The 72089-nt window shown below is 42.6% G+C and overlaps 1 protein-coding gene across 4 annotated transcripts; it reads left to right on the forward strand.

Moving 5' to 3' along the window:
• Positions 1–3896: 3896 nt before the first annotated feature.
• Positions 3897–36592, forward strand: LOC109903474 (glucocorticoid-induced transcript 1 protein-like). Of its 4 annotated transcripts, none has more exons than XM_031788778.1 (8): positions 3897–4766; positions 21721–21866; positions 24894–24983; positions 31204–31347; positions 31567–31716; positions 32340–32556; positions 32700–32820; positions 32992–36592. In XM_031788778.1, exons 1-8 carry the CDS (start codon positions 4361–4363, stop codon positions 33320–33322), a joined length of 1605 nt encoding a protein of 534 aa, XP_031644638.1. In that variant the 5' UTR covers positions 3897–4360; the 3' UTR covers positions 33323–36592. The 4 variants fall into 4 exon arrangements, with proteins under 4 accessions (XP_031644638.1, XP_020355809.1, XP_020355807.1 ...); XM_020500220.2 differs by having other exon boundaries at positions 3911–4766; positions 31201–31347; XM_020500218.2 differs by having other exon boundaries at positions 3922–4766; positions 21718–21866; positions 31201–31347.
• The last annotated feature ends 35497 nt before the right edge of the window (positions 36593–72089 follow it).

The following is a 72089-nucleotide window of genomic DNA, read 5'->3' on the forward strand; positions in this document are numbered from 1 at the left end:
GACTGGCGTTGGTGGATGGAGCGAGACAAGATGTCCCAGATGTGCTCAATTGGATTCAGGTTTGGGGAACAGGCAGGCCAGTCCATAGCATCAATGCCTTCCTCTTGCAGGAACTGCTGACACAATCCAGCCACATGAGGTCTAGCATTGTCTTGCATTAGGAGGAACCCAGGGCCAACCACACCAGCATATGGTCTCACAAGGGGTCTGAGGATCTCATCTCGGTACCTAATGGCAGTCAGGCTACCTCTGGCGAGCACATGGAGGGCTGTGCGGCCCCCCATAGAAATGCCACCCCACACCATGACTGACCCACCGCCAAACCGGTCATGCTGGAGGATGTTGCAGGCAGCAGAACGTTCTCCACGGCGTCTCCAGACTGTCACGTCTGTCACATGTGCTCAGTGTGAACCTGCTTTCATCTGTGAAGAGCACAGGGCGCCAGTGGCGAATTTGCCAATCTTGGTGTTCTCTGGCAAATGCCAAACGTCCTGCACGGTGTTGGGCTGTAAGCACAACCCCCACCTGTGGACGTCGGGCCCTCATGGAGTCTGTTTCTGACCGTTTGAGCAGACACATGCACATTTGTGGCCTGCTGGAGGTCATTTTGCAGGGCTCTGGCAGTGCTCCTCCTGGTCCTCCTTGCACAAAGGCGGAGGTAGCGGTCCTGCTGCTGGGTTGTTGCCCTCCTACGGCCTCCTCCACGTCTCCTGATGTACTGGCCTGTCTCCTGGTAGCGCCTCCATGCTCTGGACACTACGCTGACAGACACAGCAAACCTTCTTGCCACATCTCGCATTGATGTGCCATCCTGGATGAGCTGCACTACTTGAGCCACTTGTGTAGTTTGTAGACTCCGTCTCATTCTACCACTAGAGTGAAAGCACCGCCAGCATTCAAAAGTGACCAAAACATCAGCCAGGAAGCATAGGAACTGAGAAGTGGTCTGTGGTCCCCACCTGCAGAACCACTCCTTTATTGGGGGTGTCTTGCTAAATGCCTATAATTTCCACCTGTTGTCTATTCCATTTGCACAACAGCATGTGAAATGTATTGTCAATCAGTGTTGCTTCCTAAGTGGACAGTTTGATTTCACAGAAGTGTGATTGACTTGGAGTTACATTGTGTTGTTTAAGTGTTCCCTTTATTTTTTTGAGCAGTGTATATACTTGTTTTCTTTTGTATTTTGGGGAGATTTAAGTTTGATTAACTTTAGTTTGTTTGGTTTACTTGGATGTATTTTGGGGTTTTACTTACAAAGTGGTTCATTTATGTGGTTGTGCATGTTTGCTATTAACTACATTGTTTTTTAAATTATTTAATTATCTTGTCCTGCTGTTTATTCTTTTGTAATTGAACTGAGGTTTCTTTAAAGGTGGTTGACCTGTGAAAGCATGAGTACTGTATTTTTATTAGTAGTAGTAACTACTACATAGGAAATGTGTTTTTATTGGGTTAGAATATGTTTTACATGCTCTAACCCAATGACAACATATCCTCTATCTGCCCTACTTACCTGCTTCTGTTTTCATAATGGCAGTACCTGAGCATCAGCCAAGTATTTGCACATTATCCTGATATCATGTACCACGTACTCAGTGTTGGGGAAGCTACTCTGAAAATATTGTTACCAATTACTTCACACTGGAAGAAAGTAAGCTACACTAAAGCTACCCTTAAAAAATATACAGTTTACTTCACTAAAGTTATTTTGAAATTGTAGTCCACTACATCCAAATGTAAATCTGAAATGTCATAGTTGAAAAATGTCAAGAACAGATCCCTCTGTTGTCTGATGTTAACAGAATGTAATTTGTTCTATTAATCAAACTATTTTTCAAGTGAGAATTGGACAGGTCTGATGCTGATTTCACCCATATTTTGTTTTTGCAAAAAGAGTAGTAGAATTTAGTTCTAGTAGTTAGCTACACCACTACATGGCAAAAAAAAGTATTTAACTACTGAAAATACTACCTTGATTTGAATTTAGTTCAACGACCACCAAGCTACTTCAAAATGTAGGTAAATTACTAGTTGAACTACACGAAGTTCAGTACTCCCCAACACTGCAACTTCAAAGTGATATTAAGAGTTTATGAAGGATGTTACATGCAATAGTACATCCGGAAAACCTCAACATTCAGTTGTGGTTTCTTTGAAAATGTAGCCTACCTGTGAAGAAGTTTGAATGGCACTTTAAAATCAAACTATTTTACATTGTGGTATATCTGGAAAGTTTACACCCCCTTATTCTGAACCCGGTCTTCAGCGCTACTTCCCGGTTGCTAAAAATCAAATCGTTTGCAAAATATTGTATTTTCAGCTGTTTGAAGCTGCTGTACAAAACCGAAAGTAAAAGATGCTAAAGACAACTTATAGCGCACATGGAACAGATCTACCACTTCTTAGACTTGCTTTCAATGAGAGTGACATACTCTATGACTTATATTTCTATGTGAATTTGGTCGGTCACCCAAAAAGGTACATATTGCAGCCAGTGGTGGAAGGTACCTAATTTTCATATTTGAGTAAAAGTAAAGATCCCTTTAATAGAAAATGACTCAAGTGAAAGTCACCTGGTAAAATTCTACTTGAGTAAAAGTATTTGGTTTTGAAATATACTTAAGTATCAAAAGTAAATGTAATTGTTAAAATATTCTTAAGTATCAAAATCAAAGTATAAATAATTTAAAACTCCTTATCTAAAGCAAACTAGATGGCATTATTTACTTGTTTTTTATTTATTTATGGAAGGCCAGGGGCATGCTCCAACAGTCAGACAATATTTACAAACTAAGCATGTGTTTAGTGAGTGTGCCAGATCAGAGGCAGTAGGGATGACAAGGGATGTTCTCTTGATAAGTGTGTGAATTAGACCATTTTCCTGTCCTGCTAAGCATTAAAAGTGTAATGAGTACTTTTTATGGAGGAAAAAGTACATACTTTTCTTTAGGAATGTAGTGAAGTAAAATTTGTAAAAAAAATATAAATAGTAAAGTACAGATACCCCCAAAAAACTACTTAAGTAAAAATAATTGAAAGTACTACTTAAGTACTTTACACAACCGATAGCAACTGTAACATTTATTTTGGTTCTGTATCCGCTTTGTTTTTCAATCGTATATGCATTTGATTGTGAATCAGCTATACATACAAATATATATATATATATATATATATGTATGTATGTTTAGCCTAGTGGTTAGAGCGTTGGACTAGTAACGCTAGTAACGGAAGGTTGCAAGTTCAAATCCCCGAGCTGACAAGGTACAAATCTGTCGTTCTGCCCCTGAATAGGCAGTTAACCCACTGTTCCTAGGCCGTCATTGAAAATAAGAATTTGTTCTTAACTGACTTGCCTAGTAAAATAAATAAATGTTAAAAATAACTTGATCAAATTTGTACAAAAGCAGGCTATTAAAACAAGTGAAAAAAATATTTGGATTATTATTGTCTTGTTGGTAGTGAAAATACATATGGGGCTTAGTACTTTATAAAACTGTAATACATGTGTTAGTGTAACAGTATTGCTTCTGTCTGTTACATTAGTACAGCAGTATGTGGATTTTTAGGAGGGATCTAGCTACAGTATTTTAATATTTCAACTGTGCAGTGGATGTTTCAATTTACGATGACTGGTATAAGAATAACATTGCAGTTGTCAACAACAGAAACCCAGACGACCTTTGTTTTTCTGAAGATTGTGCACCACCCATTTCTCTGAGATTTAACTCTGCACCCAATCGCTTGCTCGAGAGCAGTCTATCTTCAGCCAACTTCAATGAATCGATTGGTGGATGCATAGTGTGCCCGATGACCTCGTCCTTCTAGTATTATATTAACCAATCAGAGGTTTACAGTGAGTTATTTTGTCCCGCCCTGGTCTGTCAGCCAGTAGTTTGCCAGAGGAGGGACACTGGAAAGGGATTGCGCGTTGGAAGACAGACGACACAGAGACATAGCTAACTAGCTAGCTATGTTGTTATACCGCTTTTATAAGTGAACTTAGTGATTTAAATAGTTTTGTTCGATATGAAAATGTTTAATAGAGTTTTTCGAGAATGCATATTTGTTGAAACACTTCAACATGGACAAGTAGAAGAAAAAGTGAGAAAATGTAGTAGCTAAGCTAACTCTGGGCAGCTTATTAATAACTAAACTCAACTGGACTTTTACAAGAACAAATGTTCCAGCTTTTTTGGGAAAGTTACCAACTTGCTTTATCATGTAACATTGATATATTTGAGTAAACAAACGAAAGTACTCGCAAGTAACTTGAGGCTTATTCAAGATTTAACTTTGTGTATTTGTTTTTGCCAAGTTTGTGAACTGGAAGAGTTGCACTGTGGCAATCAACATAATGTCAACAGCATCATCAGCAACCAACTCAACCCAACAGCAACAACAGCGGGTCAAGCGAAGCGGTGACAGCGGGGTCTCCCCAACCATCTCTCCGGCCGGCTGCAGCAACGGCAGCACCACCACGATCCGGTTGCAGCCTATTCGTGCCACGGTGCCATACCAGCTCTTGCGTGGAAGTCAGCACAGCCCAACCCGCTCCTGCTCCTCTTCCTTCACAGTCGCGAGCAACACAGAACCGACATCGACGTCCCCTTGCAACAGTCCCTCCAGCCCGACGCAGCTGCTGCTCGCGAACCCGGGTGGAAACGGCTCCGTGGAGGGCAGGCTGGTCGCAAGGCAGAGACGCTCGCCGCCGGACAGCAAGAGCTCACCTGAGCGGTGTCCGATCTCGCCTGTTTTCAAAGGTGCAGTAGTGCCGTTTGTCCACCATTTATTGCATCCAAAGCTAGACAGGCTAGCTGTTGCTATAGCTAGCAAGCTAATTGGGTCAGATCGGGGTCTCTGCTAGACGCATCAGCATCACTAGCACGCAAACACTTATTGTTTTGCCCAACATTTGTGTGTTTATAGGCCAATCCAGATATAGCAAATAACAAACCTAGCTAACCCTGAAAATGCTGAAATTTATTGCGTATGTCATATGAATTATTATGGACCCAGTATCCAAATGTTGTCATGTTCAAATAATGAATTGGCATCGAGGCGATGCTTTGAAACCAGATATGTACTATGTTGTTTGATTTGCAAACTACTGCTTTGGGCTTTCGATTTCTGTATCCGTGGCTATTATGGTGACGATGCAGTTACTGTACCTCCAGGCCAGCGCGCGGCAGTTGGATAAACACGACTTGTTCGTCGTATTAAAAGAAATGAATAACTGCAACCACATCGGCGGACATGTTAAAAGTATTCAATCAATATCATTCATGATTAGAGTGACATGGAAATGTATTTAGGTATTTTCTCTGAAATGGACGCTTGTTTACCAGCGCGAAGGAATGGAAATAATTACGTCGTTGACTGGAGAAGGTCGCGCGCTTATGGCAACACTGGGGCCTAGCAGGAGCGAGCGCATCTCGAGACGATAATTCTATTGCAAATATGAGTGCTGCTCTTGCTCGTTGCAAATAAGTTTATCTAAAGCTGTAGTGTTATTTGCCACCTTAGAGTCAATTGCACTCTCCTGTATTTGACAGGTAGGTAAATACATCCATCTAAGAGGTGAAATGTGATTAGGGAGTGCTATTCTTTCCCAGAACTTATGATGGTATGGATTCTTGAAGAGGTAGAGACTGTATTCCAATCCATTTCTTTAGCTACCAGGTTCACAATATGCTCTCTCTGTGCACCCTCTCTCAAAATAGGAGACCTTCGTAGCCTAGGTATGCAATGCGGATTCTGCAGGTTTAGTAGGACTGTCTGCTGGTAGTAGTACTGATTGAACAGCGGGATACCACTGCCCAGACCCCTAGAAAGCCTTGACCTCTCTCCATGTCAAGCTAGATATTATGGATGCAATATGGTGAGATCACTGATCACCACAGAGTTTCTGTACTTTTTAGGTCGGGGGCATTGGACAGGGGGCACCACGACCGGGTTTGAATGGAAAAGGAGGCCTTAACATGTCTTATCATACAATCTCTTAAAAGCATATGATATTCAAAGGGCTAGATTTCTCATCTTTAACAGTTTGTCATTTGTACTGTAGTATTTATGAATTTGAGCTCAGGTCAAGCATGTAGGGTCTAGTCTCCAAAGAATGACAAGTGACAACCACATGATAGAAAAAGTCATTTGATACCCTCTGTGTTAGTATGCCATGCGTATGCAGTCATTGTTGATGGCCCTATGTGTTATGCAGTCATTAGAACTCATCTATTAACATTAGAGGTCGACCCATTATGATTTTTCAATGCCAATACCGATTATTGGAGGACCAAAAAAAGCCGATACCGATTAATCTTAATCGTCCGATTTTTAAAAATGTATTTATTTGTAATAATGACAATTACAACAATACTGAATTAACACTTATTTTAACTTAATATAATACATAAATAAAAATGTATTTAGCCAGGTTAACCCACCGTTCCTAGGCCGTCATTGAAAATAAGAATGTGTTCTTAACTGACTTGCCTAGTTAAATAAAGGTATACATGTATTTTTTTATACGGCAAAATCAGTGCCCAAAAATACAGATTTCCGAATGTTATGAAAAATAGAATTCGGCCCTAATAAATCGGCCATTCCGATTAATCGGTCGACCTCTAATTAACACCATTTAGTTCCTACATTAGCATTAAGGACTCCCTGAAAAACACTGGCCATTGTTACTGAGTGGAATATCCTGGTTAAATAAATGAAATGAGGTAGTGCTTTGGGCCCAGTCTGTGTTGGTTATGCAACATGCACAAGTCTGTGCGTAAGTAGGTGTTTGTTTGATAATGGGTGACAAGCAGGCAAGCTCACACTCTGGTTTGTCACAGCTGAAAGCGTTCCTTGGTTCAGTGTGGCATGTTCTGACATTCCATCACATTAAAAAAAGGTAATGTTCTGAGAGATGACATCATCATGCTTAAAGACCAGGAAAACCCCTGGAGAGACACTCCCACAACATTCTCATTCATCTTGATTCAAAGGCCCTTTTAACACATAACCTTTAGCTGAAACTATCTTATATGAACCAAAAATAACAGGAAGGTGTTTAAAACCATCTGTTTAAAGTTGACTGACACTCAGTCAGTTCTGTGTCGGAGGTAGGCCTATATCCTATCTATGGCTTTCTGCAGAGACAGGCCTAACTCATTGCTACAGGGTTGTTATGTTAAGGCAATGATTTTGTACTGCTTCAACCTAACATATATATGTTAGGGACATGAGTTGCTTGCATTTCCATAGCATATTGAATCTGGGCTCATATTCCACCATGTATAGAATAATCAATACCTTGTTGTATAAAAAGGGGGGATGTTATGGTTACAGGTCTTTAAGCGTATAGCTTGTAAAGCAGGCTTATAGAGGACTGCAGGCTGGGAGTGATTTAGAATACATTACTCTGGCATGAACAGCTTTAATGTAGCCGTTTTTATCATTAAACTTTTTTTCTTCAGGTATCAAGTTGGGGGCAGTTAAACTTTCTAGCAATTTCTTGTAGTCACCCCTTTATGGCCGGTTTCCTGGACACAGATTAAGCCTCAGTCTGGTCCAGGATTAAAAAGCATATTCAGTGGATATTCTGCATTCAAAGTGTTTCTGTGCCCGAGAAAATTGCCCCTCGTGTCAAGTTATGAACAAATGGGACAGTGAATATGTTGACGTAGGCATTATATAATCTAGTCTATGTTCCTTTTGACACCTGAAGTAATTACCTACAAGGGACTTGTGAATTCTGTCCAGGTATAACTTCAGAGAGAGCGAGGGTTGTAAACTACGCTGAAAAGTGTGTGACGCAAGAGTTAATGAGCCAGTTCACAACGCTCTCATGAAGCTGTAAAACAAAGACATGGCAGCTTCCTGTAATAGGCTTGGCATTAAAGGAACACAACACAACAACAACCACCTACTTCCTGATGAAAGGATCCATACTGCAGATCTGTGAGCTACGTCCTATATTAAGCTAGTGCACTACTTTTGACCAGAGCCACAGCCGTTCAAAATGGTACATAGTGCACTACTTTTGGACAAATCTATAGGGCTCTGTCATGCTCAGAGCCTGTTCTGCTAGTGACAGTCTTTGTGCGACCCTGTGCTGAACTGTCAGCCACACTTAAAGTGAGAGAGGGATTATGAGTGATTAACACATGACATCATCACCTTGAACCGAGAACACAACCTGTCTCTCTTCCAAACTCCAATATGGGTCAATGTTGCCTTTAAATAGTAAGGGGTTGAATGAATGAGTTAGTCGTGCAGATAGAGTGGGATTGCGTATCTTGCATGAATGCTGAGCATTCAACCTCTGGAAACACCAGGATTGTGGATTCAATTCCCGCATGGATCACACACACACTCAAAATATATGGATGCACTAACTAGTGTAAGTGGCTTTGGATAACAGCGTCTGCTAAGTAGCATGTGTTATTGTACTATTAACCCCCTTTTGTAAACTGTTTAATACTGTACGGATACACAGTGAGAGTGATTTCATCACCTTTATTTAAGAACTATCATTTTGAATCATCACATACTTTTCTGTCACCAATGTCAAGTAAATGTCCCATAGCTTCTACATAGAAGGCTTTCATCTTGGCTAGAGAAGCTTGTATCTGCGACCAGACCCAAATGTTAGGCTATTTCAACTTATTTCTTTCGTTGTTTACATCTCTATTTTTGGCCTGGCTGAAAAATCATTGACATTTCCAGAAAGCATATGAACACAGGGCATCATTCCAAAGTGGGAATATGTGTTTTTCTTTCATTCTTGTTTTATGGTATGATGACGGGTGCTCTCAATGTAGAGGCCTGGTTGGACTGACACCCCAATGCTAACATTTATTTAAGTTAAATACAAAATGTATAACTCAAATATAGTTGCATAAGTATTCACCCCCTTTGTTTAGGCAAGCCTACATTAGTTGAGGAGTACAATTTAGATGAACAAATCAAATAATGAGTTACAAGGACTAATAATAGATGTTGACATGATTTTTTGAATGACTAACCCTTCCTCTGTCCCCCATACATACAACATCTGTCAGGTCCCTCAGTCAAGTATTGAATTTCAAGCACAGATTCAACTACAAAAGACCAGGGAGCTTTTCAAAAGCCTCATAAAAGAGGGCAGTGATTGGTAGATGGGTAACAATAACAAATCAGACATTGAATATCTCTTTAAGCATGGTTAATATGCTGTGGATTATGTATTAAACCACCCTTACACATCAAAGATACAGTCGTCCTTCTGAGCTGAGCTGCAGGACAGGAAAGAAACTGCTCAGGAATGTTAACAGGAGGCTATTGGTGATTTTAAAACAGTTGGAGTTTAATGGCTGAGATGAGAGAACTGAGGATGGATCAATAACATTGTAGTGACTCAAACAGAGTGAAAATAAGAATACAAATATTCCAAAACACACAACAAGGCACTAAAGTAATACTGCAATTAAAGGAAAAGATGTGTTTGGGGAAAACCCAACACATCCGTGAGTAACTGCCTCCTTATTGTCAAGCATGGTGGTGGCTGCACCATGGTATGGGTATTCTTTATTTAACTAGGCAAGTCCATTAAGAACAAATTCTTATTTACAATGACGGCCTACTCCTGCCAAACCCGGACAACGCTGGGCCAATTGTGCGCCGCCCTATGGGACTCCCAATCACAGCCGGATGTGATGCAGCCTGGATTCAAACCAGGTACTGCAGTGACGCCTCTTGCACTGAGATGCAGTGTCTTAGACCACTGCGCCACTCGGGAGCCCACTCGGGGTATGCTTGACAGCGTCAAAGACTGGAGAGTTTTTCAGGATGCAAAGAAGCAGGATAGAGCTAAGCACATTCAAAATTCTAGAGGAAAAGCTGTTATGTCTGCCTTACACCAGACACTGGGAGAGGAATTCACAAATCTCTTATGAAACTTACCCAAGAAGACAGCTTTAATTGCTGCCAAAGGTGTTTTTTTTTCATATGTTATTTACTCAGGGGTTGAATACTTATGTAACCAAGCTATATTAGTGTTTTATTTTTCATTCATCTTTAAAAAATGTTTAAATATTTCTTCCACTTTGACATTTACAGAGTATTTTAAGAAGATTTTTGACAAAAATTACAATTAAATACATTTTAATTACAGGTTGTAATGGTAAAATGTGGAAAAGTCTAAGGGAGTGAATACTTATGCAAGCCACTGTAAGTAGCCACATAATGTAAACCTGTGCATTTTTCCCCTGGTATGATAGATTGGTGAGAGATATGCTATAGTAATGGTTACATTATAGTCAATATGCTATTGTAATGGGGGCTATAACCATATTAGGGTTATTGAATGACTTGAGACTGATGGTTATTGCATGTGTTAGCTGTTGTTTCTGTCACATATGTAACCTAGGCTTAAACCTGTGACATTATCCTGTTAAGATAGGTTTTCCATATGTAAGCCTGTGTTCCATTAAACATTGTTCTGGTGTGATGTGGGAGAGTTTCTCCGTCAGTCAACACCATTCCTTTCTCTCCGTTCGTTCCCCCGGTAATTGCCATCTATCACCTTAATCTAAGTCATTGTGGGTGTATTTGATACATAGTTGGTCCTTGCCTCACCAATGTTCAGCAGTAGGTGTTAGTCTATGGCCTGAGGAGAAAGTATGTAGGTTTAGAAGAGTCTTTTAACTGCCATGACGTGTCTAGTACTGTATAGCACTGTATTGTTGTAACTGTCACCTGGCTTTATTTAACAGGCTTACTAGGCCTATTCCATATAGTATCGTATTCTATATGTTCCAGCTCTGTTTAACTATTATTTTTAAAACTGACTGCAGATTGGCCCTAGCCTGGCATCCAAACAGATTCCGTTTTAATCGTGAAAGCATCCTTCCGTCTGGTTTAACCAGGCTAGTTTGGCTAGTCTCCACTTTAGGCTTAACCTTGTGAAACCTGACCTTAACTGTTGGATGTTATTTTGATAAGGCACTTTGAAGAGCTCAGCTTGAATGTTTATTCTTTGTTATCTGACTGGTGCCGTTTTTGAACCTTCCTTGTGACAGAGTGTCACATCACATAGCTTTGAAGAAGACATCGTAATGTCTGTTTTGAATGTTTGCATATTGATCCATTCCCTTACAGTTTTCCCCCTCGTGTGATAGGGATTTACGCTTCGTTGCAACAGATATAATCAAACTGATCTTTGTTTTTCTCGTTCCCTTATGTTGATATGAATGCTTGTATTGCCGACTAGACCTAACCATTACAGGCACAGAGCTGGTGTGAGGAAGGCCTACACTCATAAGGTGTCCGCATGCTTCAGTTCGGCTGACACCTAGCTGAGCTTGCATACTCTCTTAAAAGACTGCTTGAAAAACAAGAAAAATGTGGCAATAGTACTGTTTGTCAATTTTGAGACTCCATAGCCATGATACACTTCCTCAAAATAATCAGAGGTAATTCAAGAAATATCTCATTCATTTTGACGTTTTTTGCCGAACAAAAGTTTGTCCTGCAGTTTTGCATCTGACTAGGATGTTTGGTGCAGTATATCCCTAGTGAAAATAATTTGCATGAGGACGAGTCATCTCTCATTTAATGACAACAGGCACTTCATTGACGAATCCCTAACTGTTGACCAATTGCTGATGAGGGGGTGTAAGACTTATGCTCTTGACTTTGGCTTGCCTTGAGAATTTTGTGTGTGCACCCGAACAGCCGAAAAACCTTTGCTGAAGTCAAAAACCAACAAAACGTCACAAAATGCCGTCATAATAAATGCTCGAACTGATTCTGCTGGGGAGCATGCGGACGCCTTGAGAAAAAGGGTTCCAAAATCCATTTTGTTTCCAGGTAGAACCATTTTGGGTTCCATGTAGAACCCTCTGTCGAAAGGGTTCTATCTGGAATGAAAAACGATGCTACTTGGAACCAAAAGGGTTATACCAGGAACCAACCAGGGTTCTTGATAGGGTTCTGCTATAGGGACTGCCGCAGAACCCTTTAAGGTTCTAGATAGCACTGTTTTTTTCTAAGAGTGTAGTAGAACAGCAAACATTTAAATGAGCAAGTTACAACTCATACAAATGAAATGATGAGAAGCCCAATAAGTTTGAAGAGGAGTGTCTTAACGATATAGATCAAAACTTTTGGGTGAACTGTTGGAATCATAGAAATAACATGATTTATATTAAGAAGCAAAGTGGAAAGCAGCATCATTTTTGTTTGGAACAGTCTGTTGACTGCATTTGACAGCATGCAACTGTTCCTCAAGAGGAGAGAAAAATGGAATAACTATAAAAACGGACATTGCACTTGGCTGAGTGGCATTTGAAAATATTGTGATATATATGTGATATGAATTTCTTGCCATATGGATATTGCACATGTCAATATTTTGTGATTTTGAATGAATGTGAATTAGATTATAATGTGACAATTCTAAAGTATCCCAGAGCTTTTGTGTTTAGTCGGAAAAAGACTTCACGACAGTCAACCAGACATGCTGTTTTAGCTTCCTGAGAAGAAACCCAAGTAACATCTTTCAAGAAGAGCTTAGCGTATTATTTCCTCTTTCTTACTTCCTGTTACTTCTTACTTCTTCTGACCTCTGCTTCCCTGATACAGCTAACTGCTGCTTGACATAGTGTGTCAGAACACAGCCAAGGCCTTACTAGAAGTACCCTCAGAATGCACTAGTATTTACCTGTAATCCAGTGGATTTTCCCCCGGTGACCTTGTCCTGTGCCTTTCTCAGTGGGATCTGATCCCACTAAGGCGTACAGGACCTGTCAGTCAGCGCAGGGGCAGGTTAAGGGGGCCAGCCTCCCTAAGCCCACCTAGTACACTTGAGGGCAAAACACTGCTGTGCTAATGTCTTTGAAAAACATGTCAACCTCTTCCCTCAAAACCTCAGATCATAGCCGCACATCAAATCAAATGTTTTTGTCAAATACACATGGTTAGCAGATGTTAATGCGAGTGTAGCGAAATGCTTGTGCTTCTAGTTCTGACAATGCAGTAGTAACCAACGAGTAATCTAACCTAACAATTCCAAAACTACTACCTTATACACACGTGTAAAGGAATAAAGAATATGTACATAAAGATATATGAATGAGTGATGGTACAGAACGGCATAGGCAAGATGCAGTAGATGGTATTGAGTAGAGTATATACATATGAGATGAGTAATGTAGGGTATGTAAACAAATTGGCATCGTTTAAAGTGGCTAGTGATACATGTATTACATAAAGATGCAGTAGATGATATAGAGTACAGTATATACATATACATATGAGATGAGTAATGTAGGGTATGTAAACATTATATTAAGTAGCATTGTTTAAAGTGGCTAGTGATGTATTTTACATCAATTTCCATCAATTTCCATTATTAAAGTGGCTGGAGTTGAGTCAGTGTGTTGGCAGCAGCCACTCAATGTTAGTGGTGGCTGTTTAACAGTCTGATGGCCTTGTGATAGAAGCTCTTTTTCAGTCTTTTGATGCACCTGTACTGACCTCGCCTTCTGGATGATAGCGGGGTGAACAGGCAGTGGCTCGGGTGGTTGTTGTCCTTAATGATCTTTATGGCCTTCCTGTGACATCGGGTGGTGTAGGTGTCCTGGAGGGCAGGTAGATTGCCCCCGGTGATGCATTGTGCAGACCTCACTACCCTTTGGAGAGCCTTACGGTTGTGGGCGGAGCAGTTGCCGTACCAGGTGGTAATACAGCCCGACAGGATGTTCTCGATTGTGCATCTGTAGAAGTTTGTGAGTGCTTTTGGTGACAAGCCGAATTTCTTCAACCTCCTGAGGTTGAAGAGGAGCTGCTGCGCCTTCTTCACGATGCTGTCTGTGTGGGTGGACCAATTCAGTTTGTCCGTGAAGTGTACGCAGAGGAACTTAAAACTTACTACCCTCTCCACTACTGTCCCATCGATGTGGATAGGGGGGTGCTCCCTCTGCTGTTTCCTGAAGTCCACAATCATCCCCTTTGTTTTGTTGACGTTGAGTGTGAGGTTATTTTCCTGACACCACACCCCGAGGGCCCTCACCTCCTCCATGTAGGCCGCCTCGTCGTTGTTGGTAATCAAGCCTACCACTGTAGTGTCATCCGCAAACCTGATGATTGAGTTGGATGCGTGCATGGCCACGCAGTCATGGGTGAACAGGGAGTACAGGAGAGGGCTCAGAACGCACCCTTGTGGGACCCCAGTGTTGAGGATCTGCGGGGTGGAGATGTTGTTACCTACCCTCACCACCTGGGGGCGGCCCGTCAGGAAGTCCAGTACCCAGTTGCACAGGGTGGGGTCGAGACCCAGGGTCTCGAGCTTGATGAAGAGTTTTGAGGGTACTATGGTGTTAAATGCTGAGCTGTAATCGATGAACAGCATTCTCACATAGGTATTCCTCTTGTCCAGATGGGTTAGGTCAGTGTGCAGTGTGGTTGCGATTGCGTCGTCTGTGGACCTATTTGGGCGGTAAGCAAATTGGAGTGGGTCTAGGGTGTCAGGTAGGGTGGAGGTGATATGGTCCTTGACTAGTCTCTCAAAGCATTTCATGATGACGGAAATGAGTGCGACGTGTAGGTAGTCGTTTAGCTTAGCTTTCTTGGGAACAGGGACAGTGGTGGCCCTCTTGAAGCATGTGGGAACAGCAGACTGAGATAAGGATTGATTGAATATGTCCGTAAACACACCAGCCAGCTGGTCTGCGCATGCTCTGAGGATGCGGCTGGGGATGCCGTCTGGGCCTGCAGCCTTGCGAGGATTAACACGTTTAAATGTTTTACTCACGTCGGCTGCAGTGAAGGAGAGTCCGCAGGATTTGGTTGCGGGCCGTGTCAGTGGCACTGTATTGTCCTCAAAGTGGGCAAAAAAGTTATTTTGTCTGTCTGGGAGCAAGACATCCTGGTCCGTGACGGGGCTGGTTTTCTTTTTGTAATCCGTGATTGACTGTAGACCCTGCCACATACCTCTTGTGTCTGAGCCGTTGAATTGCAACGCTACTTTGTCTCTATACTGACGCTTAGCTTGTTTGATTGCCTTGCGGAGGGAATAGCTACACTGTTTGTATTCGGTCATGTTTCCGGTCACCTTGCCCTGGTTAAAAGCAGTGGTTCGCGCTTTCAGTTTTACGCGAATGCTGCCATCAATCCACGGTTTCTAGTTTGGGAATGTTTTAATTGTTGCTATGGTACGACATCGTCAATGCACTTTCTAATGAACTCGCTCACCAAATCAGCGTATTCGTCAATGTTGTTGTTGGAATCAATGCGGAACATATCCCAATCCACGTGATCGAAGCAGTCTTGAAGCGTGGAATCAGATTGGTTGGACCAGCGTTGAACAGACCTGAGCGCAGGAGCTTCTTGTTTTAGTTTCTGTTTGTAGGCAGGGAGCAACAAAATGGAGTCGTGGTCAGCTTTTCCGAAAGTAGGGCGGGGGAGGGCCTTATATGCATTGCGGAAGTTAGAACAACAATGATCCAGGGTTTTACCAGCCCTGGTTGCGCAATCGATATGCTGATACAATTTAGGGAGTCTTGTTTTCAGATTAGCCTTGTTAAAATCCCCAGCTACAATGAATGCAGCCTCAGGATATGTGGTTTCCAGTTTGCATAGAGTCAAATAAAGTTTGTTCAGGGCCTTGATGTGTCTGCTTGGGGGGTAATATATACGGCTGTGATTATAATCGAAGACAATTCCCTTGGTAGATAATGCAGTCGACATTTGATTGTGAGGAATTCTAAATCAGGTGAACAGAAGGACTTGAGTTCCTGTATGTTGTTATGATCACACCACGTCTCGTTAATCATAAGGCATACCCCCCCGCCCCTCTTCTTACCAGAAAGATGTTTGTTTATGTCTTCGCGATGCGTGAAGAAACCAGCTGGCTGTACCGACTCCGTTAGCGTCTCTTGAGTGAGCCATGTTTCAGTGAAGCAAAGAACGTTACAGTCTCTGATGTCTCTCTGGAATGCTACCCTTGCTCGGATTTCATCAACCTTGTTGTCAAGAGACTGGACATCGGCGAGAAGTATGCTAGGGAGTGGTGCGCGATGTGCCCGTCTCCGGAGCCTGACCAGAAGACCGCTTCGTTTGCCTCTTTTACAACGTCGTTGTTTTGGGTTGCCGGCTGGGATCCGATCCGTTGTCCTGGGTGGAAGGCAGAACACAGGATCCGCTTCGCGAAAGTCATATTCCTGGTCGTAATGATGGTGAGTTGACGTTGCTCTTATATTCAGTAGTTCCTCCCGACTGTATGTAATGAAACCTAAGATTACCTGGGGTACCAATGTAAGAAATAAAATGTAAAAAATACTGAATAGTTTCCTAGGAACGCGAAGCGAGGCGGCCATCTGTCGGCGCCGGAAGTTTTTTTGCAACACAACAAAATACCAACATTTACTCAATACTTCCTAGTTATGAGAAACTTCAGCGTAGGTCAAGTCCTCCATAAATCAGAGGTGTTATTGTGCACTTCACCAGTCTGTTTCATGTCATACTGGAATGTTGTTTTTAGAAACCTGGCCTGTTTGGTCAACTTTGCTAAAGGCCTATATATATGCTAGCTAGCATCGTGTGAGTTGAAAGTTTTTGTTTTTGAATATTCTAGTCCCTTACAAGGCCACAGGGTTAGGATGGTGTAAATATTGTTGTTTCTATCACACATACACACACACACCAACCAGAGTGTGTTGCTAGAACAAACACACAGCCCTTGACCCAGATCCTCAGGTCCCAGGGAGCCTGGAAAGAGCCTTGGGGGTTTGTGTGAGGTATTTTTATCAGGTGTAGGGTTGCCTCATCATGAAGGCTTGGCCGTGAGGAAGGATGGGCTGGGCTGCTCCAAGGGTAACCAAGTCAACCTGCAGTCTCTGACCACAACACTGTGACATTGTTGTTTCAGTCTGCATCCTCACATATTGCCTCTAAAAAATATATTGTGGGGATTCTAAAAAGTGCTTCTGACTGTACATAATGTGGGGGATTTGCATAGTAATCTGATCTGTTTTTTAAAAGATTATAAGCGCAAAATAATGTACTGGGTCAGACAGCAGACCTATCAGCTTGCTGCCAGCTCTTACCAAACCTTTGGAAAAAATTGTGTTTGACCAAATACAATGCTATTTCTCTGTAAACAAATTAACAACAGACTTTCAGCATGCTTACAGAGAAGTGCACTCACCATGTACTGCACTGACACAAATGACTGATGATTGGTTGAAAGAAATTGATTATAAGAAGAATGTGGGAGCTGTACTGTTAGATTTCTGTGCAGCCTTTGAAATTATTGACCATAACCTGTTGTTGAGCAAACGTACAGTACCAGTCAGACGTTTGTACACACCTACTCATCCAGGGTTTATTTTGTACTATTTTGTACATTATAGAATAATTGTGAAGACATCAAAACTATGAAATAACACATATGGAATCGTATAGTAACCAAAAAAGTGTTAAACAAATCCAAATATATTTTATATTTGAGATTCTTCATGACAGCTTTGCACACTTAGCATTCTCTCAACCAGCGTCATGAGGTAGTCACCTGGAATGAGTTTCAATTAACAGGTGTGCCTTGTTAAAAGTTAATTTGTGGAATTTCCTTAATGAGCCAATCAGTTGTGTTGTGACATGGTAGGGGTGGTATACAGAAGACGGTCCTATTTGGTAAAAGAACAAGTCCATATTATGGCAAGAACAACTCAAATAAGCAAAGAGAAACGACAGTCCATCATTACTTTAAGATATGAAGGTTGGTCAATCCAGATAATGTCAAGAACTTTTAAAGTTTCTTTTTGTGCAGTCGCAAAAACCATCAAGCGCTATGATGAAACTGGCTCTCATGAGGACCGCCACAGGAAAGGAAGACCCAGAGTTACCTCTGCTGCAGAGAATACGTTCATTAGAGTTGACTGTCTCTCATGAGGACCGCCACAGGAAAAGAAGACCCAGAGCTACCCCTGCTGCAGAGAATACGTTCATTAGAGTTGACTGCATCTCAGATTGCAGCCCAAATAAATGCTTCACAGAGTTCAAGTAACAGACACATCTCAACATCAACTGTTCAGAAGAGACTGTGTGAATCAGGCCTTCATGGTCGAATTGCTCCAAAGAAACCACTATTAAAGCACACTTGCCTAGTTAAATAAAGGTGAAAAAATGTCAAAATAAGAAGACGCTTGCTTGGGCCAAGAAACACGAGCAATGGGCATTAGACCGATGGAAATCTGTCCTTTGGTCTGATGAGCCCAAATTTGTGACTTTTGGTTCCAAACGCTGTGTCTTTGTGAGATGCAGAGTAGGTGAACGGAGGATCTCCGCATGTGTGGTTCCCACCATGAAGCATGGAGGAGGAGGTGTGATGGTTTTGGGAGGCTTTGTTGGTGACACTGTCCGTGATTTATATAGCATTCAAGGCATACTTAACCAGCATGGCTACCACAGCATTCTGAAGCGATAAGCCATCCCATCTGGTTTGCGCTTAGTGGGACTGTCATTTGTTTTTAAACAGGACAATGATCCAACACACCTCCAGGCTGTGTAAGGGCTATTTGACCAATAAGGAGACTGAAGGAGTGCTGCATCAGATGACCTGGCCTCCAAAATCACCCGACCTCATCCCAATTGAGATGGTTTGGGATGAGTTGGACCGCAGAGTGAAGAAATAGCAGCCAACAAGTGCTCAGCATATGTGGGAACTCCTTCAAGAATGTTGGAAAATAATTCCAGGTGAAGCTGGTTGAGAGAGTGCCAAGATTGTGCAAAGCTGCCATCAAGGTAAAGGGTGGCTACTTTGAAGAACCTCAAAACCCTTGCATGAGTAGGTGGTGTCCAAACTTTTGACTGGTACTGTATGTGTTATGGCTTTTCAACCTCTGACATATCGTGGATTCAGAGCTATCTATCTAATAGAACTCAGATTGTTTTCTTTAATGGACGCTTCTCTAATGTCAAACATGTTAAGTGTGGTATACCGCAGGGCAGCTCTCAAAGCTTTCTACACTTTTCTATTTTTACCAATGACCTGCCACTGGCATTAAACAAAGCATGTGTGTCCATGTATGCTGATGATTCATCCATATACGCATTTCAAACCACCACTAATTAAGTCACTAAAACCCTTATCAAAGACTTGCAGTCAGTTTTGAAATGCTTGGCCAGTAATAAACTGGTCCTGAACATCTCTAAAACTAAGAGCATTATATTTGGTACAAATAATTCCTGAAGTTCTAGATCTCAGTTGAATCTGGTAATGAATAGTGTGGCTGTTGAAAAAGTTGAGGAGACTAAATGACTTGGTGTTACTTTAGATTGTAAACTGTCATTGTCATAAAATATAGATTCAGTGGTTGTAAAAATGGTGAAAGTTCTCTCTGTAATAAAGAGATGCTCTGCTTTTTTGACACCACACTCCACAATGCAAGTCCTGCAGGCTCTAGTTTTATCATAGGTTGATTATTGTCCAGTCATATGGTCAAGTGCTGCAGCTGGCCCAGAACAGAGTGACATGTCTTGTTCTTCATTGTAATCAGAGGGCTAATATCAATACTATTCATGCCAGTCTCTCTTGGCTAAGAGTTGAGGAAGACTGACCACATTACTTCTTGTTTTTGTAAGAAACATGAATATGTTGGAAATTCCAAATTGTTTACATAGTGAACTTGCACACAGCACTGACACACACGCTTACCCCATTGGACATTCTACCAGGGTTCTTTTCACACTCCCCAGGGCCAGAACAAATTCAAGGAAACATACAGTATTATACAGGGAAGTCCCTTCCATCTCATGTAGCGCATGTGAAACCTGGTTAAAACAACGCCTCTTCCCCCATGTGACCTACTTGTTGTGTGTATGTACTGACATGTATGTGGAACTGATAGATGCACACTACATGTTAATGTTTTTAAGTGTACATTATATATATAAAAGTATTTGGACACCCAAATAAGCTATTTCAGCCACACCCGTTGCTGACAGGTGTATAAAATTGAGCACACAGCCAGCCATTCAATTTCCATAGACAAACCTTTGCAGTGGAATTGCCTTACTGAAGAGCTCAGTGACTTTCAACGTGGCACCGTCATAGGATGCCACCTTTCCAACACGTCAGTTTGTCAAATCTCTGCCCTGCTAGATCTGCCCTGGTCAATTGGAAGGGTTGTTAGTGTGAATTGGAAACGTCTAGGAGCAACAACGGCTCAGCCGTGAAGTGGTAAGCCACACAAGCTCACAGAACAGGACCGAGTGCTGAAGCGCAGCACATAAAAATCGTCTGTCCTCGGTTGCAACACTCACGAGTTCCAAACTGCCTCTGGAAGCTACAAGCACTGTTCGTCGGGAGCTTCATGAAATGGGTTTCCAAGGCCAAGCTGCCGCACACAAGCCTAAGATCACCATGCGCAACGCCAAGCGTTGCTTGGAGTGGTGTAAAGCTCTCGGCCATTGGACACTGAAACAGTGGAAACTGAAATTCTCTGAAATGATGAATAACGCTTCACCATCTGGCAGTTCGACGGACGAATCTGGGTTTGGTGGATGCCAGGAGAACGCTACCTGCCCCAATGCATAGGACCAACTGTAAAGTTTGGTGGAGGAGGAATAATGGTCTGGGGCTGTTTTTCATGGTTCAGTATAGCCCCTTGTTCCAGTGAAGGGAAATCTTAATGCTACAGCATACAATTACATTTTAGAAGATTCTGTGCATCCAACTTTGTGGTAACAGTTTGGTGAAGGCACTTTTCTGTTTCAGCATGACAAAGCCCTCGTGCACAATGCGAGGTTCATACAGGTTTGTTAAGATCGGTGTGGAACAACTTGACTGACTTGCACAGAGCCCAGACATCAACAGGGTCTCTAACACCTTTGGGATAAATTCGACCTCACTAATGCTTCCATTCAGCCACAAGAGCAAGTCCCCATAGCAATGCCCTAACACCTTCCCAGAAGAGTGGAGGCTGTTATAACCATAATAATGCTCATGATTTTGGGATTGAGATGTTCGACGAGTAGGTGTCCACATACTTTTGATCATGTAGTGTATGTGAATTGTAAAGTATCTTGTCTGTCATGTTTTTTCTTTTCTTTTTTTTACCCCTTTTTTCTCCCCAATTTCGTGGTACCCAATTGGTAGTAGTTACAGTCTTGTCTCGTCGCTGCAACTCCCGTACGGGCTCGGGAGAGGTGAAGGTCGAGAGCCATGAATCCTCCGAAACACAACCAAGCCGCACTGCTTCTTGACACAATGCACATCCAACCCGGAAGCCAGCCGCACCAATGTGTCAGAGGAAACACCTTACCCCTGGTGACCTGGACAGCTTGCGCTGCGCCCGTCCCACCACAGGAGTCGCTAGTGCGCGATGAGACAAGGATATCCCTGCCGGCCAAACCCTCCCTAACCCTGACGACACTGGGCCAATTGTGCGCCGCCCCATGGGCCTCCCGGTTGCAGCCAGCTGCGACAGCCTGGGCTCGAACCCAGAATCTCTGGTGGCACAGCTAGCACTGCGATGCAGTGCCTTAGACCACTGCACCACCTGGGAGGCCACTGTCTGTAATGTTTTTATCGTTACGTGTCAAACCCCAGTAAGGCTAGCTGTCGCCATTGGTGTTGTTTAATGGGGATTCTAATAAATCGTTGACTGTGAGAGCCTCCTCAATTAAAATGTCTCATCCCCCTCCTCTCTTGCACACCCTCTCTCTCTTTCTCTCTAGTAGAGAGGTCCAAGCCCCAGCAGCGTAACACGGGAGCCATCCGGCGGACTTCCTCCCTGGGTACCATCACCGGCCCCTACCTTACCGGCCAGTGGCCTCGTGACCACCACGTGCACTACCCCTCATGCATGAAAGATAAATCCACTCAGGTAGGTGTCCCCTCAATTCCTGTCCCCACTATGTGTCATGTTTTATCTGGTTCCCCCACTGAGATGAATGAATGACTGTACACTATTCTTTGTGCATTAAAGACAAATCCACTCAGGTAGGTGCCTCCCCACTTCCTGTCCCCCTAACCTATCCTTCATGTGTCATGCTTTGTTCAGTCCCCCTACTGAGATGAATGCATGTGGCATTTAATTCAACGACAAAGACCTAACGATATTCCAGCTAGAAGAAACTAGGTTTATTGATAGCTCTGGTTTGCTGATCTGCACAGTTTGAGGTGAAGGACAGGAAACTACTACAGATGTAGGATCTTAATTTGACTTATATTGTCACAGCAAAATAATCCAGCAGCAACAGAATTTTAACATTTACTCCATAATGGTTCTTGATGGATGGTTAGGCTATTAGCTGGTCAAAAGTAGGCTACATTAAAAGTGCGAAACTGTTAATATAACTGTGTGTTAGTGTGAGTTTTCAGTGAATTTATGTAAATGACACAGCTCATCTGTAGGAACATTCTCAGCAACAAAAGAGTGATTTAAAAAAGTGATCAAAATAAGATCCTACATCTGTAAGCAGAAGTGTCTGAGTACTGAGCTGCATCGCTATAAGGAAGTGGGCTCTTTCAAATGACTAGTGGCAGTCAAGTTTGTACAGTACTCAGTCACTGATTCACCTGCACACACAGATATTAGTTAGCTGTTGACCTCTTTCACAGGTCTATACACCCTGTTTCCGTCGGTCACTTTGAGATTTACCAACCACGCATCTGTGGGCCTCTCTAGACTTACAATAGATTAACCAGCCTGACTCTCTGTATTGACCTACCTGGCCTTCTGTGTTTTGAACAAGTAGGCACTGGGTGTCACTGCAGCACAAAGGTGTCATTGTGGAGAACATGCGAGCTCCTGTCTGTCTGTGTGACACACGGCTTCTGCTTGTCAGATGAAGTCAACTGTTTGTGCAGAGCCATGTTGCTGCCAGTCGTGCTGCGGCTGGAATTTCCCCCTCCTCTTTCTCTCCTCCTGCTCCTCTTTCTCCTTCTTCCATTCTTCACCTTTTCCTTGTAATTTTCTGTCATTCTAAATCAAATCAAATCAAATTTTATTTGTCACATACACATGGTTAGCAGATGTTAATGCGAGTGTAGCGAAATGCTTGTGCTTCTAGTTCTCAGCCTTTGGGTCTTTGACCTGGAATGTTCTCCTCCTCCCCCTCTTCTTCCTCCTCTTCCTCGCTCTGTTCTGTACATTGCTGTGACCTGCAACACCCACACCATCCTTCCAAGTTATGACAGACAGGCCCAAACACATAGCACTAAGATTATGCCAAGAGAGAAGAAGTATTTGTGTGTTGAAGATTGATTGTGCAGGCTAGTGAGTGTACTGGGCCAGTAGGTTAGGTTAAACCTATTCCTCAACTGGACTAAAACTCCTTTTAATGGACATTCTGCTTTCTGCGTTGAACAGGATTTTACAGTGTCAGCCCAATATTCTGGATCCCTCAAACTGGTCATTAAAGGGGTAGATTAGGCCTGTAGTTTTTTATTTCTCTTCTCTGGGTCTAGTGTGGGAGCCAGCCTCAGTGAGAGTGAACTAGCAGGGTTATGACACCACCGGAGCCAGAGATGACATCCCATAATGACCTCCTACATCCTGTTTTTACTGCACTGCTCGGCAACCAGGGCCCAATAAGCTCCTCAGGCCACCCAAACGCCACATTGCTAGATCATCCCAGAAACCATATTACTGTGGACTCAACCTGGCAGCCGGTTTACTGTATGAATCAACCCGTCCATTCCACTTTTCCTTCACTTCAGCTCTTTGTCCAGATGCATGGAAACATCTGCCACATCTACACGTAGGGAAGGTGGACAAGGGAAGGGAAGGTGGACCAAACAGGGATCGGTATGTGGTCACACATTGTCCACTGAAAGAGGAGAGGAGATGGTGTGTGTATGTGTGCGCATGCGTGTAACTCCGTTTTTGTGTGTGTGTGTGTGTGTGTGCGTGTGTGTGCTCCCCCTCCTCTTCCCTTAAATAGGAGATGAAAAAGACAATGTTCAAAGCTTTCTCTCTCTGTTTCCTGCCTGGCTTGGTGATGGTGTTGAGCGGGTTACAGAGGACAACCTTTGAAATGTGAAGTCTCCACAGATTAATAGAATAACTCAACTCACCACTTCACAATATCTACTACCGCTTCTGGCTATAGCACTGGCCAAGCACTTCCATTGGCCCTTACAGTGTACATTCTTGGATGCTCTGATGAAAGCATAACCGCTGAAACGCTTTTCACAATAAAAAGGTGAAATTAGGTGATGTCTTTGTTTTAAAAAAAACATTTTGGAGTGCCGCTGTTTCCCAATGTTCTTGACCTTGGGATTTAATTTGAAGTGTACATTCTCTCCTCTCTCTCTCTCTCTCTCTGCCCTCTTGAAAGCAGAGACCCACAGAGCTAGGACTATCTATATCACAGCACCCACTCTATTTAATCCCTGTCTGATGCCTGCCATGTGTGGAGAGCCCTTCTTCTCTCTTTTTCTCCTGTTTACACTTGTCTTCCTCCTCCTCTCTTCCTCCTCCTCTCTTCCTCCTCCTTGCCTCTCTCAGCTCCAGGAGCAGGTCAGACCAGGGGTAACCAAGGGGACGAAGCAAGGGCTTCTCTCCATCCAGTTGACATAATAACTTCTTCATCACAGTAGATGTACCTAGGCTGTGGCGTTTAGAGACCTCTCCTTGTTCTGATGTCAACTGACACACACAACTCACGGCTAGTTATGCTCCATTTTCGATCTTGTTATACAGGATGTACTCATATCAAGGTTTGCATGTCAAACCTTACACTTTGCAAAGGGCACATCTGAAATGGCAAAGTCGAGCTCTGTTTAGGCTTAGGGCAAAGGCCTTTTATTCCTGACCATAATGATCATGATGATTGACGTGGCTAATGAGGATAAGAGGTTGGTAATTAGGTCATGATATCATCGGTCGTTTCCTTGTTGTGTCCAGACACCTGGATGTTGGAGTGAAGAAGCAGGAGAGAGGAGGAGCACACACCAGCGCTCTGCGTCTTGGGGCAGCGCCGACCAGCTCAAAGAGGTACACACTCACACACCACACTTAAACATGTCACAAGAAACCCTATTTAAGAAACGACAAATTGCAGCACTTTCCTAATGACCGTTGGATCAAGGGGGTTCTCAAATCAACAATGACAACATACTGTACAGTAGGCCTCCCTGTAAAACTGATGGAATATGCTATCCTAGCACACTATGTATCCGTATCATTGCTGTCATCCTCCTTTAATCCAGACATAGATTCTGCCATGTTGAGATGGCTTGAAGTTGACAAGACAATACTAGAATGTTATCCGTGTCTATAGGAAACTGCCTACCACCTGCCATCCGTCTCTCTTTCTCACACGGTACCACCTTCTATATATAACTTCCTGTCTGACCTCAGACTTCCGCATGCTCAGGGCTTGGTCTGTTCTAATGCTGGGTGTCAGAGACAGAGCGTCGCGCCGGGCCGGGCGGTCGCTGTCTTATCATCCCCTCTCAGCTCCACCCTGGTGCTGTAATGTCACAGGCAGGGAGGAGGCAGATAACACTATCTATCTCCCTCGTTAACTAACCAGACACATAACCCAACAGGCAATTTATGGACAGGAAAGACAGCCAGGCAGGCCTCAGATTCCTCTTTCATTTTTAACCTCTCTCTTTCTTTCTTTCATTCTTTCTCTCCCCTTTCTGTCTCCATCTCTCTGTTTGTCTCTCTCTCTCTGTTGTCTCTCACCATCCTAGTTTAGCAGCTGGAGAACAGCTAAAATAGTGGTGTTGAGGCATGTTCCTTAGTGCTAGTAGTGGAGCTTGGGGCTGTAGTGGAGCTGCAGTGCAGAAGGGTTGAGTTGAAGTCTCCTTCAGTTAGGGCTATATAACCTCAAGAGATCCCAGTGTTATTAAGCGACTGTAATCCACAGTAATCCTAACCTCATAGACCTCATTATTTACAAACACTTCCTGTCACTTAACTCTTGTTGTGATCTTATTTCCTCAGCGTTATATAGGATGTACTCGCTCCACTTTCAGCCGTGTGTAAAGTGCTGCCCGGGCCAGCTTAATGTCTTACAACTCACACACACCCGCGCACGCACACTCACAGCAATGTCGCAGGGACAACATGTTTGTTGACTTGCCATGTCATGCTGCCGGACAATGAACACATTCATACTTTGTCATAGCTGCTGACTGGGTTTTCAGTTAGCTACTGTGCACTACCTGTTTTCAGTTAGCTACTGTGCACTACCTGTTTTCAGTTAGCTACTGTGCACTACCTGTTTTCAGTTAGCTACTGTGCACTACCTGTTTTCAGTTAACTACTGTGCGCTACCTGTTTTCAGTTAGCTACTGTGCGCTACCTGTTTTCAGTTAGCTACTGTGCACTACCTGTTTTCAGTTAGCTACTGTGCGCTACCTGCTTTCAGTTAGCTACTGTGCGCTACCTGTTTTCAGTTAGCTACTGTGCGCTACCTGCTTTCAGTTAGCTACTGTGCGCTACCTGCTTTCAGTTAGCTACTGTGCGCTACCTGTTTTCAGTTAGCTACTGTGCGCTACCTGCTTTCAGTTAGCTACTGTGCTCTACCTGCTTTCAGTTAGCTACTGTGCTGGCATAAAGCAGTTGAGCAACATATTTTATAATACATGTTGGCTTTTTTTCTTTTCTTTACTGTCTTTATTTTGGACCCAGGCGTTATATAGGATGTACTCGCTCCACTTTCAGCCGTGTGTAAAGTGCTGCCCGGGCCAGCTTAATGTCTTACAACTCACACACACCCGCGCACGCACACTCACAGCAATGTCGCAGGGACAACATGTTTGTTGACTTGCCATGTCATGCTGCCGGACAATGAACACATTCATACTTTGTCATAGCTGCTGACTGGGTTTTCAGTTAGCTACTGTGCACTACCTGTTTTCAGTTAGCTACTGTGCACTACCTGTTTTCAGTTAGCTACTGTGCACTACCTGTTTTCAGTTAGCTACTGTGCACTACCTGTTTTCAGTTAACTACTGTGCGCTACCTGTTTTCAGTTAGCTACTGTGCGCTACCTGTTTTCAGTTAGCTACTGTGCACTACCTGTTTTCAGTTAGCTACTGTGCGCTACCTGCTTTCAGTTAGCTACTGTGCGCTACCTGTTTTCAGTTAGCTACTGTGCGCTACCTGCTTTCAGTTAGCTACTGTGCGCTACCTGCTTTCAGTTAGCTACTGTGCGCTACCTGTTTTCAGTTAGCTACTGTGCGCTACCTGCTTTCAGTTAGCTACTGTGCTCTACCTGCTTTCAGTTAGCTACTGTGCTCTACCTGCTTTCAGTTAGCTACTGTGCTGGCATAAAGCAGTTGAGCAACATATTTTATAATACATGTTGGCTTTTTTTCTTTTCTTTACTGTCTTTATTTTGGACCCAGCCTCATAGGAGAGATTTGGCCTATTATCACCTACTGATTCTTTATATCTGGAAGCTGACTAACTGTTGAGTGCACCAGGTTCATGATGGCTAAAGAAAGTGGATCACGTATCAGCCTGTCCATTCAGACAGAGCCTCCTGTTAGGCTGGGTGTTTGTGTTTTGTTTCTATAGTAAAAAGACTTGGTGGAATGTTTCACAATGTTTCACATTGCATTTACACAAACCATCCTTTATCTTCTTCCACCATAGCATGTCTTGCTGGTGTAAAAGATGACCTGTGTTGTGCTACTATGGTAAAATGACTGAGTCTACAATGACTTCTGTGTAAAGGCGCAAGGAAAATAACATGTCTGGGCTTGTCCTGGCTGGTAGTGAGATGCTGCATACATAATAAGAATAAGATGGCTACCATGTGGCAACTGTTTATCTGATTTGCCATTAACTGTACTGTGCTTATATCTGATATAGAAAGGCCCCCACTTTTCTGAGAGTTCAAAAGGCTATTTTGGCAATTGGAACTTTCCTCTGTGGGATAATATGGATGCAGAATTATAAAGACATAAAGATTTGGGTCAAATATATATCTAGAGCCACACAAGACAGGAGTTCTAGCCATTTGTCCTTATTGGTCAGAGCACAGGGGATTCTCAAACCAAATAAGGAAGCCAATACACTCTCATATCTTCTGTTAGATGCAGTTTAGCACCGTCTGTGGGGCTTTCAAAGGTGTGAATGGCACCATGCAAATGAAACATATTGGTACATCGTAAATGGCCTTTTGAGATGTGTTTGCATACTCAAATTGACCCAGTCTGTGTGCTCGTTTGATGTTTTATGGATTCTTCCTTTAGCTATTAGATCAATGACTAGCCTGCCAGCTAGTCGCCTTCCTTCCACACTCCTTTAGATGGACACTACCATTCAAAAGTTTGGGGTCACTTAAAAATGTCCTTGTTTTCCATGAAAATATACATTAAATGAGTTGCAAAATGAATAGGAAATATAGTCAAGACGTTGACAAGGTTTTAAATAATGATTTTTAATTGAAATAATAATTGTGTACTCCAAACTTTGCTTTCGTCAAAAAATCCTCCATTTGCAGTAATTACAGTCTTGCAGACCTTTGCATTCTAGCTGTCAATTTGTTGAGGTAACTGAAGAGATTTCACCCCATGCTTTCTGAAGCACCTACCACAAGTTGGATTGACTTGATGGGCACTTCTTATGTACCATACGGTCAAGCTGCTCCCACAACAGCTCAATAGGGTTGAGATCTGGTGACTGTACTGGCCACTCCATTATAGACAGAACACCAGCTGACTGTTTCTTACCTAAATAGTTCTTGCATAGTTTGGAGCTGTGCTTGGGTCATTGTCCAGTTGTAGGAGGCCCCAATTCAGGCCCCAATTCAGCGCCGTCCACAGGGTATGGCATGGCGTTGCAAAATGGAGTGATAGCCTTCCTTCTTCAAGATCCCTTTTACCCTGTACAAATCTCCCACTTTACTACCACCAAAGCACCCCCAGACCATCACATTGCCTCCACCATGCTTGACAGATGGCGTCAAGCACTCATCCAGCGTCTTTTAATTTTTTCTGCGTCTCACGAATGTTCTTCTTTGTGATCCGAACTAGAGGTCGACCGATTAATTAGGGCCGATTTCAAGTTTTCATGACAATCAGGAATCTGCCTTTTTGGTCGCCGATTATGGCCGATTACATTGCAATCCATAAGGAAACTGCGTGGCAGGCTGACCACCTGTTACGCATGTGCAGCATCAAAAGGACCTTGTGGCTGCAAGGAGCCAAGGTAAGTTGCTAGCTAGCATTAAACTTATCTTATAAAACAATCAATCTTCACATAATCACTAGTTAACTACACGTGGTTGATGATATTACTAGGTTAACTAGCTTGTTCTGTGTTGCATATAATCAATGCGGTGCCTGTTAATTTATCATCGAATCACAGCCTACTTCAACTTCCCCAAACGGGTGATGATTTAACAAAAGTGCTTTCTCAAAAAAAGCACAATCGTTGCACAAATGTACCTAACCATAAACATCAATACTTTTCTTAAAATCAATACACAGAAGTATATATTTTTTTAAACCTGCGTATTTAGTTAAAATAAATTCATGTTAGCAGGCAATATTAACTAGGGAAATTGTGTCACTTCTCTTGCGTTCAGTGCATGCAGAGTCAGGGTATATGCGACCATTTCTTCCTAACAAGGACTGTAATTAATTTGCCAGAATTGTGTGGTTTCCTTTTTCCTTTACATAATTATGACATAACATTGAAGGTTGTGCAATGTAACAGCAATATTTAGACTTAGGATTGCCGCCCGTTCGATAAAATACAGAACAGTTCCATATTTCACTGAAAGAATAAACATTTTGTTTTCAAAATTATAGTTTCTGTATTTGACCATATTAATGACCAATGGCTCGTATTTCTGTGTTTATTATATTATAATTAAGTCTGTGATTTTATATTTGATAGAGCAGTCTGACTGAGCGGTAGTAGGCAGCAGCAGGCGTGTAAGTATTCATTCAAACAGCACTTTACTGTGTTTGCCAGCAGCTCTTAGCAATGCTTGAGCACAGCTCTGTTTATGACCTCAAGCCTATCAACTCCCGAGAATAGGCTGGCAATGCTAAAGTGCCTATAAGAACATCCAATAGTCTACGGTATATGAAATACAAATGGCATAGAGAGAAATTCCTATAATAACTACAACCTAAAACTTCTTAACTGGGAGTATTAAAGAACAGGGAATATTGAACCACCAGCTTTCTCATGTTCTGAGCAAGGAACTTAAACGTTAGCTTTTTTACATGGCACATATTGCACTTTTACTTTCTTCTCCAACCAACACTTGTGTTTTTGCATTATTTAAACCAAATTGATCATGTTTCATGATTTATTTGAGACTAAATATATTTGATTTATGTATTATATTAAGTTAAAATTAAAGTGTTCGTTCATTCAGTATTGTTGTAATTGTCATTATTACAAATATATATATAAAAATCGTCCGATGAATCGGTGTCGGCTTTTTTTGGTCCTCCAATAATCGCTAATAATTGAAATAATTTAACAATTTAAAAATCATAATCGGTCGACCTCTAATCCAAACACCTCAAACTTAGATTCGTCTGTCCATAACACTTTTTTCTAATCTTCCTCTGTCCAGTGTCTGTGTTATTCTGCCCATCTTAATCTTTCCTTTTTATTGGCCAGTCTGAGATATGGCTTTTTCTTTCCAACTCAAAAACAAGGACATTTCTAAGGGATCCCAAACTTTTGAACAGTGTATGTAGGGACTGCACAACTCCCGAGTGTTGCAGCGGTCTAAGGCACTGCATCTCAGAGCTAGAGGCGTCACTACAGACACCCTGGTTCGATTCCAGGCTTTATCACAACCGGCCGTGATTGGGAGTCCCATAGGGTGGTGCACAATTGGCCCAGAGTCGTCTGGGTTTGGCCGGTGTAGGCCGTCATTGCAAAAAATAATTTGTTTTTAACTGACTTGCCTAGTTAAAGAAAATAAATTTCCAGCTCTACATGTGATCTGATGTATTAATCACTGGAGCTGCCTGCCTAGGGGCTTTTCCCTGAGCTACGGCGACCCCTGGTGGATATATTGGTGTCAAAAACGTGATAAGATTAAATACGCTGCATTACACGTGACAAAGTTCAGCTGTTAACATGCTACTATTCCTTTCTCTCTCTTTCCCCATGTTTATTTTCTCTCTTTGTCTCTGTCTTTCTCCCTCTCTTCTCCTCCTCTCCACTTCCCCCTCCTCTCTTCCTCCTTCCTCTCCTCCTCCTCTGTTCTCCTCAGCAGATAGCCAAGCTCCGGCAGCAGCTACGTGGCGGTAGTAAACAGCAACAGGGAGGTCGTCAGTCTCAGTGTCAAAGAGACAAAGACAGCCTGTCTCCTTTACAGGGACCTAACAACACCATCAACACCACCGCCAACCAAGCACAGGTGAGGCACAATACTGCCATCCAAACCTGAGTTAAAATAAAACGTGTGTTTAGCTTGTTTGGCAGAGTGGAACCAATGCAATCGGCCCAGAAGTTCAAACTCTGCGCCCTCGCCAACCCAACATGCCAGTGAAGCTTAATCACAAAAACTGCGCTTATAATGTGTGTAAGTTGGAGATTTCATTTTTGAATGTCTCTCGCTGTGGTTGTGTCCCTGCAGTGGTCCTGCATGTCTAAGCCATCTCAGATGTCCAACATGACGGTGCCCAAGTCCTCCATCACCAGAGTGCCCAGCAGCATGGAGGGAATCAACCACGAGCTGGAGAAGGTCTTCATCAGAGACAATAACGGAGAGAAGGAAGAGCTCAAGGTGGGGGAACGGACTGTTAGACATATACGATCACTTATTTCAACCTGGACTCAGAGCATTTTGTATTATTCTGTACGTAAATCAGAGACAATTAATTTAGTATGATATGTTACGTTTCATGTTTCATATGATATGTATTAATTTGTGGATGTCCATCCTCCATTTCATATGATATGTTATTAAGAATTGCAATTTGTTGTTGCTAACTCTAGCTAGGTGGCTAACGCTAACTTGAGATTTGAACACATAACCTTTGGGTGGCTAGACGTTTGCGTTATACGCCCAGACCAACCACCCTCCTTTAGTTTTTTGCCTTAAGTAACCTATCTTATGTAACCATACCAAACGTAACATATCATACTCATTTGAGTGTCCCGGATTAACAATTACTATTTTACGTCTAGTCTATGAGACAAGGCTGCATATTTACACTTCATATTTTCGCATATTGACTTCAGTCAGGCTCATGTGTCTGGAGGTGACAGAGGAGTAAACACGCACACAAACGCAACCATTCATTCACCTGTTGTGTCACTGTCAATCCTATTACTTGCAAATATTTACTGACCAACATCTTGCTCTCTCTCCCCCCTCCTCCCTCCTCATCCCCCTGCCATCCCCAGGTGTTGGAGGTACCAGACGGGCGGCGAGCCCCCTTTCCCCCCCAACAGCGTAGCAGCAGTACCCGCAGTGTGGACACACAGACTCCCTCTGTCCCTGGCCGCTCCAGCAGTAGTTCCAGCCTGTCCCCCTGTCCCTCTCCTGCCTGCCCCCCGGGGTCCAGCTCACACGGGGGCAGCCCTTACTCCACTGACGATCTGCTCTACGACAGGGATAAAGGTAGGACTGTTAGAATTCCATCTCAGACCAAGGGCAAGGCCTCCACTGTCCATCCTGCTGTTGTGCCCTTGAGCACAGCTCTGAACTCCCACCTTGGACTGTGTTTGTGTCTGACCGTTTCTGACCATTGTCTCTGTCTACAGACAGTGGCAGTAGCTCTCCGCTGCCTAAGTTTGCCTCGTCTCCTAAACCCAACAACAGCTACATGTTCAAGAGAGAACCCCCAGAGGGCTGTGAGAAGATCAAGGTGTTTGAGGAAATGAGGTAAGTACAGCAAGAGACCAGGAACCTGGTCCAGGAGGGTTTGATTATATTTTTTAGGATCTTTTTTAGCGCACCACATTTTCCAAGCCGTTGATACTGAAGGTCAGTTACTCATAGATGTCATGAAAAGAGTTAACACGCCGTCTCTTCCTTTTCCCTTTGTCTGTCCAGCTCCAGGCAGTCAGCGTCCGTCCCTCTCTTCTCCTGCCCCGACAAGAACAAGGTCAACTTCATCTCCACCGGCTCCGCCTTCTGCCCCGTCAGACTGACCCCCGGTGCCCTGCACCTCTCTGTGACCTCTCACCCCGATGATGACCCCGAGGCCGGCCCCAGCTCAATGATGTCAGCATTCTGCCGTGTCCTCCCCTCTCAGGTCCACACCTCCACCAGCACAGACGACGCTCCCACCCCCGAGGAAGCTGCTCCTGCAACGCCCACCTCTCCCCAGCAGGGGGAGACACTAGAGACTGCCCTTCAGACAGACAGCCTGGCCATCAGCTAGACCTGGGCAGAGCTGGCCTCTGTCACATGGTTCTGTTTCTTATTGTTATTAATCATTTGATTATTACGTCCCCACCACCATCATCATCACTGAAGTCTGGTCTCCTTTCTCTAAATTACCTCCCCCTCCTCTCTGTCTCTGCTGAACTCTACATACTCTGCATGGCGTAGTGCTAGCAACAATGTACCTGAAGACGACGACAACAACAACAAACAACTGAGAAAACAAAGACAAGTGTCCCACATGTTCCTAGCCTATTCCTAAAGCACTGTTCCTGTCAGAGATAGACATGATGTTCTTTAACAGCACGTAATAAGTAGAGATATTGGACGCTGGCATGGGATGGATGGGAAGAAAATGAGACGTAAGGGGCATGCATTTTAAACTGGCAGTGTGTTTAAGATTAAAGACATGCTCCGGTACTTTGCCAACTAAAAAAGTATATTTTAAACCTTCCGCTTTGGGCTGGACGTGTCAATGTGTGGATCATACATGCATAATCTATGAGCAGAATTACTGTTTTACCTCAATTAGCCACGGAATTCCTAGTTTGAAAGCCACTATTTTCTTGAAGATGTGCTGCGCCATTTCTTCTACATTTCCCCCTCCATAGGCCAGCCAGCCCCCTAGCAATTCGAGTTCTAGCCAATGAGCTTCAGCCCCTGGCATTTGAACGACAGCTAGCGTTATCCAATGAAAATTGCAGGTTGGACCTAATGGCTCAGCGAGAGAGAGATCAATCGCATATGTGAAGTAGTACGCAATTTTCAGGGACTACTTTTGGCTCGTGTGTGCTACTTTCAGAACTACTGGCTAGAAATGATGCAAAAGTACCGGAGAATCTCTTTAACTAATGTGTTATTGTGTTCTGTTTTGACATTCTCCACAGTATGAATAAGCTCTATACACCATATTACACATTATATATCTTGTGAAAAGAAAAAAAACAACGCTTGTTTAAATAGAAAACGGTGTATTGCTGTGTTATGTTCTGTACAGTAACAGAGAAAGGAAGAAAAAAAATGTTCAGGATTTATGTTTCCACAATCCAGGTTATGTTTCCAAACCTCCTTTGAAACATGCAAAGAATAATCAAAAAAAGTGGGGAAAAAAGACATAAAGAAGAAAATTCTAAATGGCCGCAACAATCCGTTGCACAGTCTCCATTGCGTCTGGCCTTGCTTCAGGTATATATCACAAACGGAGTCTAAACTCAGGAAATTTGGAATGTATGCCCATATTCCATGACACAGGTTGACTCGGCTCCGACTGCATTTCCTTGTTGAAGCTTTGCTTTCTCTCATTCCAGATTCCATTCCATAAATTCTGAACCTTTTATTCCCCCTAGACATGGTGTTATGATGTGCTGCCCTAAGAATTGACCTGTGCTTGGTTGACATGAAAGGTTGACTGTGTTGTTAGCAGTGGTGGAAAAAGTCCCCAATGTCATACTTGAGTAAAAGTATAGATACCTTAATAGAAAGTTACTCAAGTAAAAGTTTTTTTTAAAGCAGGCGGCACAGTTTTCTTGTTTTTAAATTGTATGGATAGCCAGGGGCATCCATTGTATGAATAGCCAGGGGCATCCATTGTATGAATAGCCAGGGGCACACTCCAACACTCCGACATCATTTCCAAAAGATGCCTTTGTGAGTCCGTCACAAACATGTACTTTTGGGTGTCAGGTCAAATGTGTGGAGTACAAAGTACATTATTTTCTTGAGGAATGTAGTGAAGTAAAAGTTAAATATATAAATAGTAAAAATATAAATAGTAAAATATAGATACCCCAAAAAATGACTTAAGTAATACTTTAAAGTATTTTTAGTGAAGTACTTTACACCACTGGTTGTTAGGTGTCTTGGTTGTCTTTATGAGTGACTAGTAACAGACCAAGACCACTGTGAGAGATAACGGCTGTGCATGTTTGAGAGAAGTCTGTAATGGCCATGACTGTCGATGCCTGACAATTCTGTGTGGTCAAACCCTCTGCAGCCGTTGTGCTGTGGTCAAGGTCTGGTAGCAACTTCAGTGTTCAACTTCAGGTCAATCTGGGTTGACTGGTCCTAGTCAAGTCATGGCCTGCAAGTAACATCAAATAAAATAAGCATTTGATTGGTTACATTCAGGTGACGTCCAGTCTGAGACTGTTTTAATATCACATAGACAACATAATTATGCTTTACTATTGATTCATAAGACATTCCATGAGATTCTAGCTGGTTAGGGGTCGAGAAGACTCATCAAGTCATGTCCAAACGTTGATCTTTAGGCCCTCCAGTGCGCTGAGTTTAAGGTTTGATTAGAGAGGACCTAGTAGGTTTATTGCACCTGCAGAATTGGTAGATGTTTCAACTTTGGATTTCTAAGGGAAGGAGTAAACTGTCCCGATCCTTATCCAGTCCATGTCTTTGTAAAGCATTACACTTCAGAATGTCATGACTCATAAGTAATTATTGACATCATCTTCCTCAAAGGAAGCAATTCTCCTATGAGCGTCCCATGTTTGATTCTGTGCACAATAATTCCCTCTGCAGATTTGCCTATAACATCATTCTTGCATGGAACACAACACCACCTGTACAATGATTCCTTTAATAAGACCTTCAAGTCAAAGATAAACCATAATCAGAAACATTATTTATTTTGATATGCTAATGTGTGCTTGTGGAATTCCTGTCTGCATTGATACTCTTGTTCGTAGTTAGATATACTATATGGCTTTTAAAAATATCAATGCAATGTTGATGTTGTTTTTAATCATTTAGCACCTTATTATCAAGCGATATAGCTTATCCAATGACTTACATACATTAACTATGTGGCATTGGTTAACTAGATGTGTGCAATAATAGACAAGGTGTTGGTGTCCGTTGGGTCGGATATGTTTCGCTTCTTCTTCACCACTCCCATTTCCTCTCTCTCATTCCTTTGGTTTGGAGTATAGAGCCAAATCAGCACTTAAGCCAGATTCACACTATAGGACTGTACTGTGCTGGCTCTGATCATTTATTTTCCAGCACGGTTCCAGCAACTATAGTGGCTCGGCCCGGTATGGCTCAGTAGTGTGAAAAGCCTAACAACCTGTTGAGAAAGCCATTACTCGACACATAAACCAGCACTGGATATGATGTCACCAGAGCACATAGTTATTGGCTAGCAGGTCATCAGTGTTCATCAGCTCACCCAATCAGCTCGCTCCTCATTGGATCTGTGGGGCAAAAGGTCATGCACAAACACAATAAAAGGATTGGTTGTTGATGTCATTAACCAGTTTGTGTGTTGTTTTGACCATCACTGATTAATGTGCAAGTTATAGAAGGAGGGGAGTTTGTGAAAGTTATAGGAGGGGAGTGAAAGTTATAGGAGGAGGGGAGTGAAAGTTATAGGAGGAGGAGAGTGAAAGTTATAGGAGGAGGAGAGTGAAAGTTATAGGAGGAGGAGAGTGAAAGTTATAGGAGGAGGAGAGTGAAAGTTATAGGAGGAGAGAGTCGGAAAGTTATAGGAGGAGAGAGTCGGAAAGTTATAGGAGGAGGAGAGTGAAAGTTATAGGAGGAGGAGAGTGAAAGTTATAGGAGGAGGAGAGTGAAAGTTATAGGAGGAGAGAGTCGGAAAGTTATAGGAGGAGGAGAGTGAAAGTTATAGGAGGAGAGAGTCTGAAAGTTATAGGAGGAGGAGACTGAAAGGTATAGGAGGAGAGAGTGTGAAAGTTATAGGAGGAGGAGAGTGAAAGTTATAGAAGGAGGAGAGTTTGTGAAAGTTATAGGAGGAGGAGAGTGAAAGTTATAGGAGGAGAGAGTGAAAGTTATAGGAGGAGGAGAGTGAAAGTTATAGGAGGATGAGAGTGAAAGTTATAGAAGGAGGAGAGTGAAAGTTATAGGAGGAGGAGAGTGAAAGTTATAGGAGGAGGAGAGTGAAAGTTATAGGAGGAGGAGAGTGAAAGTTATAGAAGGAGGAGAGTGAAAGTTATAGGAGGAGGAGAGTGAAAGTTATAGAAGGAGGGGAGTGAAAGTTATAGGAGGAGGAGAGTGAAAGTTATAGAAGGAGGAGAGTGAAAGTTATAGGAGGAGGAGAGTGAAAGTTATAGGAGGGGAGTGAAAGTTATAGAAGGAGGAGAGTGAAAGTTATAGGAGGAGGAGAGTGAAAGTTATAGAAGGAGGGGAGTGAAAGTTATAGGAGGAGGAGAGTGAAAGTTATAGGAGGAGGAGAGTGAAAGTTATAGGAGGAGGAGAGTGAAAGTTATAGGAGGAGGAGAGTGAAAGTTATAGGAGGAGAGAGTCTGAAAGTTATAGGAGGAGAGAGTCGGGAAGTTATAGGAGGAGGAGAGTGAAAGTTATAGGAGGAGGAGAGTGAAAGTTATAGGAGGAGGAGAGTGAAAGTTATAGGAGGAGAGAGTCTGAAAGTTATAGGAGGAGAGAGTCTGAAAGTTATAGGAGGAGAGAGTCGGGAAGTTATAGGAGGAGGAGAGTGAAAGTTATAGGAGGAGGAGACTGAAAGTTATAGGAGGAGAGAGTCGGAAAGTTATAGGAGGAGGAGAGTGAAAGTTATAGGAGGAGAGATTCTGAAAGTTATAGGAGGAGGAGAGTGAAAGTTATAGAAGGAGGAGAGTTTGTGAAAGTTATAGAAGGAGGAGAGTGAAAGTTATAGGAGGAGGAGAGTGAAAGTTATAGAAGGAGGGGAGTTTGAAAGTTATAGGAGGGGAGTGAAAGTTATAGGAGGAGGAGAGTCTGAAAGTTATAGGAGGAGGAGAGTGAAAGTTATAGGAGGGGAGTGAAAGTTATAGGAGGAGGAGAGTCTGAAAGTTATAGGAGGAGGAGAGTGAAAGTTATAGAAGGAGGGGAGTTTGTGAAAGTTATAGGAGGGGAGTGAAAGTTATAGGAGGAGGAGAGTCTGAAAGTTATAGGAGGAGGAGAGTGAAAGTTATAGGAGGAGAGAGTCTGAAAGTTATAGGAGGAGAGAGTCGGAAAGTTATAGGAGGAGGAGAGTGAAAGTTATAGGAGGAGGAGAGTAAAAGTTATAGGAGGAGGAGACGGAAAGTTATAGGAGGAGGAGACTGAAAGTTATAGGAGGAGGAGACTGAAAGTTATAGGAGGAGAGAGTCTGAAAGTTATAGGAGGAGGAGACTGAAAGGTATAGGAGGAGGAGACTGAAAGTTATAGGAGGAGAGAGTGTGAAAGTTATAGGAGGAGGAGAGTGAAAGTTATAGGAGGAGGAGACTGAAAGTTATAAGATGAGGAGACTGAAAGTTATAGGAGGAGGAGACTGAAAGTTATAGGAGGAGGAGAGTTAAATTTATAGGAGGAGGAGAGTGAAAGTTATAGGAAGAGGAGAGAGTGTGAAAGTTATAGGAGGAGGAGACTGAAAGTTATAGGAGGAGGAGACTGAAAGTTATAGGAGGAGGAGACTGGAAGTTATAGGAGGAGGAGAGTGAAGTTATAGGAGGAGAGAGTCTGAAAGTTATAGGAGAGAGTCGGAAAGTTATTGGAGGAGGAGAGTGAAGTTATAGGAGGAGGAGACTGAAAGTTATAGGAGGAGAGAGTGTGAAAGTTATAGGAGGAGGAGAGTGAAAGTTATAGGAGGAGGAGACTGAAAGTTATAAGATGAGGAGACTGAAAGTTATAGGAGGAGGAGACTGAAAGTTATAGGAGGAGGAGACTGAAAGTTATAGGAGGAGGAGACGGAAAGTTATAGGAGGAGGAGACTGAAAGTTATAGGAGGAGGAGACTGAAAGTTATAGGAGGAGGAGACTGAAAGTTATAGGAGGAGGAGATAGTGTGAAAGTTATAGGAGGAGGAGACTGAAAGTTATAGGAGGAGGAGAGGGAAAGTTATAGGAGGAGGAGATAGTGTGAAAGTTATAGGAGGAGGAGGTTTAAAAGTTATAGGAGGAGGAGACTGAAAGTTATAGGAGGAGGAGCTTGTAGTCATAGCAGATATTATTCTAATCATTGGTGACTTTAATTTTCACATGGAAAAGTCCACAGACCCACTCCAAAAGGCTTTCGGAGCCATCATCGACTCAGTGGGTTTTGTCCAACATGTCTCTGGACCCACTCACTGTCACAGTCATACTCTGGACCTAGTTTTGTCCCATGGAATAAATGTTGTTGATCTTAATGTTTTTCCTCATAATCCTGGACTATCGGACCACCATTTTATTACGTTTGCAATTGCAACAAATAATCTGCTCAGACCCAACCAAGGAACATCAAAAGTCGTGCTATAAATGCACAGACAACACAAAGGTTCCTTGATGTCCTTCCAGATTCCCTCTGTCTACCCAAGGATGCCAGAGGACAAAAATCAGTTAACCGCCTAACTGAGGAACTCAATTTAACCTTGCGCAATACCCTAGATGCAGTTGCACCCCTAAAAACTAAAAACATTTCTCAGGAGAAACTAGCTCCCTGGTACACAGAAAATACCCGAGCTCTGAAGCAAGCTTCCAGAAAATTGGAACGGAAATGGCGCCACACCAAACTGGAAGTCTTCCGACTAGCTTGGAAAGACAGTACGGTGCAGTACCGAAGAGCCCTTACTGCTGCTCGATCATCTTATTTTTCTAACTTAATTCAGGAAAATAAGAACAATCTGAAATTCCTTTTTGATACTGTCGCAAAGCTAACTAAAAAGCAGCATTCCCCAAGAGAGGATGACTTTCACTTTAGCAGTGATAAATTCATGAACTTCTTTGAGGAAAAGATTATGATTATTAGAAAGCAAATTACGGACTCCTCTTTAAATCTGCGTATTCCTTCAAAGCTCTGTTGTCCTGAGTCTGCACAACTCTGCCAGGACCTAGGATCAAGAGAGACGCTCAAGTGTTTTAGCACTATATCTCTTGACACAATGATGAAAATAATCATGGCCTCTAAACCTTCAAGCTGCATACTGGACCCTATTCCAACTAAACTACTGAAAGAGCTGCTTCCTGTGCTTGGCCCTCCTATATTGAACATAATAAACGGCTCTCTAAGTGGCAGTAATAAAGCCTCTCTTGAAAAAGCCAAACCTGACCCAGAAAATATAAAAAAACTATCGGCCTATATCGAATCTTCCATTCCTCTCAAAAATTTTAGAAAAGCAACTCACTGCCTTCCTGAAGACACACAATGTATACGAAATGCTTCAGTCTCGTTTTAGACCCCATCATAGCACTGAGACTGCACTTGTGAAGGTGGTAAATTACATTTTAATGGCATCGGACCGAGGCTCTGCATCTGTCCTCGTGCTCCTAGACCTTAGTGCTGCTTTTGATACCATCGATCACCACAATCTTTTGGAGAGATTGGAAACCCAAATTGGTCTACATGGACAAGTTCTGGCCTGGTTAAGATCTTATCTGTCGGAAAGATATCAGTTTGTCTCTGTGAATGGTTTGTCCTCTGACAAATCAACTATGCATTTCGGTGTTCCTCAAGGTTCCGTTTTAGGACCACTATTGTTTTCATTATATATTTTACCTCTTGGGGATGTTATTCGAAAACATAATGTTAACTTTCACTGCTATGCGGATGACACACAGCTGTACATTTCAATGGAACATGGTGAAGCCCCAAAATTGCCCTTGCTAGAAGCATGTGTTTCAGACATAAGGAAGTGGATGGCTGCAAACTTTCTACTTTTAAATTCGGACAAAACAGAGATGCTTGTTCTAGGTCCCAAGAAACAAATAAAACTGTGAAGGACCTCGGCATTACTCTGGACCCTGATCTCTCTTTTGAAGAACATATCAAGACCATTTCAAGGATAGCTTTTTTCCATCTACGTAACATTGCAAAAATCAGAAACTTTCTGTCCAAAAATGATGCAGAAAAATTAATCCATGCTTTTGTCACTTCTAGGTTAGACTACTGCAATGCTCTACTTTCCGGCTACCCAGATAAAGCACTAAATAAACTTCAGTGCTAAATACGGCTGCTAGAATCCTGACTAGAACCCAAAAATTTGATCATATTACTCCAGTGCTAGCCTCCCTACACTGGCTTCCTGTCAAAGCAAGGGCTGATTTCAAGGTGTTACTGCTAACCTACAAAGCATTACATGGGCTTGCTCCTACCTATCTCTCTGATTTGGTCCTGCCGTACATACCTACACGTACGCTACGGTCACAAGACGCAGGCCTCCTAATTGTCCCTAGAATTTCTAAGCAAACAGCTGGAGGCAGGGCTTTCTCCTATAGAGCTCCATTTTTATGGAACGGTCTGCCTACCCATGTCAGAGACGCAAACTCGGTCTCAACCTTTAAGTCTTTACTGAAGACTCATCTCTTCAGTGGGTCATATGATTGAGTGTAGTCTGAGAGTCCGCCCATGAGTGGGAAGGTGAACGGAAAGGCTCTGGAGCAACGAACCACCCTTGCTGTCTCTGCCTGGCTGGTTCTCCTCTTTCCACTGGGATTCTCTGCCTCTAACCCTATTACAGGGGCTAAGTCACTGGCTTACTGGGGCTCTCTCATGCCATCCCTGGAAGGGGTGCGTCACCTGAGTGGGTTGATTCACTGATGTGGTCATCCTGTCTGGGTTGGCGCCCCCCCCTTGGGTTGTGCCATGGCGGAGATCTTTGTGGGCTATACTCAGCCTTGTCTCAGGATGGTATGTTGGTGGTTGAAGATATCCCTCTAGTGGTGTGGGGGCTGTGCTTTGGAAAAGTGGGTGGGGTTATATCCTTCCTGTTTGGCCCTGTCCGGGGGTGTCCTCGGATGGGTCCACAGTGTCTCCTGACCCCTCCTGTCTCAGCCTCCAGTATTTATGCTGCAGTAGTTTATGTGTCAGGGGGCTAGGGTCAGTTTGTTATATCTGGAGTACTTCTCCTGTCCTATTCGGTGTCCTGTGTGAATCTAAGTGTGCGTTCTCTAATTCTCTCCTTCTCTCTGTCTTTCTCTCTCTCGGAGGACCTGAGCCCTAGGACCATGCCCCAGGACTACCTGTTCCTGTACGATGTTCCTGTGTACAGCAACCAATCACACTGACAAAGCTTTGAACATGCTCCGCTCCTCTCTCACCTCTGGGTTAATAGAGACCGCTGTTGCAAGATTAGCCCATATGTAACATTTAGAAAAAACTCAGGAAGACTGGTAAGAAGCCTCCCTACAGGGCAGCGTTTGGTTTTCCTCTGTTTTGCACACCATTTCCTTGGTGTGTGCTCAAAGATGTTATTGGAGAATGTTGATAGGCGATGAGCTTGCATACCGAGGGTACAGTAGCTTTAGGTGTACTGTGAGAGTCCGCCCACTGTTCTCAGATGACTGGTCCTGATGCGATGACACACACGTTGTTTTGGTGTTGTGTTATGGACAGCCTTGTGCGGCTGATGACTCTTTTTTTATTTGAATCAACATAGAAATCTTGTGTCTTATTTAAATAAAGTTATTAGCAGAACCAAAGCACTTCCTCTGGAGTTGTGTGTGAATGTCAAAACGAGGTCCACTTATACAGTTTATTTTAAAAGTTTTACAAGTATACCTCATGTACATTTTTTAAATGCATACACTATCAAACACGTATTTATTTTCACAGCCAGGTTGGGCCTTTTCATGTACAGTTTATTATCTAGCCATCTTTGAGGGGTCGCTATGAAATAGCAGAGTGTCAGTAGAGTGTTCTCTAGTGATAGAAAGGGGCCACTACAGAATGGATTCTACTTGATCTCAAACACATTACTCTCAATACACCATACCTGGTGCCTGCGCTCCAGTAAATACCTTTCTGACACTGATGGTGAGTGTCTGGAAATTAAAGCGATACACTAATTGTTTTAATTCTCTGAATGATATCCACCCCAACTGTGTCATCAACTGTGTCATCAACTGACAGATTGCTATAACATGATGTGGTTAGCTGATACTTCAAATACCGATCCAGGCGTTGTAAGATCTGGCATGCGTCAGAAACGCCTTGGCAGAGGAACACGACCGGTGTGTGTGTTTGTGTGTATGCGCGCGTGTGCTTGTGTGTGGTAGATCTCGATATCATAAACTACAAGGACAATCAAAATACATGCTTCAGGGTAGATTCTGGAATCTCAATGGAGACATACTGCATCTATGACGCAACATCTTCCTTATTGAGGATGATTGATTTATTGATAGGGGGTGCATGTGAATGTGTGGCTAAAGTGTTGAGGGTGCATGTGAATGTGTGGCTAAAGTGTTGAGGGTGCATGTGAATGTGTGGCTAAAGTGTTGAGGGTGCATGTGAATGTGTGGCTAAAGTGTTGAGGGTGCATGTGAATGTGTGGCTAAAGTGTTGAGGGTGCATGTGAATGTGTGGCTAAAGTGTTGAGGGTGCATGTGAATGTGTGGCTAAAGTGTTGAGGGTGCATGTGAATGTGTGGCTAAAGTGTTGAGTAAAAAGGGTGGCGGGGAACAAATATTGGTAGATGTAATCTACACACTTTGAATGTATCTCATGTACAGGTGTAGTAGGTCACCCGCCCCACATTTGCCAAGAGCCTCTATGGTGAAAAGTGCAACAAGATAAATGTTGCCCCACGGCCTTTAGTTAGTGGGTGACCATGGCTAAGCTGTCATAGTGATGGGAGAGGCGGGGAGGTTACTGTCTCTCTCTTCTCCTCCTGGGAACACAGTGGCAACAAGTACACCCCGCCCCATCCCGGCGTCCCCCCTACCCCTTTCCTCCAATCTCACCTTGCGTCTCCCCTTTGAGGAACATAAACTCGTTTTTCAAACACTCCACAAATTTCTTGTTAACAAACTATAGTTTTGGCAAGTCAGTTAGGACATCTAAAATGTGCATGACACAAGTAATTTTTCCAACAACTGTTTACAGACAGATTATTTCATTTATAATTCACTGTATCACAATTCCAGTGGGTCAGAAGTTTACATACACTAAGTTGACTGTGCCTTTAAACAGCTTGGAAAATTCCATAAAATTATGTCATGGCTTTAGAAGCTTCTGATAGGCTAATTGACATAATTTGAGTCAATTGGAGATGTACCTGTGGATGTATTTCAAGGCCTACCTTCAAACTCAGTGCCTCTTTGCTTGACATCATGGGAAAATCAAAAGAAATCAGCCAAGACCTCAGAAAAAAAAATGTTGACCTCCACAAGTATGTTTCATCCTTGGGAGCAATTTCCAAACGCCTGAAGGTACCACATTCATCTGTACAAACAATAGTATGCAAGTATAAACACCAAGGGTCCACGCAGCTGTCACACCGCTCTGAAAGGAGACGCATTCTGTCTCCTAGAGATTAATGTACTTTGGTGCAAAAAGTGAAAATCAATCCCAGAACAACAGCAAAGGACCTTGTGAAGATGCTGGAGGAAACAGGTACAAAATTATCTATATCCACAGTAAAACGAGTCCTATATCGACATAACCTGAAAGGCCACTCAGCAAGGAGGAAGCCACTGCTCCAAAACCGCCATAAAAAAGCCAGACTACGGTTTACAACTGCACATGGGGACAAAGATTGTACTTTTTGGAGAAATGTCCTCCGGTCTGGTGAAACAAACATAGAACTGTTTGGCTATAATGACCATCATTATGTTAGGAGGAAAAAGGGGGAGGCTTGCAAGCCGAAGAACACCATCCCAACCATGAAGCACGGGGGTGGCAGCATCATGTTGTGGGGGTGCTTTGCTGCTGGAGTGGTGCACTTCACAAACTAGATGGCATCATAAGGGAGGAAAAGTATGTGGATATATTGAAGCAACATCTCAAGACATCAGTCAGGAAGTTAAAACTTGGTCGCAAATGGGTCTTCCAAATGGACAATGACCCTAAACATACTTTCAAAGTTGTGGGAAAATGGCTTAAGGACAACAAAGTCAAGGTATTGGAATGGCCATCACAAAACCCTGACCTCAATCCCATAGAAAATTTGTGGGCAGAACAGAAAAAGCGTGTGCGAGCAAAGAGGCCTACAAACCTGACTCAGTTACACCAGCACTGTCAGGAGGAATGGGACAAAATTCACCCAACTTATTGTGAGAAGCTTGTGGATGGCTACCCGAAACGTTTGACCCAAGTTAAACAATTTAAAGGCAATGCTACCAAATACTAATTGAGTGTATTTACACTTCTGACCCACTGGGAATGTGATTAAAGAAATAAAAGCTGAAATAAATAATTCTCTCTACTATTATTCTGACATTTCAAATTCTTAAAATAAAGTGGTGATCCTAACTGACCTAAGACTGGGAATTTTTACTAGGATTAAATGTCAGGAATTGTGAAAAACTGAGTTGAAATGTATTTGGCTAAGGTGTATGTAAACTTCCGACTTCAACTGTAGCTATTTCATAGCTGTGGTCTTGAGGAGGAGAGGAGTGACAGACAGTCTGTCAGATAACACTGCTGTTAGCTTGTTAATACAGTGACTGAGGAGTAGGGTACCATACAGTATAGTACAGCCTACAGGAAAGCACTGTCACATGGACTGTAAACAGCCTCAAACCAACACTTTACGCAGGCTGAAACATGCATAATGTTAAGTGGATGACAGTGGGTCACGGCTCGGTTATATTTGGATATATCCTGTCACACCCTGATCAGTTTCACCTGTCCTTGTTATTGTCTCCACCCCCTCCAGGTGTTGCTTGTTTTCCCCAGTGTATTTATCCATGTGTTTCCTGTCTTTTTGGGCCAGTGTATTTATCCCTGTGTATCCTGTCTCTCTGTGTCAGTGTATTTATCCCTGTGTTTCCTGTCTCTCTGAGCCAGTGTATTTATCCCTGTGTTTCCTGTCTCTCTGTGTCAGTGTATTTATCCCTGTGTTTCCTGTCTCTCTGAGCCAGTGTATTTATCCCTGTGTTTCCTGTCTCTCTGTGTCAGTGTATTTATCCCTGTGTTTCCTGTCTCTCTGAGCCAGTGTATTTATCCCTGTGTTTCCTGTCTCTCTGAGCCAGTGTATTTATCCCTGTGTTTCCTGTCTCTCTGAGCCAGTGTATTTATCCCTGTGTTTCTTGTCTCTCTGAGCCAGTGTATTTATCCCTGTGTTTCCTGTCTCTCTGAGCCAGTGTATTTATCCCTGTGTTTCCTGTCTCTCTGTGTCAGTGTATTTATCCCTGTGTTTCCTGTCTCTCTGAGCCAGTGTATTTATCCCTGTGTTTCCTGTCTCTCTGTGTCAGTGTATTTATCCCTGTGTTTCCTGTCTCTCTGAGCCAGTGTATTTATCCCTGTGTTTCCTGTCTCTCTGAGCCAGTGTATTTATCCCTGTGTTTCCTGTCTCTCTGAGCCAGTGTATTTATCCCTGTGTTTCCTGTCTCTCTGTGTCAGTGTATTTATCCCTGTGTTTCCTGTCTCTCTGAGCCAGTGTATTTATCCCTGTGTTTCCTGTCTCTCTGAGCCAGTGTATTTATCCCTGTGTTTCCTGTCTCTCTGAGCCAGTGTATTTATCCCTGTGTTTCCTGTCTCTCTGAGCCAGTGTATTTATCCCTGTGTTTCCTGTCTCTCTGAGCCAGTGTATTTATCCCTGTGTTTCCTGTCTCTCTGTGTCAGTGTATTTATCCCTGTGTTTCCTGTCTCTCTGAGCCAGTGTATTTATCCCTGTGTTTCCTGTCTCTCTGTGTCAGTGTATTTATCCCTGTGTTTCCTGTCTCTCTGAGCCAGTGTATTTATCCCTGTGTTTCCTGTCTCTCTGAGCCAGTGTATTTATCCCTGTGTTTCCTGTCTCTCTGAGCCAGTGTATTTATCCCTGTGTTTCCTGTCTCTCTGTGTCAGTGTATTTATCCCTGTGTTTCCTGTCTCTCTGAGCCAGTGTATTTATCCCTGTGTTTCCTGTCTCTCTGAGCCAGTGTATTTATCCCTGTGTTTCCTGTCTCTCTGAGCCAGTGTATTTATCCCTGTGTTTCCTGTCTCTCTGAGCCAGTGTATTTATCCCTGTGTTTCCTGTCTCTCAGTGCCAGTTTGTCGTCTATGTCCAAGTCAACCAGCGGTTTATCCCGTTCTCCTGCTTTTGCTGTTTCTCCTTTTTCTAGTCCTCCTGGTTTTGACCCTTTCCTGATTCTGGACTCTGTACCCGCCTGCCTGACCATTCTGCCTGCCTTGACCTCGAACCTGTCTTCCACTCTGTACCTCCTGGACTCTGATCTGGTTTTGACCTTTTGCCTGTCCACGACCATTCTCTTACCTACTCCTTTTTGGATTATTAAACATCTAAGACTCCAACCATTTGCCTCTGTCTGCATATGGGTCTCACCTTGAGTTATTCAAACTTCAAAAAGCCTGTCGATTTAGTCTGAAGTATTCAAATGAAGACACTCAGGAATGAAGTCTTATATCATTACTTGACAAATTAAATGTTGGCCGACTTGCATATATTTACCAGCTGACTTCATATTTAACAGATTATGGGACATTAAATGGAAACTTTAACGTTAAACTTGAGACGTATCGATTTGGAAATCCCAGTTTGACATATCCATTTGTCAATCATATGCCAAGCAGAACGTGAGTTCTGATCCTTTGCGTACAGGAAGCTGGCTTCTTTGCATCTTGAACCATATACCTATTAGGCCTATCGTAACTACACTTTCAGGTTTAGGCACATAATTCAATGGATGCATTGAAGGGGAATTTATGTAGGTCTTACAATTTCCAACATTTGAAGTTAGAATTTGTGTTTTAAAAGCAGTTAAAGGGATTTTGGGTGACCTAAAAATTGATTTTAAAAAACAATTCAAAAGGAACAATGATATGTACTATTTGTATCCATTAGGTGGCAATATAGGAACAAAAGAGAGTCAACTAAAGCTATGTGGTGTTTAGAGCTATCTAGAGCAGTGGTTCCCAACCTTTTTTGGTTACCGTACCACCAACTGAATTTGCCTCTGCCCGGAGTACCCATGAAATACCCGTCACGTGCATTTTACCAGTAACCCTATGGACCCATGAGTCTTTTTAAGTACCCCCTGTGGATAGGCCAAGTACCCCCAGGGGACCTAGTACCCCTGGTTGGGAACCACTGATCTAGAGGACATAATAATAGATCCTATGAGATTTAAATGACATTCAAATGCAGAAGATGTGCTATTTAAAATGCCTCTGAGAATATAATGCAGTCATAATATATTACGGAATGGTACAAATATGCTTGTTTAAAAATATGTTAATTTTAAGGACGCAATTTATATTATGACAACATCTCTCGGTCTACCTGCTAATATTCAATGTAATGCATGTCATCTAGGCATTAAAATAACATAAGATCACAAAGTCGAAATGGCATTCGTTATGATATGAATAATTTCTCAGAGTTCTTACTTTTGACTGAACACACAGCAGGCAGCCTTTTTTTTAACAGAGAAAACTCAATTTGGCCCTGTTTCAATTCTGGCTAATCGGCTTTCAGACAAACTCCATTCTCTGAGCTAATCTCCACCTCCCACCAACCTTACTGGGAAACATGGAACAAAGGTAAGACTCTTTCTTTTCAAATCACATTATGGAACAAAAAGCCTCTTGTAATCCTCTGTTTTCTCTGTTTTAGTAGTGTTGCTGTTCCAAAATATTATTCAAAGCCAATATTTCATGCAAAATAATAATACTAATCTGCCCTTCTATTAAAGAAGCAATGGAACAAAGCCAAACCAGTGAATTCCTATCAAATCAATGACTACCAACGTCAGTCATACAGTATGTGGCAGGCCTATGTGGCATAGTCAATTGATGTACTCAATCTACTTGCATTACAAAAACAAAAATGCTACGGTCAGAGATTCAACTGGCAACAACACCCTCCTCACATTCATTTACTGAACTGTAATACTTTACTTAAAGCCCACAGGTAAAATGCATTATGATGCTGTTATAATGCATTATAATGCCTTATACGTGGTTGTAACAAGTTATAAAGCATTGCACCTACACAAAGTGTGGCAGACTAAACTTGGCAGAGATGAGCAGAGACAGGCAGACAGGTTAGATTCCCCTTCACCTTAATTCACACCCAGAACAATCAGCTCCTCAATTACTGGCTAGTTAGTGAGAGCTGGCCCCAATCAGAGCCCTCTTCACCTGACCAATCAGCACTCAGGACACAGAGTCCAAGCTCAGAGGTTAAACCCACACTTCCTCACTTGAGTTTCTGTCTCTTCTCACACTGCGATAGTCCGGTAGATAAGCTCAAACATGGATCACTTTGGTATAGAAGTGTGAAAATTATACAAGTTTTCTTGCCTCGATTTCAAGTGGAAGAATATGATCTTATTTGGGCTTATCTACAGGATTTAGAGTAGGAAATACTGAATGCTGACAAAGTACTTCTGTTAGTATGCTATGCTTTAGTATTTGCATTTATTATGGATCCCTGTAAACTGCTGCCAAGGCAGCAGCTACTCTTCCTGGGGTCCAGCAAAATTAAGGCAATTACATACAATTTTAAAAACATTACAATACATTTCATAACAGATTTCACAACACATTAAGCACGACTCTACTACCACATATCTACAACACAAAATCCATGTGTAAGTGTGTGTATAGTGTTTATATTATCATGTGCATGTATGTATGTATGTCTCTGTGCCTGTGTCTCTTCACAGTACCCACTGTTCCATATTTATTTATAGTGTTGTTAAGAAGGAAGAGCAGTTCTTTATTATGGACAGACTTCTCCCCATCTTAGCTACTGTTGCATCAATATGTTTTGACCATGAAGGTTTACAATCCAGGATTACTCCAAGCAGTTTAGTCTCCTCAAGTTGCTCAATTTCCACGTTATTCATTACAAGAAATAGATGACTGGTCCCAAAGGAAATGCGTTTAGTTTTGAAATATTTAGGACTAACTTATTTCTTGCCACACATTCTGAAATTGACTGCAGCTCTTTGTTAAGGGTTGCAGTGATTTCTATTGCTGTGGTAGCTGACATGTATAGTGTTGAGTCATCAGCATACATAGACACACAGGCTTAACTCAGAGCCAGCGACAGGTCATTAGTAAAAAAAATATGTAAAAATAAGGGAAGGAATATGTTGGAGAGGCTTCCATTAAAGAACACCCTCTGTGTTATGTTAGACAGGTAACTCACAATCCACAATATAGCAGGGGATGTAAAGCCATAACACATACAGTGCCTTCGGGAAAGTATTCAGACCCCTTGACTTTTCCACATTTTGTTATGTTACAGCCTTACTCTAAAATTGATTAAATAATTGTTCCCCCTCACAATACCCCCATAATGACAAAGAGAAAACAGGTTTTTAAAAATGTTTGCAAATGTATTAAAAATAAAAACAGAAATACTTTATTTACTTAAGTATTCAGACCCTTTGCAATGAGATTCAAAATGGAGCTCGGGTGCATACTGTTTCCATTGATCATCCTTGAGATGTTTCTATAACATGATTGGAGTCCACGTGTGGTAAATTTGATTGATTGGACATGATTTGGAAAGGTACACACCTGGCTATAAATGGTCCCACAGTTGGGTGCATGTCAGAGCAAAAACCAAACCATGAGGTTGAAGGAATTGTCCATAGAGCTCTGAGATATGATTGTGTCGAGGCACAGATCTGGGGAAGGGTACCAAAAAATGTCTGCAGCATTAAAGGTTCCCAAGAACACAGTGGCCTCCATAATTCTTAAATGGAAGAAGTTTGGAACCACCAAGACTCTTCCTAGAACTGGCCTCCCGGACAAACTGAACCGTTGGGGGAGAAGGGCCTTGGTCAGCAAGGTGACCAAGAACCCGATGATCCCTCTGACAGAGCCCCAGAGTTCCTCTGTGGAGATGGGAGAACCTTCCAGAAAGAAAACCATCTTTGCAGCACTTCATCAATCAGGCCTTTATGGTAGAATGGCCAGATGGAAGCCACTCTTCAGTAAAAGGCACATGACAGCCCACTTGGTGTTTGCCAAAAAGGCACCTAAAGGACTCACAGACCATAAGAAACAAGATTCTCTGGTCTGATGAAAACAAGATTGAACTATTTTGCCTGAATGCCTGAATGCGAAATGTCACATCTGGAGGAAACCAGGCACCGCTCATCAAATGGCCAATACCATCCCTACGGTGAAGCATGGTGGTGGCAGCCTCATGCTGTGGGGATGTTTAACAGCGGCAGAGACTGGGAAACTAGTCAGGATCGAGGCAAAGATTAACAGAGAAAGGTACCGAGAGATCCTTGATGAAAACCTGCTCCATAGCGCTCAGGTCCTCAGACTGGAGCAATGGTTCAACTTCCAACGGGATAACAACCCTAAGCACACAGCCAAGACAATGCAGGAGTTTCTTCGGGACAAGTCTCAATGTCCTTGAGTGGCCCAGCCAGAGCCCGAACTTGAACCCGATCTAACATCTCCGGAAAGACCTGCAAATAGCTATGCTCCCCATCCAACCTGACAGAGCTTGAGAGGATCTGCAGAGAAGAATGAGAGAAACTCCCTAAATACAGGTGTGCCAAGCTTGTAGCTTCATACCCAAGAAGACTCGAGGCTGTAATTGCTGCCAAAAGTGCTTCAAGATAGCACTGAGTAAAGGATCTGAATACTTATGGAAATGTGGTATTTCCAGGGTTTTTTATATACATTTGCAAAAATGTTTTAAAAAAAACAGTTTTTGCTTTTTCATTATGGGCTATTGTGTGTAGATTGATGAGGGACAAACACAATTAAATCAATTTTTGAATTAGACCGTAGCGTAACAGAATGTCGAAAAAGTGAAGGGGTCTGAATACTTTCCGAATGCACTGTACATGAGCTGTATGTTTTTCCTGCAGCAGATTATGATTGATCATGTCAAAAGCTGCACTGAAGTCTAAAACAATATATTTTTTTATCAAGTTCTCTCAGCCAGCCATTTATGTTTGTGCTGCACATGTTGAATGCCCTTCCCTATAAGGGTGCTGAAAACCACTGTTCAATTGTTTACTGTGAAATAGCATTGTATCTGGTCAAACACAATCTTTTCCAAAAGTTTACTAAGGGTTGGTAACAGGCTTCTTGGTTGGTTGTTTGAGCCAGTAAAGGGTGCTTTGCTCATCTTGGGTAGAGGAATGACTTTTTCTTCCCTCCAGGCCTGAGGGCACCCACTTTCCTGTAGGTTTAGATTGAAGAGATGGCAAATAGGAGTGGTAATATTGTCCTCTATCTTTCTCAGTCATTTTCCATCTACAGTATGCTGTCAGATCCAGGTGGATTGTAATTGTTGATCAACAATCATTTCTTCACCTCTGCTACACTCACTAAATGGAATTCAAAATTAGAGTGCTTGTCTTTCATAATTTGGTCAGTTATGCATGGGTTCAGAATTTGTTGTTGACACGTCATGTCTACATTTTCTAATCTTGCCAATGACAAAATCATTAAAGTAGTTGGCAATATCAGTGGGTTTTGTGATGAATGAGCCATCTGATTCAATGAATGATGGAGCCGAGTTCGCCTTTTTTTTTTCATTTTATAAATTCATACATTTCTTTATATCATTTATCTTAGTTTCTTCTTCTTCTTTTAGTTCAGTTTAGTACATGATTTCTCAATTTACAGTACGTTTGCCAATCAGCTGTGCACCCAGACCTATATTCCATTCCTTTGGCCTCATCTCTTTCTACTGTAAGGACCAATGCTGGAGAAGAGAAGCAGGTACGGGGAGTAGAACAGTTAATATGGAACAGACATCAAACAGGACAGAGACAGCGTCAGAACCGGGTATGCAAAGACAAACAAACATTACCCTGAAGCAGGGAACAGAGCTTGGGAACAGACAGATATAGAGGAGGTAATGACACGGATGATTGAGTCCAGGTGAGTCCAATAATTGCTGATGCGTGTGACGGGAGAAGGCAGGTTTGCGTACTGATGGTGGCAGGAGTGCGTAACGCTGGGTATCCTGGTGCCTTTCAGCTCCAGGGAGGGGGAGCGGGAGCATCTACCGACATCTACTTGACATCTACCATACAATATTCAATTCCTCATCAATCCACTGGGATTTAACAGTTTTTACAGTCATTTTCTTCATTGGTGCATGCTTATTTCATAATTTTGTCAAGTGCAGCATCTGGTTGCTCCTCATTACACACCAGACAACTAAATGTATTGTATGACCTCTTATACACTATATTAGGCACAACCTTTGGAACTTTGGTTTTCCTAGATATGGCTACTACGTTGTGATCACTACATCCGATGGATTTGGATACTGCTTTAAAGCAGATTTCTGCAGCATTAGTAAAGATGTGATCAATACATGATGATGATTTCATTCCTGTGCTGTTTGTAAATACCCTGGAAGGTTGACTGACAACCTGAACCTTACAGCTTGAAGCCTTTTCTTGAGTGGGCAGCTTGATGAAAGCCAGTCAATACTTAGGTCACCCAGAAAATATACCTCTCTATGGATAACACATACATTATCAAGCATTTCACACATATTATCCAGATACTTACTGTTAGCACTTGGTGGTCTATAGCAGCTTCCCACAGAAATGGGCTTTAGATGAGGCAGGTGAACCTGTAGCCATATTACTTCAACAGCATTTGACATGAGATCCTCTCTAAGCTTTACATGAATATGACACAACACAAACGGCAACATGAAGATGTTGAAACCATGTATTGCTACCACTGTATCATCAAATGTATTATCTGAGTGAATTTCAGAGATAGTCCGTAAATGTGTCACGACTCCCGCCGATGTCGGCCCCTCTCCTTGTTTGGGCGGTGTTCGGCGGTCGACGGCACCGATCTTCTAGCCATCACTGATCCATTTTTCATTTTCCATTGGTTTTGTCTTGTCTTCCATCACACCTGGTTCCAATCGCATCAATTACATGTTGTGTATTTAACCCTCTGTTTCCCCTCATGTCCTTGTCGGTGATTGTTCGTTGTATGTATCAGTGCTTTGTATGTTATGGTGTGCGACAGGTTTTGTACCCACTTTCTTTATTTTGTATATGTTGGTTTTCAGAGATTGTGAGCATTTATTAAAATACTCAGTTTATACCAAGTTCGTTCTCCTGCGCCTGACTTCCCTGCCACAAGCACGCACCCTATTACAAAATGTATGTTATTTGTTACTAGCAAGTTATCGATTTCATGAACCTTGTTTCTTAGGCTAGTGACATGGATATGCTTGACTTTAATTTATGGATGTTTGGAAAAATTGAAGACAGAAGGCTAATGTTCAAATTGGTAACATAATTTATCTCTAAACCAAATTACCACCAATATTTTCTGTAGATTTAACTGTATTGCTTCAAGGCCTAAATACCCCCTATCAGAGCCCACTCTTGCATTGATTCCCTGGTCACAGACAGCTCTATCAATTCTATCAAACCCATCAAATATCAAGCCTATTGTGAAATCAGTCCAAATGTATTCTATGAATCAGGAAAAACTAATATATGAGTTAGTCCATGCTCTCAGGGGACAGTAGCCATGGCAGTGGATGGACAGGGGATGATCAGGACTGACAGTCTCTGCTTTATTGTGTGTCTGTCTCTGTCTCGTGGGCCCATTGTGTTCAACTGGACAGTCAGGCAGGTAGCAGGCAGATCCCATGGATGTCAGAGCCCTGCTCCTTGCCTTGTATGCACATCAGCCTCCCCTTCTCTCCCCTTCTCCCTGTGAGCCTATCCCATTGTTCTCTCTCCCTTTCAAACAGACGCCTTGAATGCTACAATGATCAAGCAAAATAATCAACTAACCTTTTGTTTTAGCAGCCGTTTCAATAGGAGGAAATAAACATATTGTAATGAACCCTTATCATATTCAGTTCAGACGTTCAGGGTGCAGAGCGATGTGATTTGTCTGCCAGTGTCGTCCAAGCCTCTCTCTCTTTCTCTCTCTGTGTCTCTCTCTCTCTCCCGTGACAAGGAGGAGGTTTGAAGCCAGCTTTCTACCAACCAGCACATTCTAATGCTCAATAGTTTTTTCCCCCCTCTCTCATGACATCGTCTAAGGCTGTGTGACTATGATAATCGTATGGCACTGGTTGCTCTGTAACGTTGCAGGGACACTGTGGGAACATTGTAGGAATATTGGGGGCTTGTAAGCTGGCAGGAAGGAAGGGTAGGGTATACTGCCATGCCATGGCACCCGCTGTGCCTTTCGTTTTGTTCTAGGCCAAATCATCCGCTGAAAGGCTCTCAATGCTTTCATTGAGTGGCTAAGAGAGAGGAAGCCATACCGACCAACAGTAGGGTGAGCTTTTTACCAGCCATGATAGACAGGTGTCAGACTAGCCAATGTAATGACAGCCTTTTCCCAGTCAAATGATCGACAGGCAGACTGGCCAATAGGACATGATGTTACTGAAAGACAGGTGTCGAACTGTATTATGGATTAGAATCCAGGCATCTTTCTGACCTGTCCGTAACATGTATCAGTCTACTGTCAACCAGTCCAAATACAGATGAAGCGGATGTAATGAAATTAGGATTGGGATAGAGGACACTCAGTCAACTTCAGATAGTGTTTTCCCGGATAGCGTTTTCAGATCTTGCTTTATAGTGTCTCACCTACTCAAAATGTCCACAGGGCATACTGCCCTGTGAGAGTGAAAATCTGGGGTGTAAATTTCTGTATGAGCCAACCTATGGTGGTTGTGAGAGAGAGGTGTCAAGGAGAGAGAGGAGTGGTGATGACCCTGTAAAAGGCATTATTTAAATGAAGCACTTCGCTAGGGAGATTACACCATCAGATGTGTAGGACACGCTCCACTCACAGAGAAAGAAACCAGAGGAATGGAAGATAATGAGAGAAAGAAAGAGGAGGAGATGGAGAGAGGAAGAGAGAGACCGAGACCAGAGGAAAGGAAGATAAAGATGATAAAACAGGGAAATTACCAGCTAGCGTACCTTTAGCATAGCGCTACAGAGCTGGAGGTGAGAAATAGAACAGAAATGTAGGAAAAACCAAACGCAGGGTAAAGAAGAACGACCCTTCACAATACTATACACAGAGAGCAGGTCTAAGCATCTGTATCTGTCGGCATTACCACGGCAACCACGTTTTTCTTCACTGTCAGCTTCTGTGGAGCTTGGTGTGGGTAAGAGTGTGTGGAAGCAGCAATGTGGGACCAGAGGAACTACCCTGAACTATATTACAACATCATCAGAGGATATCAGTGAATGTAGGTTACACCTCTCTGTAGGTAGCAACACAAAGTGTGGATGGAGAACAGTAGTTTAGAAACCTTTAACAACTACACCATTAACGCCTACACTTACAAAACGTCAGGGTAAGCAGACAATTATGATTTTGGTTCGATTAATTATTGAAAAAAAGATGCTCTGCTTAGTTTGTGGGATTTATTATCTGCTGAAAATGTACCTCAAATGGAAAGGAAAGTATAGTATAGTACGGTATTAACAGAGTATAGTATAGTATTAGTATAGTATTTTAACAAAGCAAATTTGAGAACAAGTCTACCTAAATTCTTCCAGCATATTGATTATGCTACGTGCATGCGCAATACCCTCGGCCACTGCTACTCGAACTTCCTCGATGCATACAAAGCCCTCCCCTGTCCTCCCTTCAACAAATCCGACCACGACGCCATCTTGCTCCTTCCGTCTTATAGGCAGAAACTCAAACAGGATGTACTAGTGACGAGAACCATTCAACGCTGGTCCGAACAATCGGAAGCAACGCTTCAAGATTGTTTTGATCACCGGACTGGAATATGTTCCGGTCAGCCTCAGAGAACAACATCAACCTATACGCTGACTCGGTGGTTGGTATAGGTTGATGTTGTTCTCTGAGGCTGACCGGAACATATCTCCTATGCACCTTTTGCCACATTTCAGGCTTCAAACATAAAGATATAAAACTGTATTTTTTTGTGAAGAATCAACAACAAGTGGGACACAATCATGAAGTGGAAGGACATTTATTGGATATTTAAAACTTTTTTAACAAATTAAAAACGGAAAAATTGGTTGTGCAAAATTATTCAGCCCCTTTACTTTCAGTGCAGCAAACTCTCTCCAGAAGTTCAGTGAGGATCTCTGAATGATCCAATGTTGACCTAAATGACTAATGATGATAAATACAATCCACCTGTGTGTAATCAAGTCTCCGTATAAATGCACCTGCACTGTGATAGTCTCAGAGGTCCGTTAAAAGCGCAGAGAGCATCATGAAGAACAAGGAACACACCAGGCAGGTCCGAGATACTGTTGTGAAGAAGTTTAAAGCCGGATTTGGATACAAAAAGATTTCCCAAGCTTTAAACATCCCAAGGAGCACTGTGCAAGCGATAATATTGAAATGGAAGGAGTATCAGACCACTGCAAATCTACCAAGACCTGGCCGTTCCTCTAAACTTTCAGCTCATACAAGGAGAAGACTGATCAGAGATGCAGCCAAGAGGCCCATGATCACGCTGGATGAACTGCAGAGGTCTACAGCTGAGGTGGGAGACTCTGTCCATAGGACAACAATCAGTCATATATTGCACAAATCTGGCCTTTATGGAAGAGTGGCAAGAAGAAAGCCATTTCTTAAAGATATCCATAAAAAGTGTCGTTTAAAGTTTGCCACAAGCCACCTGGGAGACACACCAAACATGTGGAAGAAGGTGCTCTGGTCAGATGAAACCAAAATTGAACTTTTTGGCAACAATGCAAAACGTTATGTTTGGCGTAAAAGCAACACAGCTCATCAGCCTGACCACACCATCCCCACTGTCAAACATGGTGGTGGCAGCATCATGGTTTGGGCCTGCTTTTCTTCAGCAGGGACAGGGAAGATGGTTAAAATTGATGGGAAGATGGATGGAGCCAAATACAGGACCATTCTGGAAGAAAACCTGATGGAGTCTGCAAAAGACCTGAGACTGGGACGGAGATTTGTCTTCCATCAAGACAATGATCCAAAACATAAAGCAAAATCTACAACGGAATGGTTCAAAAATAAACATATCCAGGTGTTAGAATGGCCAAGTCAAAGTCCAGACCTGAATCCAATCGAGAATCTGTGGAAAGAACTGAAAACTGCTGTTCACAAATGCTCTCCATCCAACCTCACTGAGCTCGAGCTGTTTTGCAAGGAGGAATGGGAAAAAATGTCAGTCTCTTGTGCAAAACTGATAGAGACATACCCCAAGCGACTTACAGCTGTAATCGCAGCAAAAGGTGTATTAACTTAAGGGGGCTGAATAATTTTGCACGCCCAATTTTTCAGTTTTTGATTTGTTAAAAAAGTTTGAAATATCCAATAAATGTCGTTCCACTTCATGATTGTGCCCCACTTGTTGTTGATTCTTCACACAAAAATACAGTTTTATATCTTTATGTTTGAAGCCTGAAATGTGGCAAAAGGTCACAAAGTTGAAGGGGGCCGAATACTTTCGCAAGGCACTGTATAAAACCAGATAGGTTGTGATACAGCCTCAATTCGAACCAGGGTGTCTGTAGTGATGCCTCAAGCACTGAGAGGCAGTGCCTTATTCCGAGGCACCACTCAGGAGCCCATTATAGTTTTTTTAAATTTATTTTTTATTTCACCTTTATTTAACCAGGTAGGCTAGTTGAGAACAAGTTCTCATTTGCAACTGCGACCTGGCCAAGATAAAGCATAGCAAAATAGTATAGTATTGGTAAAGTATAGTATTATAGTAAAGTATAGTATGTTATTAGTATCAGTGTTAATATTGGTATAGTATAGTACTGAATTAATATTTGTATAGTATTAGTGTAGCTACTGCCCACTCCCACCGTAGACTCTGGCATGATGTAACAGAGTGCATAACTCAAGCCAGAGTTAGCTGCCCAGGCCAGGGTTGACAGGACAACCTTCACTAATCAGTTTATATAATAATAGTTTGTGACTGTAGCCCTACCTGGATCACCGATTCTCAGCCTTGTGGCTGGGCTCGGCAGTGGGCTGTCAGGCTTCCACTAATTCAGTGATGAATCGGGGCAATTGTGTATTTTACGACCAATGGAATGAGCTCTGGTGGCGCAGCCGGGAGCAGCGTGAGGTGGCTGGAACTCTACAGGAGTTGGGGAGAAGGCAGCAGCAGCAGGGGTAACAAACGGCTCATAAACAAGCTCTCCTTGACAGATCAGCCAATTCATGGACATGTAGGAACAACCATTAACTTCACTTGTAAAATTAGAGATGACCTTTAAATATGTGCAGAGAAACCCGAGCTGGAGGGCAGATATGGGCTCTGGCTAGAAGGAGATTATTATAGATTTCTTCAGCTTTTTTCAAAGGAGCTCGCTATTTTATCTGCATCACTGCATGGCGGTGAAAAAGTTCTGTTGCACTTCGGAGGGCACTGAAGTATCAGTCTTTCCAATACTGTAGTCTAAAAGGGTGGGTTAAGGTAGAGCAGACACCGTGACAAACATATTGGAAACTGGAATGATGTTTCATCTCAGTACACATAAAATCACATTCAAGTGTAGGTCTAAAGCTGTTTAGGTTCTTTTAAGAGAAGATACAACTCTGAAGATAAAGTTAAGTCTATTTGTAGTGGCAATGGGGGTGTCTGTTGTGTGCGTGTGTGTTTGCGGGCTTGCGTGTGCGTGTGTGTGCGTGCGAGCATGTATTACTTCACGTTTTTCTGGATGAGTAGCTGCTGCTTTTGCGACAGCTAATGAGGATCCTAATAAAATACCAAATAACTCTCTGTGACCTTCTATAACTATCATCACCTCAACCACTTAGTTTGAATACCTGTCTCTCTAACCAGACTGGAAATATAAGTCTCAGGGACCCACTAAACAACATCTCTACACACACTACTCATACCTCATACTGCAGTCCACCTCATGAAATTTGGAAAGCACCATCCCCCATTTCAGCACCTGACCAATCAGCAAATGACATATTAGCACCTGACCAATCAGCAACTGATAAATCAGCACCTGACCAATCACAGTGTGACGAAGCAGGGCTGTAAAACAAGCATCCAGGAACCAATTATATAGAATGTGCTCCATGCATCCATCCAACATGGGAGAGATTTAGAATAAGAAAGATGTTTGTTTCCTTCACTTCCCCACCCCTCTCTCTCGCTCTCTCTCTCTCTCTTGCTCTCTCTCACACACGCATGCACATACATGTTGTCGTGTTTTTACTATCATTAAACTAAGACTTTTAGTTTTTATCAAAGACTCTCTGTAATTAGTATTATGCGATTTAACTAGGAAGTCGGGGCACCAAGGAAAATATTCAGATTACAAAGTTATAATTTCCCAATATAACCCTTCAGATATTTTATATCTGATCAATTAGTCTTCGAATTAATGAATTATTTACTTTACCTCACGTTAGCCTCATTCCAAACGTCGTAAATTGTTGGTTATCTGCACGAACCCAGTCTTCACTATGAGTCATCCATACATCAATTGTCTTAAATCATGTATTTATTAACAAACTAAACAATCACAGAAATGGATAAACAAACAGTAGATAGTTACAACGAATGATAGAATGTGCCCTAGTGGGCTAAACCGGCATGGCGGCTTGTTAGACAAAAGGGATGTGGGGGTCGACTAAAATGAGACACTACAGAGTTGATAATTATAACAATTGAAATACTAATCTTTTGCACATGAACGCTCACTCATTCGGGAACAATTGCAATCAATATATATATTTACGCTCAGTGTGTCGTCGGGATCTTTGTTGAAAAGTTTGTTTCTTTTGTAGAATTGTCTGTCTTCTCTCTCGCTCTCTCTCTGTTGTGGTTAGAGTGGACTGTTCAGAGTGACATTCATTCATTCGTTATAGAATTTATGTTTCGGCGGTTGTCGTTCTTCGCATTCAATGATACCGAATTCCTAGCTGCAGACTAGTAATTAATATCAAATACTTGTTCTTATTCTGTCGGTATCGATAGTCTAAGAGTTTAACTTCTTGAGTGTAGGGGGCAGGATTTGAGTTTTTGGCAAAAAAAACGTACCCATTTGAAACTGCCTATTTCTCAGGCCCAGAAACTAGAATATGCATATATTTGTCAGATTAGGATAGAAAACACTCTAAAGTTTCCAAAACGGTCAAAATATTGTCTGTGAGTAAACAGAACTGATATTGCAGGTGAAAACCTGAGGAAAATCAAACCAGGAAGTGCTGTTTTTCCGGAAAGCTCTCTGTTCCATTGGATGCCTTGCCTCCATTTAAAGGGATATCAACCAGATTCCTTTTCCTCTTCCTCAAGTGTCAACAGTCTTTAGACATAGTTTCAGGCTTTTATTTTGAAAAATTTGCGAGAAAGATAACATTGAAATCTGACACGCCAGGTGGATTAACAACAAGCTAAGCTGTGTTTTGCTATATTGCACTTGTGATTTCATGAAAATTAACTATTTTCAGTAATTTAATTTGGATTAGGCACACTGAAATTCAGCGGGTGTTGATGAAAATGATCCTGCTAAAGGGATGGGTGCGTCAAGAAGTTAACCACGTTGTATGGTTAAAAGATTCAGCAATGGTCTGCAAACTTTGTACTCCCGTGATTGAGAGAAACATGGTCTATTTGAGAATTTCTCAAAGTTGGGTTTTATTCGGAATTGCAGAAAGGGTGCTGTCCCAGGATGCCTGACCCTAACTGGGCTCAGGGGCGGTCCTCTGATTTAGTTCAACTCAAAAGGGAATTGGAGTTTCCTTCATTAAACAGTCCAAAATCACACTACACAATTTTACAAACAGTATCATACTCACTCATTCATCTTATACAACAATTAGATGTAAACCTCATATCTGAGGCTATTATATAAACAGCCTTATGGTAATGTAGCCGCACCACCTCCCATGAGCTTCCACAAGTTGCAACAAACGGACCAGTTTGTAGCTGGATTCTTCACCGATCTTTTATACTTTCTCCGGAACAGGAAATTTGTTCGGACCTCAAGTTCTGTGAGGTGGAAGAAATTCCTTTGTTCTCTATGAAAATTCACTCTGTCTCTTATACTGTGTGGCCATGAGGAGATCCTCAGGAATTTACGACCTAGCTCTGACCACAGCAGCCTAGTTGAAGGAGGAAAGGGGGAGGCAGGGAGAAGGGGACGGGGCTTGCTGTACCCAAAGAGGGCAACGTCATGACAGTGTACTCACACACTTGCGTGCACAACCACACACACCAGCTTCATTAGATTTGCACCAAATTTGTCAAATTAATTGTGTGGAGTGTTTGGGATGGGAAGGAGGTGAAAACAGCGATAACCCACACCCTGAGTGACTGAATTATGTACGAGGTTGAAGGGTTTTTATGCCAGGGGTGTGTTGTGGACCCCCTTCTTTTCGAGAGTCAATCAGACTGCCTAGTTTTAGAGGTTGTGAGTGGGCACAGCGCTGTTGGGGCAGCAGATGGTATTTGGGAGGGTCTGTGTGTGTATGTCTGTGTGTGTGAGATGGGGGAAATTTACAGCAAACAGATCCGTTATCACAGACAGGTCATGGAGAGAAGCTAGAACACCACGTTGCCGTGGCAATTTAATAACAGTTCTCAGGCAAACGGCTGGCAGGAGGAAGACTAAAGTGAGACAGAGTAACCTCGTCATGACTCTCAGACTCTGCACACACACACACACACACACACACACACACACACACACACACACACACACACACACACACACACACACACACACACACACACACACACACACACACACACACACACACACACACACACACACACACACACACACACACACACACACACAGGCTAGTACAGCTGCATTATGGCAGCATACTACAGTTTCCTTAAACTAATCACATGTCAGCTAGGGAACTTGGACAGATAGCGAGAGCTATAGGCAATGAGGCATTGTAAGACTCTGAGATGCACAGAAAGCTGCATCAAGGCAAAACAGGTTCTAGAACACTACAGGAACAGACTATGGGCCTTTGCAAGATTCTACCAGCAAGGACGTAAGGATGTAACCTTATGTGACCAAAAGTGCTGCATAACCTGAAACAAAGATAAATTACATAAAGAATGATAGTAAAAAGCTTTGAAGCACCTTAAATGACATTTTGGGCAAAAAGGAAAACTCGGCTCCATCATTCATTGAATCAGATGGCTAATTTATCACAAAACCCACTGATATTGCCAACTACTTGAATGATTTTTTTCAATGGTAAGATTAGCAAACATGCAAACAACAAATTCTGAACCTACACATCCATGCATAACTGACCAAATTCTGAAAGACAAACATTGTAATTTAGAATTCCGTAAAGTGACTGTGGATGAGGTGAAAAAAGCAATAACAATCCACCTGGATCTGACAACATACTGTAGATGGAAAATGACTGAGAAAGATAGAGGACAATATTACCACTCCTATTTGCCATCTCTTCAATCTAAACCTACAGGAAAGTGGGTGCCCTCAGGCCTGGAGGGAAGAAAAAGTCATTCCTCTACCCAAGATTAGCAAAGCACCCTTTACTGGCTCAAACAACCAACCAAGAAGCCTGTTACCAACCCTTAGTAAACTTTTGGAAAAGATTGTGTTTGACCAGATACAATGCTATTTCACAGTAAACAAATTAACAACAGATTTTCAGCACGCTATCAGGGAAGGACATTCAATATGTACCGCATTTACACAAATTACTGATGATTGGCTGGGAGAAATGTATAAAAAATATTGTAGAACCTGTTTTGTTAGATTTCAGTGCAGCTTTTGACATTATTATAATCTGCTGCTGGAAAAATGTACTTTATGTGTTCTGGCTTTACATCCTGTGCTTTTTTGTGGATCGAGAGTTACCTGTCTAACAGAACACAGAGGGTTATCTTTAATGGAAGCCACTTCATCATAATCCATAGTCAGTCATTCCCCAGGGCAGCTGTCTAGGCCCCTTACCTTTTCAATCTTTACTAATGACCTGAGACTGGCTCTGAGTAATTCCTGTGTGTCTATGTATGATGTTGACTCACGTCAGCTACCACAGTAAGTGAAACTGCAACACTTAACAAAGAGTTAAGTACATAATAAATACAAATACAAAACTTAACTGTTGAAAGCAGTTGAGGGAATTGAAATGTGTTTGTTATTGAGAAGATACAGAGAAGAAATATTGAGAGACAAACAGAGGCAAAATGGAGAGACAAATGTAGACTAAGATAAGGAGAGCAAAGACAGAGAAAGGAGTATCAATCTGCTGATATAAATCATATTTTGCTGCTGTGTAGACGCGGAGGGCATTGGCACTCACTCGCTTTGAGCTCTAGCATAATAACTCAGGAGCTTTTTTTCTCAGCACAATTTAACAGTACACAAACAAGTCAGCATTTACATATAAATAACATTATGAAACTGTTGTTACACACTAAGAATAGTGCAGTACACTATAAAGGCTTGTTTGTTGCTTTCTTGCTGAGGGAAGCTAAAGCATTAGGGCAGGAGAAGAGAAAGAGAAGAGAAGAGGAGAGGAAGTGGAGAGGGGTCATAAGTTATGCTGCTGTCCTTGGTGGAGTGAGAAAGATGGTGTTTGGTGGTGTGGCGCACTGCACAGTGTCATCTCGGAGGTGGCTGCTCTATGTCCCTGCAGGAGATAGTGTTTCCTGAATGACAAACACACACACACAGACACACTCCTGCCTGCATTTATCAATCAGCTTCCTCGAGGCCATCTGCTGTGTGTGTGTGTGTGTGTGTGTGTGTGTGTGTGTGTGTGTGTGTGTGTGTGTGTGTGTGTGTGTGTGTGTGTGTGTGTGTGTGTGTGTGTGTGTGTGTGTGTGTGTGTGTGTGTGTGTGTGTGTGTGTGTGTGTGTGTGTGTGCGTGCGCACGTGCATGCGGTCAGTACAGTATAGATAGACGACCATATAAATAGATATAGAACAGATTTTTTGACTCTGGGCCAACTGTGGTGAAGGAATGATGCCATGTTGTACTCATACAGAAGTATTTCAGATACATTTGAATATTATTTATACTTACCTTGAAAGTCAGCAATCCACAATTTGTATTTGTACTTAGCTACAGGCACCTTGGCTGTGAATTATCAAGAGTACAGATCTATAACTTAGGTCAATTACTTTCCTGTTGCTTTTGTTGTGACAAATTTAATTGCATAAAAGGGAGTACCTGCTACAACAGATCACCATTTCGTTTTATTTAACTAGGCAAGTCAGTTAAGAACAAATTCTTATTTACAATGACGGCCTAGGAACAGTGGGTTAACTGCCTTGTTCAGGAGCAGAACGACAGATTTTTACCTTGTCAGCTCAGGGATTCGATCCACTAACCTTTCAGTTACTGGCCCAACACTCTAACCGCTAGGCTACCTGCTGCACCATACATACAGTACCAGTCAAATATTTGGACACACCTACTCATTCAAGGGTTTTTCTTTATTTGACTATTTTCTACATTGTATAGAATAATAGTGAAGACATCAAAACTATAAAATAACACATATGGCATCATGTAGTAACCAAAAAAGTGTTAAACTGACACTGTCAGTGATTATTTAGAATTCAAGGCACACAGCCACCATGGTTATTACAACAGCATTCTGCAGCGATAAGCCATCCCATCTGGTTGGCGCTTAGTGGGACTACCATTTGTTTATCAACAGGACCATTTCAAGGTTTTACTGCTAACCTACAAAGCATTACATGGGCTTGCTCCTACCTATCTCTCTGATTTGGTCCTGCCGTACATACCTACACGTACGCTATGGTCACAAGACGCAGGCCTCCTAATTGTCCCTAGAATTTCTAAGCAAACAGCTGGAGGCAGGGCTTTCTCCTATAGAGCTGCATTTTTATGGAACGGTCTGCCTACCCATGTCAGAGACGCAAACTCGGTCTCAACCTTTAAGTCTTTACTGAAGACTCATCTCTTCAGTGGGTTATATGATTGAGTGTAGTCTGGCCCAGGAGTGGGAAGGTGAACGGAAAGGCTCTGGAGCAACGAACCGCCCTTGCTGCCTCTGCCTGGCCGGTTCCGCTCTTTCCACTGGGATTCTCTGCCTCTAACCCTATTACAGGGGCTGAGTCACTGCCTTACTGGGGCTCTCTCATGCCGTCCCTGGAAGGGGTGCGTCACTTGAGTGTGTTGATTCACTGATGTGGTCATCCTGTCTGGGTTGGCGCCCTCCCCTTGGGTTGTGCCATGGCGGAGATCTTTGTGGGCTATACTCAGCCTTGTCTCAGGATGGTAAGTTGGTGGTTGAAGATATCCCTCTAGTGGTGTGGGGGCTGTGCTTTGGCAAAGTGGGTGGGGTTATATCCTTCCTGTTTGGCCCTGTCCGGGGGTGTCCTCGGATGGGGCCACAGTGTCTCCTGACCCCTCCTGTCTCAGCCTCCAGTATTTATGCTGCAGTAGTTTATGTGTCGGGGGACTGGGGTCAGTTTGTTATATCTGGAGTACTTCTCCTGTCCTATTCGGTGTCCTGTGTGAATCTAAGTGTGCGTTCTCTAATTCTCTCCTTCTCTCTTTCTTTCTCTCTCTCGGAGGACCTGAGCCCTAGGACCATGCCCCAGGACTACCTGACATGATGACTCCTTGCTGTCCCCAGTCCACCTGGCCGTGCTGCTGCTCCAGTTTCAACTGACCTGAGCCCTAGGACCATGCCCCAGGACTACCTGACATGATGACTCCTTGCTGTCCCCAGTCCACCTGACCGTGCTGCTGCTCCAGTTTCAACTGTCTTCTGCCTTATTATTATTCGACCATGCTGGTCATTTATGAACATTTGAACATCTTGGCCATGTTCTGTTATAATCTCCACCTGGCACAGCAAGAAGAGGACTGGCCACCCCACATAGCCTGGTCCCTCTCTAGGTTTCTTCCTAGGTTTTGGCCTTTCTAGGGAGTTTTTCCTAGCCACTGTGCTTCTACACCTGCATTGCTTGCTGTTTGGGGTTTTAGGCTGGGTTTTTGTACAGCACTTTGAGATATCAGCTGATGTACGAAGGGCTATATAAATAAATTTGATTTGATTTGATTTGACAATGACCCAACACACCTCCAGGCTGTGTAGGGGCTATTTGACCAAGAAGGAGAGTGATGGTGCTGCATCAGATAACCTGGCCTCCACAATCACCCGACCTCAGCCTAATTGAGATGGTTTGGGATGAGTTTGACTGCAGAGTGAAGGAAAAGCAGCCAACAAGTACTCAGCATATGTGGGAACTCCTTCAAGACTGTTGGAAAAGCATTGATTTATTTAACACTTTTTTGGTTACTACATGATTCCATATGTGTTATTTCATAGTTTTGATGTCTTCACTATTATTCTACAATGTAGAAAATAGTAAATAATAAAGACAAACCCTTGAATGAGTAGGTGTCCAAACGTTTGACTGGTACTGAATGTCTCCTATTATCTGCTTCATCTGGACATACTGTAGGGCCTATCACTGGACAAGGCAGCGAGTGAATGTAGCCCTGGGAGACACACACACATACACGCACGCACACACACTCACGCACACACACACAGACATGTACGTGTGTAGATGGTGCTGTGTAGCCTGTTCGTGTCTGTGTGAATTACACATAAAGCTGTAATAGGAAGACTATCAGTAGCCTGTATCTGGACGGCCTTGTACCTCACGGTATTTATCTTTTCATGTGGCCGTAAATTTTACAGAACCGCTTTCCCGATGTCAAATCAAATCAAATGTTATTAGTACCATACAGATATTTAGCATAGTTAAGTGTCACTCCTTTACCATTAGAAAAAAATATTTAGGTAAAAATCAGAGCGGACATTGTACGGCAAAACCAAGCCTGTGTTAGTATCAAGCACAACTCAAAACACTGAGATAGAAAGGTATGATTTGTCGTCCTTTCTTTGGAATTTTGCTGAATGGTGAAATGTTGAACTCATATTATTATTAGTCTTTTGTCAACATGAACTGGATATTACACAACAGACAGAAAGTAACTCTAAATATATGACAGTTGTAACCCTGTCTTCTTCCTCCTCCGTGTTCTACTCTACCAGCTCCTTGTTCGAGCTGTCACAACAACCAGGTATCAGAATGAACTAGTCTGTGAGTGTGCGTGTGTGAGAGTGTATGTGTGCGTTTAGTGAAAGTTCAGTTCTGCTTTTGTCTGACTTATGTCCCAGCGTACTGTACACTCAGTCCCTCTCATTTCTGATTTACACCGACCTGTGTGTGCGCTTGTGTGTGTCAGAGAGTCATTAACGTGGCTGTGTGAAGGGGGAGACTTGATGGTGTCAGGAACCTTTTCAAGAGTTCCTCTCATAATGAGTGTCTTCATACACACGCACACACACACACACACACACACACACACACACACACACACACACACACACACACACACACACACACACACACACACACACACACACACACACACACACACACACACACACACACACACACACACACACACACACACACACACACGCGCAGAGCAGAGCAATAAAGACGGAGTAGGACTCTGTCATAACATGGTAAGCCTGGAAAAGGTTACCCAAGCACCTCTTCCATACTGAGATGATATCTTAGGAATTATCCTTAGCAATTAAAACTGAGAAAGAGGGAAAGAGAAAGAGGGAGAGAGAGAAGAGGAGAGAGAGACGAGAGAGAGGAAGATAGAGAGATAGCGAAAGAGAAAGAAAGAAAGAAAGAAAGAAAGAAAGAAAGAAAGAAAGAAAGAAAGAAAGAAAGAAAGAAAGAAAGAAAGAAAGAAAGAAAGAAAGTGAGCAAGCGAGCAGAGGGAACTACTCAAATCTCCTTGTAAATGTCACAGAGCCACTTAAGTAAATCTTTACTGTGATATCTCAAACTGACTGGATATTAGTCATACTGCTGGGGTGGAGTGTGTATGCTCATAGGGGCACATTGTCCTGTTAAAGAAATACAAATAATAATAATAATAATAAATATATATATATATATACAGTGCCTGCGGAAAGTATTCAGACCCCTTGACTTTTTCCACATTTTGATACATTACAGCCTTAAAGCCAAAGTTTATTTAAAAATACATATATTTTTATAACATTTTTGCTAATTTATATAAAATAAACAACTGTAATATCACATTTACATAAGTATTCAGAGCCTTTACTCAGTACTTTGTACTCAGAACTTTTGGCATCGATTAAGGCATTGAGTCTTTTGGGTATGAAGCTACAAGCTTGGCACACCTGTATTTGGGGAGTTTATCCCATTATTTTCTGCAGATCCTCTCCAGCTCTGTCAGGTTGGATGGGGAGAGTTGCTGCACAGGTATTTTCAGGTCTCTCCAGACAAGTTCATTCAGGTTCAAGTTTGGGCTCTGACTGGGCCACTGAAGGACATTCAGAAACATTCACATTGCTCTGGAGCAGGTTTTCATCAAGGATCTCTCTGTACTTTGACCCATTAATTTTTCCCTCGATTCTGACTAGACTCCCAGTCCCTGCCACTGAAAATCATCCCCACAGCATGAGGCTGCCACCACCATGCTTCACTGTTATCACGTTCTGACCATCGTTCGTGTGTGTTTTCCTTGTTTTAGTGTTGGTCACGACGTGAGCTGGGTGGGCATTCTATGTTGTGTGTCTGGTTTGTCTATTTCTATGTTTGGCCTGATATGGTTCTCAATCAGAGGCAGGTGTTAGTCATTGTCTCTGATTGGGAACCATATTTAGGTAGCCTGTTTTGTGTTGGGTTTTGTGGGTGATTGTTCCTGTCTTTGTGTTTGTGGCACCAGATAGGACTGTTTTGGTTTTTTCTTGTTTTGTAGATTGTTGTACTTTCATCTTTATTAAAGATGTACAAAACTAACCACGCTGCATTTTGGTCCGCCTCTCTTTCCCCAGAAGAAAACCATTACAACTGTAGGGATGGTGCCAAGTTTCCTCCAGAAATTACGCTTGGCATTCTGGAAAAGAGTTCAATCTTGGTTTCATCAGACCAGAGAATCTAGTTTCTCATGGTCTGAGAGTCTTTAGGTGCCTTTTGGCAAACTCCAAGCGGGCTGTCATATACCTTTTACCGAGGAGTAGTTTCTGTCTGGCCACTCTACATAAAGGCCTGATTGGTGGAGTGCTGCAGATATGGTTGTCCTTCTGGAAGGTTCTCCCATCTCCACAGAGGAACACTCTAGAGCTCTGTCAAAGTAACCATCGGGTTCATGGTCACTTTCCTGCTCAGTTTGGCTTGTCGGCCAGCTCTAGGAAGAGCCTTGGTGGTTCCAAACTTCTTCCATTTAAGAATGATGGAGGCCACTGTGTTTTTGGGGACCTTCAATGCTGCAGACATAGTTTGGTACCCTTCCCCTTTCTCGGAGCTCTACGACAATTCTTTCTACCTCATGGTGTGTTTTTTTTCTCTGACATGCACTGTCAACTGTGGGACCTTATATACAGTCGTGGCCAAAAGTTTTGAGAATGACACAAATATTAATTTCCACAAAGTTGGCTGCTTCAGTGTCTTTAGATATTTTTGTCAGATGTACTATGGAATACTGAAGTATAGTTACAAGCATTTCATAAGTGTCAAGGGCTTTTATTGACAATTACATGAAGTTGATGCAAGAGTCAATATTTGCAGTGTTGATCCTTCTTTTTCAAGACCTCTGCAATCTGCCCTGGCATGCTGTCAATTAACTTCTGGGCCACATCCTGACTGATGGCAGCCCATAATTGCATAATCAATGCTTGAAGTTTGTCAGAATTTGTGGGTTTTTGTTTGTCCACCTGCCTCTTGAGGATTGACCACAAGTTCTCAATGGGATTAAGGTCTGGGGAGTTTCCTGGCCATGGACCCAAAATATCGATGTTTTGTTCCCCGAGCCACTTAGTTATCACTTTTGCCTTATGGCAAGGTGCTCCATCATGCTGGAAAAGGCATTGTTCGTCACCAAACTGTTCCTGGATGTTTGGGAGAAGTTGCTCTCGGAGGATGTGTTGGTACCATTCTTTATTCATGGCTGTGTTCTTAGGCAAAATTGTGAGTGAGCCCACTCCCTTGGCTGAGAAGCAACCCCAGACATGAATGGTCACAGGATGCTTTACTGTTGGCATGACACAGGACTGATGGTAGCCCTCACCTCGTCTTTTCCGTACAAGCTTTTTTCCAGATGCCCCAAACAATCGGAAAGGGGATTCATCAGAGAAAATGACTACCCCACTCCTCAGTAGTCCAATCCCTGTACCTTTTTCAGAATATCAGTCTGTTCCTGATGTTTTTCCTGGAGAGAAGGGGCTTCTTTGCTGCCCTTCTTGACACCAGGCCATCCTCCAAAAGTCTTTGCCTCACTCTGCGTGCAGATGCACTCACACCTGCCTGCTGCCATTCCTGAGCAAGCTCTGTACTGGTGGTGCCCCGATCCCACAGCTGAATCAACTTTAGGAGATGGTCCTGGCGCTTGCTGGACTTTCTTGGTTGCCCTGAAGCCTTCTTCACAACAATTGAACCGCTCTCCTTGAAGTTCTTGATGATCCAATAAATGGTTGATTTAGGTGCAATCTTACTGGCAGCAATACCCTTGCCTGTGAAGCCCTTTTTGTGCAAAGCAATGATGACGGCACATGTTTCCTTGCAGGCAGCCATGGTTGACAGAGGAAGAACAATGATTCCAAGCACCACCCTCCTTTTGAAGCTTACAGTCTGTTATTCGAACTCAATCAGCATGACAGAGTGATTTCCAGCCTTGTCCTCGTCAACACTCACACCTGTGTTAACGAGAGAATCACTGACATGATTTCAGCTGGTCCTTTTGTGGCAGGGCTGAAATGCAGTGGAAATGTTTTTGGGGGATTCAGTTCATGTGCATGGCAAATAGGGACTTTGCAATTAATTGCAATTCATCTGATCACTCTTCATAACATTCTGGAGTATATGCAAATTGCCATCATACAAACTGAGGCAGCAGACTTTGTGAATATTAATAATTGTGTCATTCTCA

The sequence above is a fragment of the Oncorhynchus kisutch genome, linkage group LG14 (assembly GCF_002021735.2).
Source record: "Oncorhynchus kisutch isolate 150728-3 linkage group LG14, Okis_V2, whole genome shotgun sequence".
Taxonomy (NCBI): Eukaryota; Metazoa; Chordata; class Actinopteri; order Salmoniformes; family Salmonidae; genus Oncorhynchus; species Oncorhynchus kisutch.

Excerpts from the sequence above, each read along its gene's own strand:
- LOC109903474 (XM_020500218.2), top strand. The coding sequence starts at position 4,361 with ATGTCAACAGCATCATCAGCAACCAACTCAACCCAACAGCAACAACAG. Across the intron at positions 4,767-21,717 it reads GATCTCGCCTGTTTTCAAAG|TAGAGAGGTCCAAGCCCCAG; the intron begins GTGCAGTAGTGC and ends CTTTCTCTCTAG. Across the intron at positions 32,557-32,699 it reads GCTCTACGACAGGGATAAAG|ACAGTGGCAGTAGCTCTCCG; the intron begins GTAGGACTGTTA and ends CTCTGTCTACAG.